This window comes from Condylura cristata, unplaced genomic scaffold (genome assembly GCF_000260355.1).
Source record: "Condylura cristata isolate star-nosed mole 26May11 unplaced genomic scaffold, ConCri1.0 scaffold00003, whole genome shotgun sequence".
In the NCBI taxonomy this organism is placed as follows: Eukaryota; Metazoa; Chordata; class Mammalia; order Eulipotyphla; family Talpidae; genus Condylura; species Condylura cristata.
In genome coordinates, this window is record NW_004567104.1 from 29,294,886 (window position 1) to 29,361,510 (window position 66,625).

Sequence of the window (66,625 nt, forward strand, 5' to 3'; positions counted from 1 at the left end):
TCACCATAATCCCGTGCATTTCCCTCCCCCCCCGTTTTTGATCCCATTCCCCACTCCACCCCCGCAAAATGTCTCTGGTATATGGTTGTTCATTAATTTTGTTATTTTCTCGCCTGGTCCATTATACTCCTACTATGAGTGAAACCATCCGGTACTTTTCTTTCTCTTTCTGGCTTATCTGGGCTTTAGCTTCTTAGTGCTGTGCTTTAACCCGCTGCGCCACCAGAGAGCGCCCAATAGAATTACTTTTAAGAGCAGTTTCGCAAATATACAATGATAGGCATTGCTTATCTTATCGAAATTCTATTTCTTGGTAGCTAAATAGAGATTCACACGTAAGGATGTGTAAGGATGTTTATTTGTAGCACTTTAAAAGAGTGAAAAACTGGAATCAACAAAGGGGAATGGAAAAGTAACTTACAGATTCATACGGTGACATTAAGCAGGGTAAGTGAACTAGCATATCCACTAGTGAGGTGTACCCACATTAATAAATCTCAAAATTATAACAATGAGTAAATGAAGATGCAAGAAATATGTACAAAATATTCCTATTTATCTTAACTGTAAGTAACAAACTATAAAACTTAAACATACAGCTTATGGGTACATATTGGTAAACATAGAAACATGCATGGAAATGATACACTTCTGCTTCAGAAGAATATTTGCCATTATTCAGAGGTTTTCTCTTGCATTTTATATTTATTTTGAATTTTGTAATACTTAAAACCCTCAAACAGATAACTGAATAAATCCAAACTACACATAAATGTAAATTCCAAAACCCAACAAACTATTTCCTGTGCAAACCTTATGGAGAAGAAAATGTCAGGAAGCTCTATAAAGTAGAAATATTACAAATAATACTCTGACCCATTACAGTACAGTTACAAGTTATTAGAAAAGATTAAGGAGCTGTGCTAGTTGGACAGAGATTAGAGACATTGTATCTAAACATAGTGTATGATGCTAGTTGGATCCTGGATGGAGAACTGTTTTTTATTTTGCAGTAGAGATAGCAGATACCTAGATAGCCAGCTGAAATTATACTGTAGTATGTAAGAAATGTTATTCTTCTGGAAATACAAGATAAAGAGGTATGCCTACATTTTATTCTCAAAATGGCAAACATTTTGAGTTATAGTTAAGAAAATGTGATAGAATGTTAATCTTGGAATGTTTAGTTCTTAATTCAAGTCTCTTAATCCATTTTTAGTTGACTTTTTGGTTTCTATCAGTTGGTGGTCTAAATTCATTCTTTTGCCCGTGGGTGTTCGGTTTTCCAACACCATTTGTTGAAGATGCTTTCCTTTTTCCAGTGTATATTCTTGGCTCCTTTGTCATAGATTTAATTGTCCACACAGGCAGGGGTTTTTTTTTGTTTGTTTTTCAGAGCTCTCGATTCTGTGCCCTTGGTCGGTGTGTCAGTGTTTGTTTGATTATAGCTTCGTAGTATAGAATGAAGTCTTCTCAGACTATGATACCACCATTCTCTCTTTTTCCTTGTCAGAATTGCTTTGAGTACCTAGGATCTTTTATGGTCCTACATAGGATATGGGCCATATCCTGTAGTCCCATAGTAATTTCAGTAATGTATGTTCTATTTCTTTGAAAAATGTAATTGAAACTTCGATAGGGATTGCATTGAATCTGTATATAGCTTTGGGTAGGGTGGTCATTTTGACAATGTTAATTCTTCCAGTCCATGAGCAGGTAATCTCTTTATTTCTTTGTGTTTTCTTCTATTTCTTTTAACAATGTCTTACAGTTTGCTTGATGTAGGTCTTTTACCTTGTTTGTTAAGTTTGCTCCTAGGTATTTTAATTCCTTCAGATGTAATTGTAAATGGTATCATTTTCTTAATTTCTTTCTCTTCTAGCTCATTTTTTACATATATAGGAAGGGAAATGGTTTTCATGTATTGATTCTGTAATCTGCCAATTTGCTAATTTATTGTTTTGGTTTGTTGTTTTTTTTTTAAAGATTTATTTATTTGTGCGTACAGAACTGGGGTACAGGCCAGAGGCTCAGGGGCAGCGAGAAGCTTCACTAGAGACAGAGTGGGGAGCAGAACAGGCAGATCGACGAAATACACTGCTGAGGGGAGCAGCGGGCCGCTCAGCAGAGGTCTGCGGCGCCATGTGGTCACCTTGGGGGCAGGCGGGAATCGAACTCATGCGGAAGCGGCTTTAGATTCTCAGTGCTGTGCTTTAACCCGCTGCGCCACCAGGGAGGGCCCTGTTTTGGTTTTTTAGTGTAGTTTTTAGAGTTCTCTCTACATATAATTATCATCTTGTTTGCAAATAACAATAGCTTTACTTCTTTCCCTACTTGGACTCCTTTTATATCCTTCTCTTGCCTAATTGCTCTAGCTAGGACTTCCCGATACTATGTTGAATAGCTGTGGTGAATGTGAACATTTTTTTTATTTTGTATAGATAGATCTTTGAAAGCTTTTGAGAAGCTTTCAGTTTTTCAGCACTGAGAATAATCTTAGCTGTGGGTTTGCCATATATGGCCTTTATTTTGTTGAGGTATGTTCCATGTAGCCCCCTTTTCATAAATGGATGTTGAGTCTTAGCAAATGCTTTCTCAATATCTGTTGATATGGATTTTATCATATCGGTGGTTTTTATCTTTTATTTTATTACTTTTGGATATCCTTGGTATAAATTCCACTAGGTCATGGAAATATAATCCTTTTAATGCATTGTTGAATTCATTTAGCTAAGATTTTGTTGAGGATTTTTACTTCTGTGCTTATTAGGGAAATTGGTATGTAGTTTTCTATTTTTGTGTTGTCCTTACTTGGTTTTGACATCAGAATAATGTTAGCCTCATAAAATGTGTTTGGAAGCATTCCCTCTTTCTCTCAGTTTTTTGTATGAGTTTTAGTGCCTTTGAACGTTTAGTAGAAACCATGTGTGAAACTGTCTGGTCTTTTTTTTTTTTTTTTTTTTGGTAGACTTTTGATTACTGTTTCATTTTCCTTGTTTATAATTGGTCTTTTTAGAATTTTTATTTCTTCCTCATTCAGTTTCATATATTTGTGTATCTATATAAAATTGTCCATCTCTTCCAAGATACTCAACTTAATAACATACAAAAGTTTATGGTAATTTCTTAAAATCTTCTAAATCTCCGACATATCTGTTGTATATTCTCTTGCATTTCTGATCCTATTTTTTTAGGCTTTTTTCCCTTTGTGATCCTAGCTAGAAGTTTGCCTATTTTTTTTTCCAAAGAAACAGCTTTTGATTTCATTAATCTTTTTGACTGTCTTATTTATCTCTGCTCATATTTTTATTATTTCCTTCCTTCTACTGACTTTTAATATGTTTGTCTATTTTCTAGTTCCTTAAAGTGAGAGATAAGATTATCTGTCTTGCTTTTTGATATGGGCCCTGTATTGCTATATACTTTTCCTCATTACTACTTGGATTCTGGAAGGTTGTGTCCTCGTTGTCATTTGTCTGAAGGAATTTTTCATTTGTTCTTTGATTTCTTTGTTAACTCTAGTGATTTAATAGTGTGTTGTTCAGGCTTCACATATCAGAGGTTTATTTTTTGTGTGGTTTATTTCCAGTTTGTTATCTTTATGGACAGAGAAGGTGTTTGGATTTAATTTCAATCCCCATGAATTTGTTGATGCTTAGCTTGTGGCCAAATACATGGTCAGTCCTCAAGAATATACCATGTGTACTTGAGAAGAATGTGTATTCAACTTTTGGGGATGTAGGATATTACAAATGTCTACTAAGCCCACATGGCCTAATTCTTTGATTTAGGCCAATGTTTTCCCCATTATTCATTTTCTGTCTGGTTGATCTATCCATTAGTGAAACTGGGGTGTTGAAGTCCATTGCCACAAATGTGTCTTCCCAATGTATATTTTTCAGGTTTTCTGATAATTGCCTTATATATTTTGGTGTCCTTAATTTGGTGCATATATACTGATGAGTGTTATAGCTTCCTAGCACATTATTCCCTTAATCATTATAAACTGTCCATCCCTGTTTCTTGTTACCATTTTTAGCTGGCAGTCTGTTTTATCAGATACTAAGTATAGCTGTTCCTGCCTTCCTTTGGGCCCCATTCATTTGTAAGATTATGTCCAGCCCTTTTACTTTGAGCCTATGTTTATATTTGGAGTTCAGATGCATTTCCCAGTCATAGCAGAAAATTGTGGGGGTTTTTGTGGGTTTTTTTTTTTTTTTTTAGATTTATTTATTTGTACATACAGAACTGGGGTACAGGCCAGAGGTGCAGGGGCGGTGAAAGGATTCACCAGAGATAGAGTGGGGAGCAGAACAGGCAGATTGATGAAGTACACTGCTGAGGGGAGCAGCGGGCCGCTCAGCAGAGGTCTGTGGCACCATGTGGTCACCTCCTGGGTAGGTGGGGATCAAACTCATGCAGAAGTGACTTTAGCTTCTTAGTGCTGTGCTTTAACCCGCTATACCACCAGGGAGGGCCCAAATTGTATTTTGTTTTTAATCCAACCAGACCCTGTCTCTTAATTGATGAGTGATTATTAATGTATGAAGATCCACTACTATCATTTGTCTTAATCTTGTGGTTCTGTTTCCCCCTTCAATTTTTTGTGAATGTTCTCTTTGATTTAGATATGAGATTGGTTTTGATTTAGACATTTCTTGGAGTGGGTAGGGAGATCTAGTGTTTGCAAACTCCTTTACCTTATGTTTCTCTGAAAAGGCCTATATCTAAGGATAGTCTAGCAAGATAGATTATTATTTGGCTAGCAGTTTTTATCTTTAAATATTTTAACAACATCATTCCATTCTCTCCTTGTCCCTAGTGTTTCCTTAGATATAAGCTTTATTGGGTTTCTTTTATAGGTTATCTGCTTCTTCCCTATAGCCTGCTTCAACAGTCTTTCTTTGCCTTGAATTCTTAGAAGTTTCACTACTACATGTCTTGGTGTAGGTTATCCTGGTGTAGGTCTCATTCTGTTTATGTAATTGCCTTATATATTTTGTTCCTTTGGTTTCCTGTTTGTTCCTTTGGTTTCATGTATGTAATTCCCTCTCCATATTTGGGGAGTTTTCCTCTATTTCTTTAAATATGTTCTTTGTTCCCTTTTCTTTCTCCCCCTTTTAGGATACTCATTATTCTTACATTGCCTTTCCTCATGAAATTTTACAAGTCTCAGAAGTGTTTCTCCCATTTTTCTCCTTTGCATCTCTTCTTCCATCTGATTTATTTGTGCATTATAATCTTCAAGCTCACTGATTCGGTTTTCAATTTAATCTACTTCTGTAACTTTCTCCAGAAATTTTATGTCATTTGTTTATCTTTTTATATTCTGCATCTCCAGTATCTTCTTATTTAGAGTTTTAGTCTTAATCTTTACATTAATTTCATTTTTCAAGATACTTGTTTTCAAATTTTTCTTGCATATCTTTGATCAACTTGTACGTGTTTTTCCATTTCTTTGAATTTCAGTATCATGGTAATTTTAAATTTTCTGTCTAGTAGGAAGAATATCTCTTCCATGCCTTTTTGGTGTGGTTTTGTGGTGATGTCCTCTGTATGGTATAATACTCTTCTGAAGACTGTGTTGCCATGATTATTTTTTCATCCCTCACTATTTACTCCTAAATTTTAAGGGTGCAGGGATTCCCCTCTTCCAGTAGGTGGTGCTGTATGTCAGGGAGAACTAATCTGTAACTGGGGCCTCAGTGAGTGGGAGACAATCCTGGAGGGGCCCATTGCTCATGAGAGTGCTGTGCATGGGGCTCAGTCAGTGCTGCCAGCCCTCTCTGTGCCTCAGGCGCATATCTTTGCAAGATCAGCTCTTAATACAGTCCCAGAGCATTCCAGTGCAGCTTCACTCTGTCTGCTCCATTCCATATCCACCACAACCAGGGAAATATTTGGTAGGTGTTATAGCTTTCTGACTCTTGTTTTTCTTGCCTGATTCATCACAGCACTCTTGCCCATATTTCTCTCCACTAGATCTATTGCAATCAGCTTTGCTGTCTCAGAGAGTATGTATGAACCAGCTTTGCCTCAGGTGCCACCCTTACCCATATATACCCTTTTGATTCCCTCAGCTGGATCTGTGTATCTCTTCTGTTGTATTTGGTCAACATTGGCCCCCTGTGATTGTGTGTACTCTGATCTCCACATTGTGGAGTCCGCTGAATTCAGTTCCTAACTAGACTTCTCAGCTTATTATCCCCAGAGCAAATCAGGGAACTTCTGACATCTTCCCAGCAAGCCCCTTTTTTTCCTGTATGTTTGAAGTCTTTAGACACTATTAAATTTTTCTAATATTTCCAAATTGAAGTCATTCACTAAAGCGGACTCAAACCCTTAGACTACATCATGTATTATGGAGGAGATCTGATTTAAAATCTGATAAGTTCAAAGCACTACCCTATGTTAAGTGTTTGTCAATGTTAAAACCTAAGTAACCCTTGTCAGTGAATTTACATGTTTAGAAACCTATCTTTTAAATCCAGAATTGAGATTCCCAAATGCTATTTATGATAAAGTTTTTGCCAGTCCCCAATAAAATAAAAATAAAATATAGTAATGGGTTTTGTTCATCTAAATTTATTCCACTTTAAAAATTATTCTTGTTGGGCCCTCCCTGATGACACAGCGGGTTAAAACACTGAGAAGCTAAAGCCACTTCACCATGCATTCGATTCCTGCCCCGGAGGTGATCTCCATGGTGCAGCAGACCTTTCCTGACCAGCCCGCTGCTCCCGCTGTTGATCTGCCTGTTCTGCTCCTCACTCTGTCTCTGGTGAAGCCTCTCACTGCCCCTGTACCTCTGGCCTGTACCCCAGCTCTGTATGCATAAATAAAATACTTTTTTTTTTATTATTATTACTGATTACATATTCTTGTATTAAAAGATGGTTACAGTAAGATGGTGGCTTAAGGGGTTTTTTATGCCCTTCTTGAAAAAATAAAAACTAGGAATCCTGGACTGGTTGCTATTTTGAGGGATTACTGGTCTGTGAAAATAAGAAGTAAGGGAAATGTATTTTTTTATAGATATGTGTGTGTGTGTGTGTATATATATATAAAATGTTTGAGAGTGGAAATTAATATTCTTAATCATTATTTTCTTCATTTCCCCTCTGTAATTTGCTGACAAAAATGACTAGTGTGCTTAAAATGAACAGGACCCAAATATGTCATAATCCATACTTTGTATAACTTTAGGGAATGAACCTTTAATATAATTAAAAATACTCAGTTGTCTTGTTTTTCATCTTCCCTGTATTTTAGGGCAAACACTGTATCCTTGATGTGTCTGGAAATGCCATAAAGAGATTACAGATTGCACAACTTTACCCAATCTCCATTTTTATTAAACCCAAAACCATGGAAAATATCATGTAAGTATAGATGCCTTAGGCATATCTGTAAGTACAAGTCAGGTTTTTGTCACTTATTAGATTGAGTAATTAACTTGCCTTCCCTGCATCTCAGTTCCTTTATCTATGAATGAAGATGATGATAATATATTCAGTTTGTAGGGTTACTGTGAAAATTTAATAAATACCATGTGATACTAAGTTTCATCAGTATTTAATATAAGTAAGGTTTAAGGTAACATGTTTTAGAATTTTAAGTTAAAAGTTACAGTAGCTAGTACCTACTAAAATGGAGAGTATAGCTCCAAGTTAATTATTAAGAGACTAAAGTAATGTATAGCTACTTAGCTAAGAGAGAGGGAAGAGTTGAATTTAAATAGAAATTAGAAGATAGAGCAAATAAAAACATAAAATGGATGGGGCAAAAGGACAGAGACAAAAAGAAGACATAAGCACAGATATTTCAGTAATTAAATGCTTGATTTAAGTGGTTCATTTAAAAAAAATTACAAAAATAGGTGAAGGAAAAAAAATAAACTACCATATGTTGCTTTTGAAAAGGAAAAAAAATCTTCCAATTTTTCTTGCTTCTCAACTGGGCCTAAGTACCAAAAGGCAAATTAACAATACATATAGATGTATTTAAGTTTTATGTAACATGAGAATTCTCATAAGGAAATGAAGACACAAAAAAACCGTCACCTGAGCATTTTAGTACTAGGTTTTATGGAGAGTAGATAATATGAGCAAAGCATTTACTGAAGTAGGACAAACTTAGCAAGGCCTATTCACTCAAATGCTTTTCAGTATCCCTCCATCCTTATAGAATAGGATGTTCCTTTCTTCCAGGTATAAGGAAGCCACCTCTCTCACATGTGGCCTTATGACCTACTTCAGAGGAATATTAGAGATTTCTTCCTTGCCTACCTTTTTTCAACTATTTCAATTCCTTCAGCTTAAAATATTTGCTATGTCAAGGTGCTATATTATGGGATAGTGTAAGACCTACCAACTATATGTTGATTTCGTAACACAGGTCTTAAATATTAACCTGTGGAAAAACTGAAAATAAGAGAATAAAAAGCATAAACCCTGCAAACAATCAGAAGTAGCTGGATATATTATTAACAAAGTATACTTTAAGGCAAGAAAATATTACTAATGACAGAAGAATATTTCATAAAAATGAATGGTTCACTCTGTTAGAAAGATATTTATATACATATATAGTACAATCTCAAGCACAAATTGAAAACAACACATTTCCACAATCAGTGGGAGAAATTAACACATTGGTCAGAAACTAAAGAGAAATGAAATTACCAAGTAAATAATATTTGGAAGATTCAGTATCCTTGTTGATTGAAAATATACTATCTAAATATTTTAAAAATATATTGAAAATCAAATATTAGGAAATGTTGAAATTCATATATTATTGAAATTAGACACCAGTCAATTCAATGCAAAGGTAGAATAAAGGTTCAGAAAACCAAAATGCTTTCTTTGAAGATACTGTAAACCATTAATAAGAAATTTTTAAAATAAAGAAGACATAAACAATTTCAAGAATGACAATGAGGATATCACTTAACATTCAGTATACATTCCAAAAGTTTCTAGTAGAAAAATGAAGAAAAGACCAGTTCATTTCACAAAAGAAAATACCAAAATACATATCAGCTGGTGATCAGTTAATCACAAAAATTGATTAAGTTAACACAATACCACCTCCCACACCCCAAAATAGCTAAAAATGAAAAAAGACAGGAAATATCAAACATTAGCAAAGATATAGAAAAGTTGAGACTCATAACACTAACAGCAGTGTATATTAGTAGATCTACATTGGTAAACTATTTACAGTTATCTCTTAAAGCTGAACATACATGTAACTTAGAAGCGAGAAGTCTTACTTCGAAATATGTACTCAATAAAAATATTTACATGTATTTAAAAAGATTGTACAAGATTGCTGACAGGAGTACTATTCAGTGTAGCCAAAAACTTGAAATTATCCAGATGCTCACCAACAGCATCTATAATGGTGAGTGGAATCGCATAAGTAAATTATGGCATATTCACATGTATGACATACTCTATAGTAATGAAAAAGATCAATCTCCAACTTTACACAAAAATAATGGATGAATTTTGTGAACATAATTTGAGTAGAAAGAAATTCAGATTGGAAAATATACATATATACACTCTTATGATTCCATTATACATATGCTATTATTCCAAGTATCATTCTTACAGCAGTCAAATAGAGGTAACGCTTTGATGTAAATTTGTGACTAGAATAAGCACAGATAGTTGTTAGTGTAATGTTCTGTATCTTGTTCTAGGTACCTTAATACAAAGGTATTGGTGCAAATTCATCAAGCTGTGCATTTACAGTATTACTCATGAAAGTTATATTTAAAACAAAAAACTTCAGAAATTATTTCAAAAAGAAATAGCAAAAGGGAAAAATCTATAGACAGTCTAGTCCTGTACCTATTGAAAACTTGACTATATCATTAAAAGCCCCACCACAAACTAGACCAAGAATATTTGATGAATCCTACCAAAAGAAATAACACCATGTGATACAAATTCTTCCACTAATTTATAGTCATTAATTTAATACCAAAACCTGACATTTGTATTAACCCTGAATATGAAGGCACCACAGAAAATGAAAATGACAGGCCACTTCTAACATGAATACAGATGAAAAAAATAAAAAACCCTTAGTAAAAAGCACAAATTTAAGCCAACAATTAAGTTTTAAAATAAAACAGTCAAGTTGGGTATATTCAAAGAATGCAGTGTTAGTTTAACATTTTTAAATGCATCAATGGTGAAGCTAGAGAAAAGATGGAGTAGGTGACACCAGGAATCCATCTTCTCACCAAGACAACTTTCAGGATTTCAGAATCTGTCTGATTTAAATATTTTGGAACCAAAAATCTGTTCTCAACTTGTAACTTTTAAAGGAAAGTTTAATAGTAAATTGTAGTTACATTCAACTCTTAGTGTGATAATAGCAGTTATCAATCACTCATCTTTACCCCCATAGCAGACTACCATGTATACATCCCTTGAGCAATTTGCATAAAACTTACATAAATAGGCAACAAAGACCCTCTTCTCAAATATCAGGGATCTGTGCAGGGTGCTGCTTCAGATTATGGGGATACAGACACGGAAGCAGAGCATACCCCATTGCCATTGTTGTAGTCCCCTCCCCCTCAAGCTGAAGTGTCTTCTGGAGAGTTAAAAGGCTGATGGTAGCTTTTTTTTGGTCTTCCTTTACTTTCTCTTTTTCCCCATATGGGAACCAGACAAAATATTTACATATGAAGAATTTAGAAAGCTGACTATACTATGATAGAGAAAGGTACAGGCTGAGAAGACCTTGAGTCTGTAGCTCAGGTTAATCCCTGACCTGGAGGCATCATAGAACAGTTTTTCAAAAAGGCACAAACTAGAAAATGTTAGAATTTTGTCTCATGTTATCACATGATAAGATTCCAACTGTTGTAACTATCATCAATAAAATCTTAGCAAACAGAATTCAGGAGCTTAGTAACAGAATTCTATACCATGACCAAGTGGGGTCTATTCCAGCCCATGCAAACGTGGGCTGACATTGAAAATCATTAAGCATAATACATTACATCAACAAGATGAAGAGGAAAGACCACATCATCATCTCAGTTGATGCAGAAAAAGTACATGACAATATACACCCTTTATTGAGTAAAAAATTTAAAAAAAAACCAGTAAGGTAGGAATAGAAGGAAATTGCTCATTGTCATACTTGATGATGAAATGAAAGCTTTTTGTCTAAAATTAGAAACAAGTCAAGAATACTTGCTTTCACTACTTCTGTTCAACATAGTACTGGAAAGTCTAACTAGAGGAATTAAGCAGGGAAAAGAAATAAAATGACCCACTTTGAAAAGAAGTAAAGTTGCCTTTTTGTAGATGATGTGATCTTATGTGTAAAAAGCCTAAGGGCGGCCCTCCCTGGTGGTGCAGCGGGTTAAAGCATAGCACTAAGAAGCTTAAGCCACTTCTGCATGAATTCAATGCCCACCTGCCCAGAGGAGATCCACATGGTGCGGCAGACTCTCCTAACCCGCCTGCTGCTCCCCTCAGCAGTGTACTTCATCTTCCTGTTCTGCTCCCCACTCTGTCTCTGGTGAAGCCTCTCACCCTCCACATCTCTGACCTGTACTCCAGTTCTGTATGAATAAATAAATCAATCTTTAAAAAAAAAAAGATTGGGCTCGACATACAAGCTGTTAGAACTAATAAATAAAAGTAGCAGCATACAAAGTCAACACAAGTATATACTTCTGTATACAAGCAATGAAAAATTGAGAGGTAATTACCAAAAATTCCATTTACAGTAGCATCAAAAAACTAAAATAGTTAGGAATAAAAAGGAAGTAAAGGTTTAAACAGTGAAAACTATAGCATATTGCTTAAAGAAAACAAAATGGGAAATATTCCATGTTCATGGAAGTCTCAGTACTATCCAAAGCTATCTACAGATTCAGTGCAATCCCTATCAAATTCTCAATATTACAGAAACAGAAGAATCCATACCAAAATTCATATGGTGGGCCTCCCTGGTGGCACAAGGGGTTAAAGCGCAGCATTATAAAGTTATCCACAACCACTGAGTCATGAGTTTGATCCCAAAAAGGGAGCTAACCCACATGGCACAGCAGACATCTCCTATCTTGCCCATCGCCCACCTCGGCAGTATACTTAGGTCAACCTGCCTGTTCTGCTCCCCACTCCGCCTCTGGTGACTCCTTTCACTACCCACCCACCCCAACATATCTGGCCTATACCCCAGATCTTGCGTGCATAAATAAATATTTTAATAAAATAAAATTCATTTGAAATCTTCAGGGACTTATAAATACCTGAAACAACTTTTAAAAATTGTTTAAAACTAGAGGACCCACACTTCATATCAAAATTTACTACAAAGCTACAGTAATCCAAATGTTGTGGTGTTGGCCTAAAGACAGACATACAGACCAATGGAATAGAAAAGAGAGTCTAAAAACAAATCCTCACATATATAGTCAGTTGTTTTTTTTTTTCTATTCAAGAAACCAAATCATTTATTCTGCCACATTTTCCCCTAACTATATTTGTCTGATTACCTTCTGATGGTAGTGTTCAAGATGTCCATTTGTCTCCTTTATTATCTATAAATTGATTGGTAGATTTGTAAATCATGTTATAAATGTTCAATCTAAGTCAGAACTGTCAAGTTAATTCTATATTTGACTTCTTGAGCCAGTATCAAAATCCTGTGTCATTCCAAGAATAAAGTTACATTTTTAGTGACTAAATCTAGTTTTCAATGACATTCTCACCAGAGTTCAGCTTTTCATGATTTTATGTTTTATGTCTTCTCATTTGTCAGATCAAAAAGTATTCTAATAAGTAATTGTCAATTTATAAATTTGTTTGCATAGAGAAATGAATAAGCGTGTAACAGAAGAACAAGCCAGAAAGACGTTTGAAAGAGCCATGAAACTGGAACAAGAGTTTACAGAACATTTCACAGGTTGGCATCATGTGTGGGAGTGTGCTTTTGATAGAATTGTGCTGTGGAGCCCACTGAACTGACTGTTAAAATGGGTTTTGAACTATGACCACATCCACCAGAAGTAATTATTAATTGTAATATCATTTTCAAAAGTATCCATCTACCTAAATTGATTGGTAGATTTGTAAATCATGTTTTAATATAAATTTTTCATCTACGTTAAAACTGTTAATTCAATTTGGCTGCCTTGAGCCAGTACAAAAGTGTATCAGAATCCTTGTGTCATTCCAAGAATAAAGTTACATTTTTAGTGACTAACTCTAGTTTTTAGTGACATTCTTAAAATTCAGAGTTTCTTATGTTGTTGATTAAAACAACATGTACAGGAATAATTCACACTTGATCAGAGAAAAACAGATTCTAAGGCTTGTTTTTTTCTGTGAAACTGACTTCTCTTAACATTTATAATTGTTTTTCTTGTTTGTTTGCATTGTTCTTTATCCTTATAAATTTTGACCCATTTTAAGAGATTACTTGTCTAAAAAGAGTGGAAGCAGTTCTAAATAATAGTCCCTTGTTCATTTTGTGATGTAAATTATTCTGTGCATACATTTGGAGGGTTTTCTTGTTCATTTGCAATGATCAGCCAGTATTTGGTGTGCACACTGAGCATCACTGAGTACTAACTACTATAATCATGTGCTTCTGTAACCTATTTAAGACTTAAGTCACAAGAATAGGTCTAACAGTTCTTACTACTTTTTACCTATTTTTTTCTTTTTACCTATTTTCTACAAATATTGACATTTTATTACATTGAAAATTTTATCACATAATTGTCAAATTTATATTTCTTTCTGAAATATTTAACAGTAAGTTGTAGGCAAAAACCCTTTAGTCACTAAATATACTAAAACATGTATTTCTCAAGAAATTTTTTAAAAAGACATTTTCTTGGGCCCTCCCTGGTGGCACAACAGGTTAAGACATATCCCTGCAGGCTTGAACACAGCCACTTCAGTGCTAGTTTTCCGCCACCCAGGAGGTGATCCAAATGGCAAGACAGACCTCTCCTGTCCAGCCCGCTGCTCCCCTTTGCAGTGTACTTAGTCATTCTGCCTGTTCTGCTCCCCATTCTGATGCTGGTAAATTTTATCATTACCCCTGCACCTCTGACTTATATAGCCCAGTTCTGTATGCATAAATAAATAAATCTTTTTTTGAAAAAGACATTTTCTTTTATAATTATAGTGCTGTTACCAAAATCATCTAACTACAGGTGTTACTCCTATTTTGTCAGTTGTTACAATAATGTCTTTAAAACAAAAAGGAAAAAAATGCTTTCTCCAGTTTCAAGATCAACTCTAGTATCACATGTTGCATGAAGTTATCATCTCTGAATTCTGCTTTCATCTGGATAGTCTTTTCTCATTATTTTTCATCTGGATAGTCTTTTCTCATTCATGATTTTAACATTTTTATGAGTAAAGTCCAATTATTTTTTGGACTATCTTTCCCTCAATTTGGATTTATCTGCTGTTTTCCTGTGACCAGATATAGGTTATGCATTTTGGGCAGGAATATCAAAGAAATGGTGATGGTGTCTTTCCCCATGCATCATAGAAGGAAGTTTGTGACATTAAATTATACCATTATTGGTGATACAAGTTTTGATCACTTAGTTAAACTGTCTGCACAGTCTTGTGTATCTCTAATTCCCTCCTGAGAAGAATGTTACTTACCAGTCATTTTATTATTGAATGTATAAAGTAAGCAAAGTATACTTCCCAAACTAATTCTTGAATAATTCTTTTCTCCCAAAATAAGACAATGAATGTATGTAGTTGTTGACCCCAACTATTAGCTACTTTCGAATCTGTCCTATGCTGCTGGAGTACACTGGTGAACGAAATATTGTGTCATATGACATATATCTTCAGGGACATTAAAGAATGTCTGTGTTAGCATAAAATAAGAATGCTCACAAAGTTAATACTACTGAATATTATGTTATTTACAACTTTTTGGTTAGTTAGGAATTTTTAGCCATATTGTTTTAAGATCTCCCTATACACATACACCCTCCTAATTAGGCATGAGTAATCTCAGCCTCCAAATAGTTTTATTTGAAATCTCTATTTTATATTTTACAATAGGTTTTGAGAGTAGAAAAATTTACATCTGTGTTTGCTTCTCTAAAATCACTATTTTTTTTCTTTTAGTTTAAAAATTAATGACTTATTTAAGTCATTATATATATATTTCCCCGTTTCCCCAAATATATATATAATGACATATAATATTTATATATAATATTTATATAAATATATATAAATATTATATATAATGATTTATATAATATATATATAAGCATTCTCTGGTTTTATTAAAAAGTTATTCATGTTTAGTAGTATCTGTTGATACTTCAAGGGACTTTTTTGAATTTTTTGTTTTTTTTACCTCACCTCCTTACAGACCACTGAGATTCCTCCAGCTACTTCCAAAGACTTAACTATTAGTAATTGTTACCACTTTTTTATTCAGATATTATTTCATATAGCAAAAAAAAAATACTGCCTAAAATATTTTAATTTTAATAGTTTCTAGCCACTAAAAAGTCAGCTTTTGTATCTCAGTTCACCTATGCTACAGTACCTGACCAATATTAGCATAGTGAAGAAATCTTTAAGTCTGTAATCATGTGTTTCCCTAAAGTACTACCCTTTAAAATTAAAAAGTAACCATGCTAGCTCCTGTGGTACTTCATTCTTTTTGATTTTTGTTTGTTTGTTTTGTATACATATATGAAGATCAGGAAAGTTAAGGAAATGTCTGAATTTATTAAAGAATAAAGCCAAATTATTTTGAGATGATGAAAGAACCAAAAATAAGCAATGTTTCACTAACTCATTTATCTATTATTTATATTAAAATTTGTGTATTATACAAATAGGAAAATTAATGAAATGAGCAGTTTTTACTAAACAAATAATGCAAAAGTAGTGTTTCTCTCAATGAGTGAGCAAGTAAAATTTAGTTTCTTCTATTTTACCAGTAATTGTAATAGTGATAATAAACAATTAATGGAGGTTCTGACATTGTTTCTTATCCTTACAGCTATTGTACAGGGAGATACGCTGGAAGATATTTACAACCAAGTGAAGCAGATCATAGAAGAACAGTCTGGTCCTTACATCTGGGTTCCAGCAAAAGAAAAGTTATGAGGACTAATATTTCTCTGTTTCTCTTTTCCACATCTTTTTTATTTTGACATTTTGCCCTTTTCCTTTCTGGATTCTGTCTTCAACACTCCTTCATGTTGATTGATATCCTTTTCATCATGGTCTGTAGTTTCACTTATTTTTCAATCTAGTGTCTCCTTCAAGTTGTAACATCTATATTATTTTATGTCACTATTGGTTTATGGCCATTTTGCAGAACTGAAGATGGAATGGCCTGACCAGCTATTAAGAATTTGGGGAAACGGGGAAATTGTGGTAAAATTCCTTAATGTTTAAGGGAAAGTAACTTTAAGAGATTTTCAGAAAAGCTTTATATACATTCTTTTCAAATTTCAATATAAATGAAAGAAAAGTGGTTTTAATCAGTGATTTAGTAAATTTGAGCATCATTGCATGCTTAACTTTAATAGCATGGTTTGGCCAATATATTAGCTTTCAAGTCCTTTTCTCAATTGACCTCTGTTATCAAAGCAAATATTTCATATTAGACAAATAAGGAAAATACATGTTTTTTAATTTCAAAATTAATGTCTGGTTTAACTTTCATAATTTCACAAGGGATATTCATTTTTCATATGAACTCTTGAAGTCTTATTGTTTGAAGTTTTTTTTTTCCAGTAAATTTGCTAGAATAATAATGTTTAAATGTTTTTAATCTACGTGTGCAACACTATTTATAGTGTCTTACAAAAATCATTCATACATAGTGATCATCACATCTTCTGAATTGAGGCCGTGTTTAGGTGCTAGGGACACTCACCTTTTATATAAGGTCAAGAAAATGTGATCAACATAAATACAGACACAGCAGACATTACATGGTGATGTAGTAAGCATTAAAGCAATGGAAAAGGAGTCCAATTCATAGTCTAAAATTTTAAATGTATTCTTAGGGGTCAGATTTTAATGAATATTTTACCCACAATAACTGCCTATTTTGTTATAATAAAATATATATAAATATATATAAAACTTTCTTTAACTAAACTCTGTAACTATGGGAATTATTTTCTTTACATAGTTGCACACACACACAAACATATATATATATATATTTAAAATATATTTTTTTCTTTTACCACCTACTCTTAACTTTTTGTTTGGTTTTTAATTTAAATAATAATTGATTAGACTTTATCTTCCTTAATCATGTGAATTGAAAACAGGGGTATGGTGGTTATGGAAAGAAATCTCTAGGAAATTAGATTACAAGTAAAAGTATGGGCATGTTCTCCTCTTTTCTACAAAAGTTTCCAAATGGTTACTAATTTGTTTTTTGTTTTTGTTTTTTTGTTACTATTGTTTCTTGTCAGTGGATTTAGATTTGGTCCTCAGGTTCTCCTCCTTTCATTAATAGGAAACAGACAAAAGTCCCGTGTGTGAGTGTTTTCCTCTCACTGCACCTTTCATCTCTTGTCGCTGCTCTGCACTAGAGTTGCACAGATCTTCATGAAGAGCAATTTTAAGAAATTTTAGTGAAAGGTAGATATGATTTCAGAAATCAATTCTTTGATTTTTTATATCATCGTTTGGCTTCCCATTGCTTTTTTGGAGTTGTTTATTAAATATGTGTTATTGATGACCTCCACGTTACAATTTCTTAAACAAGTACTGGTTTGTAAGAATTATCAATATTATCCATTCCATTTATGAGAAAGAGGAGAACAGCTAATAAACTTTATTGTAAAATCTATGTATCAGATGTGTCTTGAATTCTAAAAGAAAAGTTGGTTTACAAGCTTATGTTTTCTTGCAACAGTTTGGGGTATCACATAATCTATAAGCTGAATTCACAAGCCATTAGACAACCTAATCAAATTTTCTTCAGGTTAACACATTGAAATATATGCAATGATTGTTACACTCAGTATGGTGGGTTATTACTAAACAACGTACTTGAGGAAAATTGTTATAAAATAAACTCAAGAACCCTGGAAATCACCTTAGAAAACCCAACATAAGCTATTTTGAGGTTTTACTGGCCACATCAGATACCATAAGTTTATAAAATAATGCCATTTATGTGTTAAAATAGGTATTACATTACTTTCTAGATGGTTTTGGTAAATGGTTTTCTTATAAGGAAATTTTGGGATAGCTCTTTGATTGTACAAATTAAAAGTACTAGTGTGGTGCAGTGGCCACTTCAGTATATCATTTAACTTTTTTTTTTTAGATTTATTTATTCATACAGAACTGAGATACAGGCCAGAGGTACAGGGGCGGTGAGAAGATTCACCAGAGACAGAGTGGGGAGCAGAACAGGCAGATCGACGAACTACACTGCTGAGGGGAGCAGCGGGCAGGTCAGGAGAGGTCTGCCACGCCATGTGTTCACCTCCGGGGCAGGCGGGGATCGAACTCATGCGGAAGTGGCTCTAGCTTCTCAGTGCTGTGCTTTAACCCGCTGCGCCACCAGGGAGGGCCCACACCATTTAATTTTTTAAAAAGAGTTAGTAGCCCCACTGTATGGCTTACCTCAAACCACTTGCCTAAAATGACATAACCTAGTATGTGACAGTGCTTGCTTGGTATTTGTGTCCAGATCTCTGCCCCCAAGTTCTTTCTAATATACCATGCTGCCTCATTTTTCAGCCTCTACTATGTAAGGCTTATGGCTTCAATTTTGTTGTTAATATCCCTTTACAGATACAGACTTGGAAGAAGTTCCTTACCCAGACTCACACAGCTAATAAGGGCGTACTCAGAACAAGTTATCCTCACCACAGTTGAAATGACTTTTGGGCAACAAGTCAGCCTAGCTCTGTCACAGTGACGTACTAGGAAAGAACCAAGAACCTCTTTAGAACCAAAAATGGTAGTACTCTTTAGGAAAAAGCCCAATAACCAGGGACCAACACTATCTTGAATGTTTTATGAAGTAGTCCTTTTTTTTTTTATTTAAGGTTTATTTATTCATACAGAACAGGTACAGACCCGGGGGGAGGGGGTGTTAGTGAGAGGATTTACCAGAGAGTGTGGAATAGAACAGGCAGATTAACTGAGATACACTGTTGAGTGGAACAGCAGGGAAACAGGAGAGGTCTGCTGTGCCATGTGGGTCAGCTCCCAGGCCAGGAATCGAACTTGTGCTGAAGCGGCTGTTGAGAGCTTCACAGTGTTGCACTTTAACCTATTGCACCACCAGGAAGGGCCCAAAATAATCCTTTTTTTAAAATATCTATATGTTGACAAAAATTAAAATGCTTCAAATGTGACCACATCACCTGCTCAGGGCTCTGCAAAAGCTGATAGAAGCAAGCATGCCACATTCACTCCAGCAGAATGCATACTGCTTTACAGATACTTGCTAAACCACTAGAGTATGTAAGTGTCAGAAATGGCAATTTGGAGGTTTTAATAATGAGGAAATTGTGTCTTTTGCAGTATTAGAGTGAGCAATTGCCTTCCAAAATTCTCACTTTGAACACTCTTTATTTATATGTGAAAATGAAATTGGAGAGATCCCTGTATTTTAAGCAATTAACTCTTGAAGTCAGGGAAAGAGCCAGGATTAGACCTGTTAACTCCAGGCTCCTGGAACAGTGGTTTTTCCACCAAATCAGTTCCTTTTCCTCCCATGCTGTGAGCAGAAGTTAGGGGATTTTTCAGTCACTGGAGGTTTAAATTACTTATTAAAGAAAAATAATTATGCTTTAGAAATTTCATTGATGTATTTGAGTTTGAAAGATATCAGCAAAAAACATAAATACCATTTTTCTGACCTAAGTTTAGATTATTTGGTTTTTCAGTCCAATGTTGAAGATTCCATTTATCCTTCCCCAGAAGTCACGTTGTCCTTGGCTTTGGTAGTAGAGCACTATAATGTGAAGAATGTTAGCTATGGAATCAAAGTTTGGTTTGAATGCCAGCTGTGCCACTTACTGGTTGTGTAGCTAACCTTGGGCAAGTCATGCCATCCTTCTGTTTATTTGTCTGTAAAATTAAGATATTTTAAGATTACAAAGGGAGCTAACACATACTGCCTGCTAAAAATTCCCTTTTTAAATCCGAAGCTTGAAATTTGTTCCAACTCCCCTTTGTATACGATTAACCTGTACCTTATTTTAAATGGGGTTTGAATAACCACTTGCAAGAAAAGGGTCAATAAAGTTGTGTCTAAAACACATCACTGCATCTGATACTTGACTCAGTACTTGTTTTTTCCCTTCTCTCAAGGGTAGATATATTGGTAGCAGAAGACTGAGAAGAATATGGTCCACCATTCTTTATCACCTATGGAAGAATTTTCTTTGACTCAGTTAATTTACTTACATTTCATTCCCTATAATCATTTTCCTTATCTCTTCTGAGGATCACTACTCTGACATATGCTGGGACCTACCCCAGGCCAACCTTAAGCATAGAGCTGAAAACAAAGATTTCATAAGCCATTCATTCTCACATCTCTGCAGTGTTAGACCCACAAGGCCCTAGCAATTCTCAAGAATGTTAAATATTGAGACTCTAGAAACACTGGGGGAAAATTACATCTTCCAGATAAAATGCATTTGCTTTCATTCAATTTGACTAAAAATAGAATAGTCATTGCCTCCCATTACCAACTCTTTCTCTGTTGCACATCAAATATGGCTACCTGAGAGCTAGCAAAACAATTCTAGTCTGCTAAACAGCATTGTGCTCAGAATTAGTGGTATTGTTTGAGATTTTTAGGAACAAGTACCAAATCAGATCAGGGAGTTTCACGCTGAATTTTCTTCTAGTGATTTCTATTACTGAGAGGAGCATTAGGAGACTGGAGAGTGGTAGCATCCTCTTTCACTGTTTGTTTTCAGTACATTTATAAAATATATTAATATAAGCATACATATACCTCCATGAATTTTTACAAGCCAACATCACCATTGTAACAATCAGCATGAAACTGAAAAACATGACCAGCACCCCAAGTGGCCTCCTCAGCTCCCTCCTAGCTTCTAATCCTACCCCAAGGGAAACCATATACTAACTTATTTATGTACAGTAAAATTCACTCTGGTGTATAACTGCATTTTGATACATGCACAGTTATGTAACCACCCCCACAATCTAGAATTCAAAACGCTCCATCCCAAAATTTTCATGCTTACCCTATACAGTCAGTCCCCCTATCACTCCCAACTTCTGACCATCACTGACCTATTCACGCCTACAGTTTTGCCTTTTCCAGACGTAAATAGAATCTACTAGAATTTGGGATGTATTTGTTCACTTAGTAAAATGCATTGAAGAACTATTCATGTTGCCGCATGTATCAGTAGTCTGCTACTTTTCATTGCTGAGCACTATTCCATTTTATGAATGTACTACCATTCATTTATCAGTCACTGTTTGAAGGACAAAATTGTATAGTTCTGCCCATTAAGTTTCTGTGCTGCTTTGCTACTCTCCATCTGGGAGAACCCAGCCTTCCTGGTGTAAGGAGTTAAGTCTCATCACTATCCACAGCCACTGCAGCATGAATTCGAACCCAGCCAGGGAGCTGACCCACACAGCATGCAGCAGACCTCTCCTGTCTCACCCCTGCTCCCCTCAGCGGTGTATTTCAGTAGATCGCCTGTTCCGCTCCTCACTCTGATGAGTGGGGAATCCTCTCGGCCCCTGAACCTGATGAATTCATTCTGATGAATACTCTCACCTCCCTACACCTCTGGCCTACACCCCAGCTCTTGCATGCATAAATAAAAATAAATTTTGAAAAAAGAGAAAATCAAGAAACAGGTTTCTAATGCTGGCAGCCATGCATTAGATCCTACTCCACCTCACCTCCATCTCCACAATGAGCACTCAACAGATTTTTGCAATTGCAAAAGATCCTATGCCCCTAAACTTTAAATGTGAAGTAAGACAGCCAAAGTGCCGGTTTACCAAATATATCTGCCTAAAGAAAGTGACTCTAAGAAGTAATTTTTGAATATTTTTGGAATTTCAAGTTCTCAGGAATAACACTGAGATGATCCTATAGCTGGAGGTGCCAATGATTGATTCTCATTGCTGGCCTCATCAGAGAAATTGTCTTCTCAGAACAGTAATAAGAGAACAGTTTGAGCAACAAACGAAAGTAAGTCATTTGTTAAACTTGAAATTGTCTAATATCCTTACAATTTAGAAAACAGTCCATGGAGGAAAATCTCTAATCTTTCAAGAAAAGCAAAGGAGTGTGCTTTGTTTTGTCTTGTTTTTCATAATTAACTACCAATTCTTTTCCAGTGGTAATCTCAGTGCATCCTAAATATTAATAATGTGTGGTTAACAAAAGTCTTGGGCTGGCCCTTTCCTGATTTATTTAAAGTTGACCTTTTTATATGCAGGTAGCACAATGCCCTGTCTTCTCCATTCTTAATCACAGTGTGACTTTTGTTTCTCCTGTGTTTACCAAAATGTGTTATCCCTTTAAATAGGTGCTAGCCAAAACCTTAGGAATCACTAGTGTTTACCCAGAGAAGGAATAAACTACTCATTGAGCATATATTCATTCCTATTTCTGCTAACCAACAATAATGACCAGCTTCACTGGAACAGCTTTTAACTACAGTTGATTAATTTTTTTAATGATAAAGAAGTCAGTGCACAAAACTGTGAAACAAGATACAGTAAATTTTCTGATGGAAGAAAAGAATGATAAATCTTTCTTTAAGATGTCTAAAATTAGGTTCATTTAGCTCACAGATGGGAGGGCTAAAGAGAAAACAAAGTGTATGGAAGTCCCATATGTTCCACACTATGAATCTCTACAAAAAGGTTTTCTAAATCTTGTAAGAGTCGTTTGATCAAAAATAACTACTTCCCTGCTGGTATCTAAGACTAGAAAAGCTACCACTTGATAAAAGCTGCCTTTCTCTGAAAGTTAAACTAGATTTGAACCAAATCTGACACTCCTCATTTACCCTTACTAGGAAAAAACAATTACTAACCTTTTTACTAGTTTCCTCCCAATGGCCAATAACAGTCATACTTAATAGAATGGTCTCTTGATCTCCCAAGTTTAACCTTAGTATTTCTTGACATGTCTCTTCCCCAAATAGCCAGCTACCAGATATTGTTGAATCTTCCTTTACTGTTGTGTTCTCTTGTTCTCATTTCCACTGACATCACTCTCATCCAGGTCCTTGACTCACCCTCCCCCCACCCCGGCCAGTTATTACAGTGGCCCCTAACTTCCTTGCTGACCCGATGACTTTTAAAATGTAACTTGGATATGCTCTTCCTCAGCCACGTTCATGGATCCTAAATCTAAACTAATTAACTGAACTTCAAGGTATAGTTCCAGGAACGCAGTCTGTGTCTGTCACGCCCTACCTGCCCAGCCCACACACACCCTCTGCAGTGCTGACCTTCTGGCCCTTGGCCATGTGGTCCCTCCTCGCTAACTGCATCCTTCCTAACCCAAATCTCCTCCCCAAAACCCTACCTCCCTTCAAAATCCACCCTAAATTCCTCCTGCAGAACGCCTTCCCAGTTTCACCCCTGAGACTTAAATTTCTGCAGGCTTCTGAGCAGCAGAGCGCCTTCACTGCTTTTAATGGCCCACAGCCTTGGATAAATGTTAACAGCAACTTCAGCAACTTCATTTGCAATTTGATGGCGTTGGGGGAAGAGGGAGGAGGTGAGTAAAAAGGACTGACTACAAAATCTACATCAGCTAGTTTTTTTTTTGGGGGGGGGGGGTGTAATTATAGTCCTTTCCTTTCTGGTTCCCTTCCTGAACATGTGTTGTGCTTTATCCCTGTATCTGCTTTTTCATGAGAAGTCATCTGAACTCCGCATTGGAGTGGGGTATGAATAATTTCTCTGAAAGTCTTAGTAACACAGCCATTAATTCTTGATCTTATTTCTTTTTACCGCCTTTTCTACTGGGTTCAACTCAAATCTTACATTCAGTGAAATGGATGAACATGGACTTATTAATGGCTTCAAAGTTGTATTTCCAGAGTTAATCTTGGAACCTTTTAATCCCCTTTTATGTTTTAAAGATTAGACTGCAAGGAAACTTCTCAGAGGAAAAATAAACATTCAAGGTTTGACAATTAAAAGTGTAAACCACCTCTGGTTTGAGGAGCCTGAAGACTCCTGAAGGCAGGTCTGCCCAGCTGGAGATGCTCCCACCCTCTCCTTCCTATTTTGAGGAAAAAACATTTTCTCTTTTCAAGGCTACTGCCTGTGCTTGCCTTCTAATCATATTCCACATGCCTTTAGCTACCCCCTTTTCCTGTATTTTTTCCTGCTATCCCCGAAGTCCTGCGGCTCTTTTCAGCCCCTTCTCCCTCTGCAGCATGAGGTACCTTAAGGTTAGTTAATACTGCCCTACAAGTTCACAGTTCACGGTTAGGAATTACCCTCCTTGTTCAAAAGGCTCCGTGACGACTACAGAGGAAAAACAACACCAGACCTGCCTCTGCACATAACAAATCATGGAATCCTAGCGAACAGGATGTCCCATAAGGCCAGCTTCCTAGGGAACATAATTTTACAGAGTACTTTACTCACCGTGTCTACCAAGGTGGGAGCACACCTACAAATTGAGGTGTGAGCCAGCACATGGTGAAGGAGCTCAAAACAGGCGTGCAATATCCTTTGGTGTTACATTTCTTACTGCAAATGTTCACCATTCCTAATTTTCTCTGTGTACCCTTTCAAGTATCCCTCTGAATGAAATTTGTTCAGATTTGTTTTTAGTCAGACATTGTATTCCAGAAAAATAGAAAAATAGGAATTACGATTTGTTCAGATGGAAAAAAATACAAATTTTCCTAAGCCTTTGGGTAAAGGAGTTGTTCATCCACAGTACCATTAGCCCCCCACCCCCATCTACCAATCTTGGTTCTCTGACCCTGTCAAAGGCCCCCCCTTCCTTCTGAGTCCCCACGGGTTTTCAGCATGCTCTACCCCATGCATCTGCCACTGTTCCTCAGCTTCCCAACAAGCAAGCTCCATGCCCAGCACCTGGGACCCTTGGAGCACAAGAGCTGTGTGTCTAGCCGAATGGAAAAGAACTCTGCACTATAGGGTTGGGGTCCCAAAGCAGTATTGCTTGGGCCCCAGCATCTTAAGGGTTAGTGAAACCAGTTCTTACTATTTTTGTGCTTTCCTCTAATCTCAATTTGAGTCCAGAATGAGGCTCTTAGAGCTGTTAATTCTCTCTAAGGTGACAGCATTAGCCCTGGCTCATTACTCCCTTACTGCATCCCACCCCTTCCGGTATGCCCAGGTATGGCTGCACCCCAGAAATGGCAAGTTGAGGAAGAGTCTCCCTAATACAGATAATCAAAGCTATGACCTTGTTCAGGTCAGGCAAATGGCCCTGATGTAAAAACCCCTGGAGCCCTGGAAGCAGCAAACTCACTGATGAGTCATCAGGAATGACTCCTGCAAGAAGGAAAGGACCTCACCGTGAAAAAGCTCCCCAAGTTCTCAGCCTGTAGCTGTCTAGCTCCTCACCGGTGCCAACTGAAATTTTGCTAAAGGAACAACTTAGGCCTTTTTTCACTGCCCGTCCTTCCCACCCTGAGTAGGATGCATGCTCCCAGAAAGTGCCTGAGCCTACGGCCACGGCCACAGCACCCTCACCAGGCTGAATTGGCATCTAACCACCGCCAACGGAAGGAGCAGATCTGCAGGCAGTCAGAGAAGGGCTGCCCCTTCCTGAATGAGGGTAATCCTGAGAGACCTGGCATTGCACAAGTATGTTTTGTGACAGACAATAAACTCTTGAGGAGTCTAAAGTCCACAGGGCTTGTTTCTGATCTTCTTGAAAATCTCTACCATTTAATTAAGAAAGCACTCGCTGTTCAAAGGCATCTTTCTGTTCAAAATCAGAAAGGATTAAGGATGCTAAACTCCATCTGATTCTCACTGAGAGTCATCTGAGAGTCATATTCACAGATTGTCTCACTATTATAAGACCAAACAAATCCTTCCACCTCCTCAATGGAAACAGGAACCATCCACAGTATCTGCTCTGGTGGCATAAATGCATCTATGTATTCAAGCAATAAAATCCCCGTTAACTAGTAGGTAGGTAGGCAGGTAGGCAAGTTGGGGGGGTGAGTGGCTGGGTGAGTAGGTAGATAAACAACTTAGTTAATGCACACAAATCCTACTAATACCTTCTATTTGCACCTGGAGTGTGGCAAAATTAACCTTTTTCACCCTCATAAGGAGGAAGAGACGTACTAAGGACAATTCCATTAATTTCATTCTCTTAGGATAGGCCATAGCCCCTCTAACAAGGCCACCTTCAGTCAGTGTGGCATCTCTGTGAGAATATGGAAAGAGATGTCCTCGTCTCCAGATGGATCGTACTGAGAGGAAGAGGAAAGGACATCTTCCACCGTGCATCCCCCCTCAGATTCTCCAGTGTGGTCAGATATTGGAGGGAGAAGAAAACACATCAGCGGCAACATGGCCTACCTTTTACATTTGGGAAACTGAAGCCCAGAGAGGAGAATGAGCTTGCCCAAGGTTACACAATGAGTCAGTGATAACGGACGGCCAGAACTCTGGCCTCCTGAAAGCCAGTCTCTGTAACCGCCATGGATCATCTCAGCGGGTGACAGATGACAGCTTCATGGGGCGAGGGAAGGAGCCAGGAAGCTTGGGAACCTATGTTCTTGACTGGAGCATAGATAGACAGGACCTCATTCCTGTGTACTCCTGTGGGGGTGATGCTAAAAGATGAAGTGAAGATGAATGACTGAGAATAATTTCTGCAGGCCATTCACTAGGTCCCCAACACGTGGAGACAATAGTTCTAGCCTAGCTGGTACAGTGGTCCTCAAACTATACACACCAGAATCAAAAGCCTGAGAACCTGTACTTCTGACAAGTTCCAAAGTGATCCTGTTGCTGCTACACTGGGAACCACACTTTGCAAACCACAGACAACAGACCACCTACTTCCTTCAACTTTCCTCATTTTCCTCCTCCTCTCCTCTCTCTTTCACCCCTTCCTGATCCTCCACCTCCCCCCACTTGATCTTCTTCCCACTCCCAAAGCATGATGAAATGAGCCAGGAACCAGGAACCAGGGCTCTAGAGCCAGCACTGGACTTCCCCTCTGAGCCAAGGAGAGGAAGCCGCCCAGACTGGGCAACGACTCAACACCACTCCCTCCCGGCTGGGACCACATCTACCTAGGTCCATCCTGGGTCCCCAAGTCCTTTGCGCCACTGCCCTGGGAGAGAGCCTTCAAGGCCTTCAAGCTTCCTTCCGGCTCACTCTGGAGTTCCCATCCCTTCCATATCTTTCCCTCTCCAGTCACACATGATACCTGGGGTCTTTCCAAGACCAGTGGAGGGGAGGACGCTCTGTAATGTGGGGTCGACTGTTGAAGGGAGAGTCCTGGGACATCTGCGAGCTGAGGGCATCAGATCCCAGAGAGCAGCTACCTGACTCTCAAGGACAGTTTGGTCCAGAGATTAGAAGCACCCGGGATCCTGGGAGCCCCGCGCAGTTTCAGCTCGCGCCCCCAACCCCCCCACCCCCCGAGCCGACCGAAGATCCAGTAGGGGGCGCCAGAAAGAAGGCCAAAGCCAGTCTGAACTCCCCAGGTGTGCAGTGTGGCCTGGGTGGCTGCCGCTAGGGGTGTGGACACCGCCGCGGCACGCCCCGGCCGCACTTAAGTAGCTGCGGGCGAGCGCGTGGAGGACGGAGCGCGTGGAGGACACCGGCTGCTGCTGACCCACCCGCCCCAGACCTAGACCCGACCCGGCCCTGCTAGCCCGAGACCCGCCATGCGGGCCCCCAGCGTGACTCTGTGGCTCTTCCTGGCGCTGCGCACTGGTGAGGCCCGCCCGCCGCCCGACCGAGGGGAGCAGGAGCCCGGGCTGGGGGTCCCGCAGGGGCGGCCCGGGTGCGGGGAAGTGTGCCCTGCGCCCGCGCCTTCCAGCAGAGAGAGGAGAGGCGCCCCGGCGCGGATGTAGTGGAGGAGTCAGCTCTCCTCGCCGGCTGTGGTGTCCGGAGGGCTTCCCGGAGGAGGCGGCGTCGCGCCCCGCCTTGAGAAAGCGGAGCTTCTCACAGGCCAAGGAGACGCGCAGGCAGAGGCGCGGAGGGGAGAACTTTGGCTTGTGGGGTGGTTCGGGACCGAGAATGCTCTAGAGAGGCGTGGAAACCCAGCAGGGCTTGGGGGCCAGAGCGACTCCACTTGCCCGGCCCGAGCCGTCATGAGAGGACCCCAGGCCCTGGACACTAGGGGCACAGACACCACCCCACCCCACCCCAGACTCTGCACTCGGGGTGGGCTGGGGGGGCGGTGCGGAGGAGGGGTCCACCAGATCTCGGGTCCCGCCCCCCGGTTCCCAGAGGAGTGCGGGCAACATCTCGGGGAGCGGTTCTCAGGGAACTAACTGGAGGTGGCTGAAGGGAAACTAGAAACCGGCAGCCTTGTCCCTTGGGATGGGGATGGGAAGCGATGACGTCCATGGGAGAGTAACCCAACGGGGGCCATGTGTTGGGAGAGGATAACGAGGGGGAACTGGACCCAAAACCACAAGTTACCCCAAAGCACAGGCCTCCCTGGCATCTCTGGCTGGCAGGGTCAGTGGTGGAGGAGCCTAGGCCTTCAGAGGCATCAGCTTAAGGGAATTCTGGCCCTCTATGGGTCCGGCCTCCAGCTTGGGAACCCTTGGGGACTCTGACCTGCTCCCTCAGGAGACCCAAAATGGTCCTCACCAAGAGGGAGCTATGCAGAGGTCCCCTGAGGCCCTGTGTACCCTGACTTCCCACTCAGGTTTAATTACCACACAAAGAAGGCCAAATTCTTCAGTAGAACGCTGAGATTAAGGGTAGGTAGGGGGAGGGGGGTCGCAGAGAGGGGGGAGACTTAGTAGCTTGAAGTCACATGGAAAAAAGTTTATTAAATGCTACAAATGCTTTTCAGAAAAATAATAATTACCATACATAACTGTGTTGACATGTGCTTTCTCAAATGACAAAAAGAGCTCAGAGAGAGCAAATAACTTATCTGAAGTCAACTGGAATAGCAGAGACTGGACCCAACTGGCTACCCATCAGCCTCCCTGAGGCAGGAGCCTGCTCTGTGGTCACTGAGGGTGTGTTTGCCTGGGGCATAATCACAGATGTTCCAAGAACTGCAAAGCTCCCCAGGGGCAGCCCATCTACAACCACTTGCCGGGCTCCTGTCCTGGTTCCTGAGGAAGACCTGGGGGCTTCCTTGAGTGAGAGACCCCACTTGTTGCAGAGGCTGGAAGAAGGGCAGGAACTTGTCAAGTCACAAAGGCAGCCAGGACCCCCAGCTGGTGCTTCTTCTACAACCCAGGCTGTGCTCCAGGCCAGCAAGGAGGGGTGGGGCAGCTGAGCTGCTGCCCTGGTAAAGGTCGCCGGGCACTGGTCTGCCCTGAGCACCTGGAGGGGCATGGCCTTCCTGGCTTTGCCCCCCAAGCCCTCTCCATTCCTAGTCTGTGACACCTCTTTTTGCCTGGTGCCTTCTGATGGAAAGCAAGTCTGGCACAGGACTGGTGGTCGTCTTCCTCTATGCTGGAACTGCTGGACCCTTCCTCTATGGTGGGGGATGGGGGGGACAGGGCAGCTGGCCTCACTGTCCCCTGCCCCCAGTGCTCAGCGGGATGGAGGTGCGGTGGTGTACCACCTCAGATCCAGAGCAGCAGAAATGCAACAACATGAGCAACGCCTTCCAGGAAGCCGGGATCCAGCCCCCCCTCCTCTGCATACAGAGTACCTCAGCTGACCACTGTGTCCAGCTCATCACGGTGAGTCCTCTCCCTTCCGTTCTGCCCTCCTTGGCCACCACCAACCCAGACCAGAGGGTTCTGAGTCAGGAGGGAGCACACAACAGTCTCATTCACTGGGGAGGGCGCCAGTGTCCCCCCTGCCTGAACAGCAATAAGATCTCTTGAGTTTCCCCAGCAACAAGGGTCAGTTTGTTTCCTGCCTGCGCCAGGGCCAGGCACAAGGAGGCCTCAAGAAGGGGCCTGGCTCGGATGGGCGGCAGTGGGAAAGGTGTCTGAGAGGCAGTTTCCTTCCACAAGGAAGAGTAGGGACGCTGCCCCCACCAAGGGAGCCCGGAGAGTGGGCACCCTTCCTGGCCTGTGTGATGACTCACTCTGCCATGGAGTTTTCCAGAAGGGGGTTTGTGTGGTTTGAATGGAAGCAGGAAGAGGAGCCAGAGGTCCTGCGTGGGTGCGTGGAGAGGGGCGTGTCTGCTCACCTGGCACTGGTGATACTCACACAGTGCTTTAATGGCAGTCAAGGTGTGAGGTAAAGCCTCGGGATCAAGCATAGGGAATCTGGATTTCTCTTCCACTGGCGCCAAGACCTAACCCATTCATAGACTCACGTGGGGCCACAGACTCACAGGCTCCACTGTGAAGCAGAAACCAATTCTATAGCCTCAGGTAGCACACAGACACTTATATTTTAAAATTAAAGGGAAAGATTAGTCTGTAGCTTAAAGAGGAAATCCCAGAAACAGGTTATCAGGGGAGGCAGTAGACTGACAAGCAGAAAAGTGAAGGCGACCCCTTTTCACTATATAAACTATCTTTTTAGTAAACTAGGTACATATATTATAAATTCCATAAAAATACTATTTTTAAAAATAACATAGTAAGAAAACCAAAGCAAGGCCTCAGGCTAAGAATGCTGCCGCCTAGGCTCTGGGGGAGGACAGGACAGGGCTCCCCACACGAGGAGAGGACTGGTGTGGGCCAGCGGGGCTTTTCAAGGGGCCTGGGCAGACTGATGGGTGGCCCCAAGTGCTCCCAGATTGGCTCAAGCCAGGCTGGGCTGACCCACATGTTCCCAATAGGCAGGGGAAGCTGATGCCATCACTCTGGACGGAGGAGCCATCTATGAGGCAGGGAAGGAACACGGCCTGAAGCCTGTGGTGGGCGAAGTATATGATCAAGGTATGTGAGTCAGTGGAGGAGAAAGGAAGCCCCTCTGCAGTGTCCTTGCGGTCTCGCCCCACCCTGCAGCCTTGGAGCTGGGCACCAGCCTGGCCCACACAGGTACCCCATACATGAGAAACAGCCGGACCAACTCTCACAGATCCCCATCTGTGAACTCTCTTGAACTCTGCAAGGATAGCAGTGCCAGAAACAGTAGCTTGAGTCTGTTTTTCCTTGTGGAGAACCCAGAAATCCCCCCCAAGTTTACCAAAGGACGGTCCCATGCCTGGTTCTGGGCAAGTTGCTGGGGTGCAGGGAACCTCAGTAAGGACCAGCTCCCCACATACTTTAGCAGCGCTGTCAGAAGCAACATGGAGGGAACCAGGACTCAGCAAGAGGGGGTGACTGGTTGCTGCAGAGCTCAACAACGATCCCAGCTCTGCCCCTTCCTGGGGCCCTCTGTGACCCTGGACAGACTCCATTTTCTTGACCGTAAGTTGTGGTCATGATACCTGCCCAGTCACTCCTGAGAGCCAGTGTGTGTGACCCTGACACAGTTTATGCTGGGCAGGTGAGTTGCTTTGCCCAAGACCCTGCCCTTCCCCAGGCAGACTGCTGGCTCAGGCTGCTCACCTCTACTTGCCCATTGCCCACCCTCCAGCTTGGGGACACAGTCCAGCTTGGGGACACCTCCAAGCCTCTTCTGCCTGGAGAGATCCTGTCTACACCAGAGCACCGGCTCACCCCACCAAGCTCTGATCCTCCTGTTTCCTTTGTCTACTACAGCACAGGGTCTCACTGTTGTCAAATCAATGACTGCCAGATGACACGGGATTCAGTCCCACCTGCAGGCCACCAGCCTTCCTGCTCCATCCAGGCCTGAGCACGGAGCCAAGCCTGCCCATCAAGAGCAGGAGTCAGAGAGCACCACATAAATGCAAAAGTGTAGTTCCCAGTGAAGAAAGTAAAGGCCATGCCGGAGAACTAATGTTTCTGTTGAAAGAGGGTAGACAGGAGGGCCGTTTAGGCTGAGCGCTGACAAGGGTCCCAGGGAAAGAAATTTGGTGTGTTCCAGGAACTGGAAAGAAAGGGCCCTGTGGCTGAGCCTAGGGTGGGACCAGATGAGGATGCCTCGGCGTCCAGGACCAGACCCAGGTGTGCAGAGAATAGCACTGGCTTTGTTTTCTAGGGGTGCAGGGCACCAGCAATGTGTGTGAGTGAAAAGTGAGTGTGTGTGTGTGTGTTTGAGGAGAGAGAAGGGAGGTCTCTGATCCTCCATCCCCATAAGGAGTCATCCTGTCTTGTCTTCATGGCACTGTTGGGGCCACATCTGGCACATGTTGCAAAGCTGCACACCCCACCTTCATGCACCCCGTTCTGGACCTTGAGTGATACAGGAACACACTGTTCTCTCCTCCTCTCTCTCCCCGCTCCTCTGCCCTCAGCAATGGGAAACCACTTTATATAATCTAGGGGAATCCCTTGCCCTGCCTCCCTGTTTCCCCCAACTCCTCTAACCACAATCGCCCCTAACCACAGTCGCCCTTCCTCAAACCCTCTAAGTTCTCTGAAGATCTAGACTTTCAGGGAGCAAGAGACCTATAAGTGACTCCTGCGTTCAGCCACCACAGCCCTCCTGGTGTGCACTGACGTGCTCCTGGCTAAGTGCCCACTGGCTTGGGAAGAAAGGCGGGAAGCTAGCTAGTGAATTCATCTTGCAAGGAGCTACCCAGCACATGAGGCTGGAGGAAGGCGGAGTCCCGCTAGAAGATGTGAAACGAGCCCTCTGGCCATCAGTGGTTGCAATATGGTGCCACACCTGACCCACCTCCGACAGGTCGCAGCCGCTCTCAGGGCCTCTCCCTTGCTGCCCTCCCTGCTCTTTCCCTCCTTCTAGAAGTGGGCACCTCCTACTATGCCGTAGCTGTGGTCAGGAGGAGCTCCAACGTGACCATCCACACCCTGAGGGGCGTGAAGTCCTGCCACACGGGCATCAACAGGACGGTGGGCTGGAACGTGCCCGTGGGCTACCTGGTGGACAGCGGCCGCCTCTCTGTGATGGGCTGCAACGTGCTCCAAGGTGAGGGCTTCTGGCCCACTGGGCCTCCCAGCTCTTCACTGCCCCTCCCCTCCAGGTCTGCCTGCACAGCTACCTCCTGGGGGAGCCGCACAGGCCCACCGTCCTCAGGGCCCTTCCTGGACGCCCGGTGGTGGTTTCGGTGGTGGTTTCACTCCCTCCTGCCGTGCTGGCCAGCCTGGTGTGGCACCGTCTGAATCTGGTGATTGGCCTTTCCAGGGCTCTCACTCCCCCTCACTCATCACAGTGTCCCCAGACACAGCCAAGTGCACGGCCCAATCCACAGTTGGGAGGGGGTAGGTCCCCCAGTGACTCTCGCCCGTGTGGGTCCTATTTCCAGAAAGACGTCCTCGGCTTTCTGGATCAGAAGCTTGGTTTTTTTCGGGACCCAAGCAAATGGCTGACGTGCACCCAAGAAGCTCACAAGTGGCTATCAGAGCCCTGCTGCTTCCCCACAAGTCCAGGCATAGGTCTGCAGGAGGAAGATGCTCCTGGGGAAAGAAGGTGGGAGTGATCCCAAGGGGCTGCTGAGAATAAAACGCACAGGGAAAGTGAGGTGGAGCCTGGGGGTGCCTGGCAGAAGGCCTGCTTCGAATGCCTGGGCTTCTCCTCCGGCTCACCTGCTCTCCACATCAGGCACGGTACCCTGACGAGATGGCCCTGACACACAGCCACATCTCGTGGGGTCCAGCCCTGAGAGGAGTGTGGGGTGTCCCGAGTCCCTTCCCATGAGTGTGTTACCGCCTGTTTGCTCCCTGGACCATCAGCGCTTCTGGGGCTTGAGGCAGCGTGGGGGAGGCTGGAAAGCACAACTTTGCAAGCCCAACTTTACTGTCCAGAACGTGGGCCAACATCTGGGCCTGCCTGCGGCTCATGACCTGCCCTCAGAAATTCCTCTACCGCATCAAACCTCACTTTGCTGCACTGTGACATGGGAACTGTTTCACCTCACTGTGCGGTGCGGACTGAGATAATTCACGCAGGGCATGGACGGGTCTGTTTCCTGCAGGGAACCCATCTCACTGCGGCCCCACCCCACAGCTCAGCACCTCTGGTGCTGGGTGCCCAGACGCACACCTGCTCGCAAACCTGAAAGAGTCAAAATGAGAGGGAGTCGAATGTTCACTGAGACCCAAAAAATTGCACTTCAAGGTGCTTAATTTCAATAGAAACCTAGAACTGGCCCCAAGAGTGAGTAAAATCAGGGGTCTTTGATGGCAGGCCAGACCCTCCACCCACAATGCCTCCTTCTCCCTTGCTTGCGTATTCTAAGAAGTGTGGTCTATCCGTTTAATTATATTCATTAAGTAAGCACTTCTTCCTCTCCCTACTTTCACTGATTATATATAGCTGATTTTGAAATGAAAGCTGCAGTGAGAATAGTGTCCCTTTCACAGTTGTCCTACATGACCATTTGGGGGTGAATGTTCCGTTCCCCTAAGCCCTTTTTAAATAATGCCTATTGCTACCTTTCTGACCCCAGTCTGGGAATCAGATCGAATTCTCTGGTTTCCCTTAGACTAAACCCTGGAGTGTCCAGCACTGGCCCCGGGGGAACCCAGCCCTTTGGTCAGGAGCAGAGGGGCCTCAGGGCCCCCTTGGGGCTTGGGTGGAGACCTGAGGCTGTGCGCTGTGCGGTTGGGCTAACTGACCCACCTCTCCTTCCTTCCTGCAGCTGTCAGCAACTATTTTGGGGGCAGCTGTGTCCCTGGTGCAGGAGAGACCAGTTACTCCGAGTCCCTCTGCCAGCTTTGCAGGGGTAATGGAGCTGGGGAGGGAGTGTGTGACAAGAGCCCCCTGGAGAGATACTACGACTACAGCGGGGCCTTCCGGTGAGAGAGGTGGGGTGGGGCTGAGTGGGGGGGGGGTTTGGCCTTGAGCTGGGGAAAAACACCTTATTGTGGGAGGCCAGGGAGGCCTGAGGGGGGGCAGGCAACACTGGCTGCATCTCATCAAAGCGCCCTTTATATAGTTTGTGTATCTGGTTAGTTTAAAAACATCATACCGGAATAAGCCAGAGTGCGTTTGCTCATAAAGTCAATGTTTGGTGTATTTAGAGGTGAGGACTAAAAGAGAGGGAAATGGAAAACCAGCCTTGGCCACTCCCACCCTGGTGTCTCAGACTAGCAGGGGGGACAGTGGGGGTTTGGTGCAGGGGCCCTGGAATTTGACCCTCAGGGCTGACGTGTCTGTCTGGCTCAAGCTCGCACTTTCCATCACCTCACAAAAGGATCCTAAACGGAGTCCCTAACAGCCTGTGGTGCATGTCTGCCAGCCCACAAATAAGGAACCACGTAGGGAAGGAAGCCCCCTGAGGCCCTCCCATACCTGGGCCTCAGTGTTTCCACCTGGAGGGGACCTGCGGGGGGGCTGGGGTGGGGGGGTGCCTGTGCTGCAGGCTGAGATCCCGGCAAATGCAGTCCTCAGCCCCCGCAAATGCCCCTCCCCCACCCCTCCCTGCTGGTGCCAGCCCCCAGCCCAGCTCCTGTTTATTTCCTGACTTTGGGGACCCAGGCAGCCCCTTCGCCCTGTAGGTGCTGACCTCCCTCCCTCCCTGGGCAGAGACATATAGAGGATACATAAAGCCCTGTCCCCACTCCCTGGGACTCTTGGGGACATAAGGAGATCCAGGCCCAGCCCCTGAGGCAGGGCAGAGTCATCTTCAAAGCACCATGCCTTCAGGCTGCCCCCACTTGAGTGCCAGCTCCTTTCAGGCCCGAGCTAGGCTAAGCAGGATCTACAAGGGATTGCTCCCTATGGGGAGCCATTTTCACATCCCCTGTATACCTCTAGAGGCGAGGAAGGCTGCACAACTTGGCAAAGCCACACAACCCACAAACTAGGGAGCCAGAACTCTGGACTGCGTGACTGCGAGACCCATGCCCAACACAACACCCCGTGCCCAAGCCAGACCCCCAGAGGCGGAAGGTGGACAGAGTCAGGGGGCTGAGGGTGAGGGGCTCTCTGAGCATCCAACTCACTGATGTTTGCTCGCAGGTGCCTGGCAGAAGGGGCCGGGGAAGTGGCCTTTGTGAAGCACAGCACGGTGCTGGAGAACACGGATGGTGAGTGGGGGTCAGGGTGCCCCAGGAGCAGGGCGTGGGCCCCAGAACTGTTCCTTGATGGGGACAGGAGCTGCCTCAGGCAGGACCCTGGATGGGCGGCCTGTAGCAGGAGCTCTGGTAGGAGATGGGCAGTCTCTGGGTGACACACAAACCTCAGAGTGCCCATCTGTGCAAAGGTACCCTTGAGTTCAAGCTGTTCCTCAGGGCCGGGGCGCTCAGAGCAGCCTGGCCCTGCTCTGATTTCTGTTTGGCACTGGGTTCTGTTTCCACTCAAAGATCAGGTTCTGCTTTTGGAAAACAGTTTTCAAATCTCCGCTCTAGCGCTTCTTACCGTTCCTTCCTGGCACTTCTCTGCTGTTGTCTGAAGAAGCCATCTCTTTTCCCTGGCTAAGACTTAACTAAAGAGGGGTTGGTGTTATGTGCCATCCATTATGCCAGAATCACTTAAATTTTTGTTTGGGATAATTGAGTTTTAGAAAAGTTGCAGGAATAACTCAAAGAACCCCCATTGATTCTTTGACCCAGATTCCAACTTTCAGCCCTTGCCAGGTAGGTTTCACATTCTTTCTATACAGGTGTTCTCTTTTAACCCTTTGAGAGTTCATTTTTCTGTATCCTACACTTGTAGTGCTTTAATAGGTATCTCTTAAGAAAGGAGATGCCAACCTAGCCACTTACCACAGTACATTAGCAAATACCAGAAAGGAAACATTGAGACAATATTATTATGTAACCCACAGTCCATAGTCCAGATTCACTAGCTATCCCTCTTCAACCCAGGATATCTAATCTTTGATCTCACATGGGAATTAGTTGTTAGATCTCTTTGGTTTCCTGTAACTGACAGAATCTTCACCACCAAAGTTCCTTCAAATCTTCTGTCCTTTCTCCAACCCCAAACAGCAGCCACCAGTCAAACCTTTATTTATCTTTCTAGTTTCATCTACTTCAGAATGTCTCATACTGTCCTTAAATCATCATCTTTTTTTGTGAAGCTTTGACTTTTGAATCATGTAGTGTAACATTTATGAAGGCAGTAATAAGAACCAGGTTTGAGGAAAAGAAGAAAGTGATCTAAGAGGAGAAAGCATAGAGGCTTGTCTCCCAAGTAGGATGATACTATGAAAATAGGTCCCCTGACAAAAAAAAAAAAAAAAAAAAAATGGTAAGAACAAAAGAGTGGAATTGACATAAATGTCTGATATAATGAAATAATACGACTTTAATTGTCCCTAATCCGTGAAAATAGGAGGGACAGATCGAAATACATAAGTGTTCCATTTCTCTCATGGGAAGACCAAATGATCCCCCAGAGTTCTATACAAAGGTTTTGCAGCAGTTTAAAAATAGAGGAAAGTTGGGGAGTGGGGAGAGAATGACGGTGAGTAATTGTTGAGTGTGCTTAAATTATCATGCAATCATTAAAAATGACCTTTATGGAGTTTTCCAAACTATTACTCTCTTAGTTTTGGTTTTGGTTTTTAAATAGCTTTCGAGTGAACAGAATTTTCATGATCCCACAAATTCTTTTCCCCTCCTCATTCCTAGCAGAGGTTTAACCCCCTCATTTTAAAATTTAAAAGTCATAGAAATGTAGCACCATCTGTGGTTATTTGATTGCACTGTTTAGTGACAATTTTAACAGTCCTCTTAATATTCCTATGGGTAGGGAGAGTCACTCTTTCAAATAAATCTTGCTTTCCTTACAAATGAATTTTATGGCAAGTTTCCAATAATACGGGGAAATACTTTAAATCAGTCCATCAAAAAAAAATTACAATCCAAGATTGCCTTTCAAGGATGTCCTTAACTATATTAAAAATGGTTAGAAATCAGAACGGAAAAAGGGACTTGGAGGAAATAGACCACAGTGTCAACAGTGTGAGTGACCCCCCTGGAGGCCCACCCTTCGCTCTCCAGGCCCCTGTGCTGCTGGAGTCTTCATGGTTCACGTCCACCATGCCTACCCCAGCCACCACTGGCCCTGCCCTCCACTCAGCCAGTGTGATGGGCAGTGACAGCAGTGAACGCATCCTGGACTCCTGGTGCGCTTCTTCCCTCATCCTACACTTCTCTTGTTCGCTTCCTCATTCTCTTTAATGAGCAATTCTGTTTCCATGTTTTCTATTATTTTCAGTCCACTTTATTGTGGTAGGTATCAGGGAGCACAATCCACTGAAAGACCTGATCTAACAGCGTGAAGCCGCCAAGCTCTGCTGAAGCCTGGGTTCTGGGTCGTGGTCCTCACCTCCTGGTGTCGTTCTGGTTCTCCCCTCCTGGTGCTCCTGGTTCTCACCTCCTCACACAGTTCATTTCACTGTGGGACAGTGGCCTAAGGAGCCTCTCCCCAGGCTCCCTCTCCTGGTCCTTCCCAAGGCCTTCTCCCAGCCCTCCCACGACAGGAGTTAGCTCATCTCCAGCTCCCCATCTTCCCAGGGAACACCCTGCCCTCCTGGGACCAGACGCTGCTGTCACGGGACTTCGAGCTGCTGTGCCGGGATGGCAGTCGAGCTGACGTCACCGAGTGGAGGCGATGCCATCTGGCCCGGGTGCCGGCTCATGCAGTGGTGGTCCGGGCTGACACAGATGGGGGGCTCATCTTTCGGCTGCTCAATGAAGGCCAGGTGAGTCGAAGGCACCCACGCACTTCCAGGGTGACACCGGACCGCCTCGTCTTACTCCAGATTGGGAGCTCAGGCTTAGTGCTGGGCTCCTGGTGGGCTCGGAAGGCAGGACTCGGAGACCGTCCTCTGGGACAGACTCCAACTGGGCATCCAGGCCTGTGCAGTCCCCCTCAGGTCAGGTCAGTGTGAAGGAGAGACCAGCTGCACAGTGGTAAGGAAAAGGGCTGGCCCGAGACAGGAAACCAGGGGGCTCAGGGGCCCCTTAGTGTGGCTCCTAAAATCAAAACCAGAACGAACATATGAGCCAGTCAACAAGATGACACAGCCAATAACTGTCAAGGTGCAACTTTAATTAATTTTAATTTGATATGCTTTCTGAAATCCCTGCTGGGCATACCCACTGCGTTTGTTCTTCCCCTCTGTACCACCGCTGCCCAGCCCCACTGCCTGTTCTCAGGACAACCTGGGCCACATATCACAGTTGACAACTGAGTGTGACCAGGCGGGATGCAGGGGAAACACAGGAAGGCTGGTGACGCTCCTCGGAGCGGGCGCCGGACAGGGCACAGGGAGATGGTGGGGCTGACTGAGAGGAAAGATGCGCCCCCTCAGCACCTCACCAGCGACACCCCTCCCCCTTGACACATAGCGTCTGTTCAGCCATGAGGGCAGCAGCTTCCAAATGTTCAGCTCTGAGGCCTATGGCCAGAAGAACCTGCTGTTCAAAGACACCACCTCAGAGCTGGTGCCCATCGCCACGCAGACCTACGAGGCGTGGCTGGGTCGCGAGTACCTGCACGCCATGAAGGGCCTCCTGTGTGACCCCAACCGTGAGTCCGCCTGTCTCCTCCCCCACCACCCCAGCCTGGCAAGCAGGGCTTTCTAGAGAGGTGACTGGGGGGCACTCACCGCGGGAAGTGCACCTCTTGGGCTCCCTGGGAACCTGTTGCTTCCATCTCCCATCTCTGGGGTTCGGGAAGGAAGACTCTTGGGGATCAGATGGCCTGCTGTGACCCTGGAAGCTCTGCCTGCCCCAGAGGGCGGGGTCCAGGCCATTAGGACCTGTCTTTCTGAGGTCTCCTCTCCTCTGTGCCAAAGTCCTCGAGGCCTGTCGCTCTCCTTCCATGGGGCACTCCTCCTTGACACCCCATGACCACGGCCTGGCTCAGGCATTGTCTACAAATGGGCTTCCTGCCAGCAGCCCCCAACCCACATCCCTCCATCTGCCACCAAGAAAACAGGCTGCCAGGCCTGAGTCAGCTACTTGACTCGATCTGCCTCAGACCTCCTGCCTCCCTTTCTGTGTGAGGAAACAGGCTCATATATTAAATATGAGCAGCTAAGGAGGGTGAGGGCCAGAATTTCCCTCGACTCGGACTGAGTTCTTCCTGCTGAGGCACTGGCCCTCCCCCCCATGCTCGGGCCCACCCAGGGCGTGTGACCACATGCTCACACCCACACAGGGCTGCCCCCCTACCTGCGCTGGTGTGTGCTGTCCACTCCTGAGATCCAGAAGTGTGGAGACATGGCTGTGGCCTTTAGCCGGCAGAAGCTCAGGCCGGAGATCCAGTGCGTGTCAGCCAGCTCCCCCCAGCACTGCATGGAACAGATCCAGGTGGGACCATGCCTGGAGGGCGTGGTGGGCGGTGGGGGGGGGGTGCTAACCAGCCCCTGTCCTGGTCCGGAGGGTTCAGGGACAGCCTGTGGAGAGAAGGTCTCCACTGACAACCTCATAGAAAGGGGAGAAGGAAGGACTCCAGGGATCAGTCTCCCGCTTTTTGGAGACAGGGCAGAGGAGGCTGTTTCTCCCAGGGGACCCCAAGGAGGCCTTCTCACTGAGTGGGGAGCAGGAGCATGAACTGGCCCATTTGAGATGTGAGATGCACCATTTGGCTGAAAATAGCAATGCCGTTGCCTGTTACCGACTATCACACCTCCACGCCTCTGAAGCTCCCTGGGGTACAGGTGTCCAGTTTCACCCCCTACTCTTCCATCAGAACTTACGGGATCTAAGGAGCCACCTTACCAGAGGTTTCAGAATGGAAAGCAGGATGGGGCATCGGTAACCCAGAAAATTCCAGGAGGGTCTGAGGGAAGAGTCCCTCAACCTGGAGCCTCCTCACAGAGGCCCAGAGACTGCCTTTTTTTTTTTAAGATTTATTTATTTGTGCATACAGAACTGGGGTACAGGCCAGAGGCTCAGGGGTGGCGAGAGGCTTCACCAGAGACAGAGTGGGGAGCAGAACAGGCAGATCGACGAAGTACACTGGTGAGGGGAGCAGCGGATGGTCAGGAGAGGTCTGCCACGCCATGTGGTCACCTCCGGGGCAGGCGGGAATCGAACTCATGCAGAAGTGGTTTCAGCTTCTTAGTGCAGTGCTTTAACCCGCTGCGCCACCAGGGAGGGCCGAGACTGCCTCTTTTAAGGCATGGCTCACTCATCGGGCTGTGGCCAGGGACTGGGGTGATGGTACAGGCCTCTGACTGGCAGACCCTGACCTGCTCAGAATGAGGCTAATATCAGGAAACCTCAATAATAGCTGAAAGAATGAAATAGTCGCCTGCAAACAGAAATGCTGCTGGCGGTTGGTTTTAGCACCCAGGATTCTAAGCACCCCTCTTGCCCACCCCTCTTCATAAGGGATGGTGCAGGATGGGGTACCCAACACCCGGAGCATCCTGGAACCTCTCCCAGTCTGGCTCCTCTTCCTGTCCTCCTCCAGGCCGGCCAAATCGACGCAGTGACCCTGAGTGGCGAGGACATTTATACCTCCGGGAAAACATACGGCCTGGTTCCAGCGGCCGGGGAGCTCTATGCCCGTGAGTGCAGGCGCAGCCACCTGGCCTCCGCCAGGAGGTGGTTGGTGCTTTCATATCTATGAGCAAGTTCCCGCTCGGCCACTCTCCCTCTGTGCCTCTGGCCCTGGCTGACTGCCATCCGTCTCAGGCAAGCCCCTGGTGCCCCAGGCCCGTGTTGCCACCCAGTCATTGAAAGTCTGGCAGGCACCAGCAAACTTTCTCAAAAGGGTCAGAGAATCGACGCATTACGCTTTGCATTCCACATACACACTCTACTGCAGATTATTCTCTTTTTTTAAGCAAACTCTTAGAATTATAAAGGCTGCCCTTCACTTGCACTCCAGGCCATACACACATCCTGGAGCAGCGTGCCCTGGCCGTCTCCTGAGACTTGTCCAGCCTTCCATGCAGCTCATGGGAGGTCGCTCATGCACACCTTGCCAGTGGCCTTTGCTTAAGTGTCCACTTAGGTGGTGACCAGGACCTTTGGTCCCATTCACTTGCATGTGAAAAATCTCTGGACTCAGGGAAAAGGCTTCTGCAGCCTTAACTGGGCCTCCACCTTCCTCCCAGGAAGTGAGAAAAATACCATGTGGGTGTAAGGGCAGAAAAGAATCCCTTTGGGTAAGAACTACTGGGAAGTGGGAAAGTCAGCAGTCTGAGGAGTGGAGCCAGGCTGCCTGTCGTTAGGGGAGGCGAGCAGGGGTCCGGCTGCCGGGCATGCTCAGCGAATACCCTCCTGGCTCTCAGACCGGGCAGCACTGCGACTCCCCAAGGCCTGAGAGAGCAACGGGAGGAAATGGTTTGAGGGACAGGCCCCTAGGGGGCGTGCCCCTGGCTCTCACCTGACCGGGGCCTGCTGTCCCCCGCCCCCCAGCCGAGGACAGGAGCAACTCGTACTTCGTGGTGGCTGTGGTGAGGCGGAACAGCTCCTACGCCTTCTCCCTGGACGAGCTCCGGGGCAAGCGATCCTGTCACTCGGGCTTCGGCAGCCCTTCGGGCTGGGACATCCCGGTGGGCGCCCTCGTGCACAGAGGCTTCATCCGGCCCAAAGCCTGCGACGTCCTCACAGGTGCCACGCTCCACAGGGGCACAGACACGCAAACTCTTCTTTGGGGGTGTCCGGGCCAGGAGCCAACTCTGAGGCTTGGGTCCCCGCAGAGTGCAGCCCTGGAAAGACGTCCTCTTCCTGCTTGGCATTCCGGGGAGGCTGGGGAATATTCTTGGCCCGAACAAGAAATCAGGGGGTTGGGTACCTGCTTCCCCTACCCCTTCCCCCTCCCAGAGTGAACTGGCTGCAGTGGGCTGGGAGTGGGCGAGTGCAGTGGGCTCTGGGCCTGGCTGTATCACTGTCCAGTCACGTGGCTGCCCCCCCTGCCAGCAGCCCTTGGGCATTTGGGGCCCCGGTTAGAACATGTCAGCTGTCTGCGTAAGTGCTACAGCAGGGCCCTGTGTATTAAATCATGCACAGTCATGGTGAAGGGGTGCAGTAGGAAGCTGGCGAGATCTTTGTGCTGCCTGGGCACACAGAGGGTGCGAGGATTGACTGATCCCCTCTCAGATTCCTGGGCAGTTGCTCTGTCAGGAACCAAATAGTTTGTGAGGTGGTAAGGGGGCACCAGGGCTGGGTGACCTCTCACCTGAGGCTGTGAGGGCCTCCTGCATCAGACCACCTCTGAGTGCTCACAGGAGGAGACGTGCCCCTGCGGACCAGCGGGCAGCGGGGCGTACAGGTGCCCTGGAGCCACAGGGCCAGGCAGGGGCAGGCAGTCCGCGGGGGAGCCACCCACCTCCCCCCGGGTCACCCTTCCTGCCACGGGCCCCTCAACACAGCCCTCCCCTCTGCCCCAGCGGTGAGCGAGTTCTTCAGTGCCAGCTGTGTGCCCGTGAACAACCCCAAGGACTACCCGTCCTCGCTGTGTGAGCTCTGCGTGGGGGACGAGCAGGGCCGCAACAAGTGTGTGGGCAACAGCCAGGAGCGGTACTATGGCGACAGCGGAGCCTTCAGGTACCCCCGCGGGCCTGGGGGTGGGCTGGGGCCAGGCCCAGGCCGGGCGGGACCCTCCTCTGACACCTGCCTTGGCTTCCTGTGTGCGTGGCAGGTGCCTGGTTGAGAATGCGGGGGACGTGGCCTTCGTCAAGCACACCACCGTCTTCGACAACACGGATGGTATGTGGGGGGGACGGAGGGGCTGGGCCAGATTTCAGGCCTGTTCCCCACCCGCAACACGATCCAGGCCCCAGACCAGGGATGATTGAGTCCAGCAGACCCCTGGGTCTCGACACCTGGTATAAACAAACTTCAGACCACACAGCCAGATGCATGGAACACGTGACGGCCTCCCTGGTCTGGAATCTAAATCCCTGCTCCCACGGGGTTGGTAGACACGCCATCAGTTTGGAAAGACCGCCGCTGGGAGGTGCTTCAGTAACAGGTCCAGAGAGAGGGTTGGCCCCTCCGCAGGGCCGTCCGTTCCCATGGGCGCTTGGCCTACAGTCCTGAGCAGCTCAGCCCCGTGCACAGAGAAGACTGCAGCGCCTATGCCATGCAGGGTGCACCCCATTCTCGGCACGTGTGAGGTCACCTTCCTGACACCACTGGGAAAGAGTTCACAGGCGGACACCCAAAGCCCACGCCTGGGCCTTCGCAGGCAGCACCCCCGGCCCCCCGCCTGTTCTCCCTCATTCAGGGAATCCATCCTGCTGAAGACTGGGCCGTTTCCCTCCAGCACCCACTGCCTACACGCCTTGTCGATGCTGCCTGCAAGGGGCTGTAGGCTTTGAAACCCACACACTGGAGTCTCAGTCTTTCCCTCTCTGCCCTAAGTTAGGTCTTCCTAGACCCTCAGCACAGTAAAGCGTAACTATAGCCCAAAGGGGGAGTGGGGGGTGTGTAGGGAAAAAACTCCAGTTAGACTCTCGAAACCCAGATTCCACATCAGCGAGGTCACAGAGGCTGCGGACCCCTTGCTCCGACAGACCTGGGGAGGCCCCAGGCCCCGCGCTCCCTCTGTTCCCACCATTCATCTCTCCCTTGCCGAAGTTACACCAAGAAGACTGGGGGTCACCCCCGGGAGGAGAGAGCCGTGTGCTCCTGCAGGAGACTATGAGCCCTGCCTGTCCCAGCCCTGAGCCTGTGGTCAGGAAGGCCTTGCGGGGCTCACCCGCAGCAAGACACCTGTCTCCCCGGGGGGCTCAGTTTTTCTTTATTTTGAGGTCTGCTCGGGTCCACCAGAGCTTCTTCTGCAAAAGGGTGTGGCCACTCACTGAAGGCAAGAAGACAAAGGAATAATGTGCTTCGGGAGGGTCGTGTTTCTCAGGAAGTGCTTGAACCAACCACCTCTTCTGGTGTAAAATGCAGATTACTTGGCTTCACCCTGAAGCCACTGAATGAGTTTCTTTGCAAGCAGGGTCCCTTGGAACTGCCTCCTAGGGGTCCTCTTGTGATGTCATACCGCCTCCGGTTTGAGAGCTTCAGGCATTACAGAAGGAGGTTGATCCACTCCTCCTGGAACACTTCCCACCCTCAGGCCTGACACCTGTAAAACAGGTGGTGGTCTTAGCCAGAGGCTGTTTCAGAGCCCCAGATTTTTCAAAATGGGGGTGATCACACCTGCCCTGCTTTACTATCACGAGGACAGAGCAGCTACTCCCTACTGACGGTAGCTCCTGCCAGCACTCGAGCCCAGCTGGGTTTCTTGCTCTGGCAATAGAGCTGGGCACTTACAGATGGAGGGCTGGGGAGCTGGCCCACTGCCCTCCGTCAAGGATCAGGGGCCCCTGGAGGACAGTAGCCTCTCTCTACTCTTCTCTCTTCCTTGCTCTGCTCCTCAGGCCACAATTCTGAGCCCTGGGCTGCTAGGCTGAGGTCGGAGGATTACGAGCTGCTGTGTCCCAACGGGGCCCGGGCTGAGGCGTACCAATTTGCAGCCTGCAATCTGGCACAGATGCCGTCCCACGCCGTCATGGTCCGGCCCGACACCAACATCTTCACCGTGTACGGACTGCTGGACAGGGCTCAGGTGAGCCAGAGCTGGGACTACATGTTCACAGGAGTGGAGTGGGAGGGCAACAGAGGGGTGACCTCAGTCCCCGGGATGCCTCGGTCTAACTGGAGCAGACCAAAGGAGAACTGAAGAAGGCTGGGGCGGGGGGACGCCCAGTGATTTTTCACTTAGCCAAGCACATCTCTGCAGCACCTACCCCCTTTGTCTCCCCAAATTCTATATTTTGCCTTCTCAGCTAGGCCATTCTCAGCAATGTACAAACAAGCTGTTATTTCTACCATCTTTAAAAAACAAGCATACCCTCTCATACCATCTCATCACCAGAATCATAGTCCCTTTTACAGCAAAATCCCTTCAGAGGGCTGTGTACTCTGCAGGCATCAGTTACTTTCCTGGTCTCTTTTAAGCTGGAGCCCACTCTAGACAGACCCCCAAAGGGCTCTGAAACCACCCTAGTCAGGGTCCCAGAAAACCACACTGCTAAGCCCAGTGGCTGTTTCCAGTCTGCACGCTGCACCCTTCCTCCTGAAGTTCGACCCCTCCTCCTGGGGGCTCTCTCCTCCTTGGTTCCTGGTCCCCAAATCTGCCTGACTCTCCTCCCACTTATTTTTGGCCACTCCTCCCAATCTCCCTTGCTAGTTCCTCTTCCCTTCCCCAGACTAACTGCTGGAGGCGCCTGGGTTCAATCCTAAATCCTCGTCTGGGTCCACACCCACACCAGTTGGTCTCATCCAGTCCCAGCTCCTTAAGTACCCTCTATGTGCCGACTACTCCTAAGCATACGTCTGCAGACCTGACTTCCACCCCACCACTCAGTCTCAAACCTGATTCTTTAACTAACTGCTTGACATTTCAGCTTTATTTCAAGCAGGCATCTCAAATCCAAAGTCGGATTCCTCTCCTCCCTGGCCTCCCCCGACTTCAGTGAACACCTTCCCATTTCCTCAGGGCTGGTCATGGGCACCCCACTGTCCCCCAGCTTCACATCCAATCCCTCTGCAGTCTTCTGGGCCACATTTTCAAAACACATCTAGAATTTGAACCCGGGCTGTCTGACAGGGAGCCCACCCCGTTCTCCCTACCCACACTGATGTGGGCTTGAACTGCCCTCCTCCACCTGTAAGCCCCGCAGAAGCAGGGCCAGGTGGTTCTGCCCCAGTTCCAGAGCTCTTTCCTCTGGTCCCTGGACTTCCCCAAGGGGTCCCTAAACCCTCTAAAGTGATGTGATGCGGAGAAGGTGAATGGCTTTCAAACAAAACCAGAGTCCAAGAAGGACTGATGCCACTCTGCCCCTTTGGCAGCTGGGTACTTCCCTGCTCCCTGGCGCCTCCTCTGTGGTGGAATATAAGTTCCCACACCCCCTCTGGTCTTTTCAGTGGCTCTTCTGGCGCTACCATCTATTGCTGTAGCCGGAGTGCTCAGCAGAGAAGGGAGAGGCTCCTGCCACGGTCTCTAGGCCCCTGGGAGGGAGGGTTCTACTCTAGGCGCTGATGACAGAACACAAGGCACTCTGTAAAATCATTTGATTTGTGGGAACACCCATGCGAGTGTGAGAAAGTGTTGTACCAAAGGTTGCTCAGCTGAGCTGGCTGAGCAAACACTGGGCAGTCTCGTCCCCACCCCTCTCATGCCTGGGCTCCTTCTTCCTGTGATGGTCAGACTTGGCTCTGTATCCAGGGCCTGGCCGGGAGGGTGTTTCTGAGTGGCCTGCTGACAGTAGCGGCCACTGTCCCATCTTATCTCAAACCCCTCTTGATGACAGAGACTGGGGAGTTGTCAACTTAGGGTTTCAAATCAGTGTCTGGGTATCCCGATAGGCCTTGCTCTTTGGCTCATTGTATGTAAAACAATCAATAAGGAGGACGTGGGTGACCAGGGTGAGTCCAGATGAAACACAGATCTTCTTGTGATGCTCCCAGGACCTGTTTGGCGATGACCACAATAAGAATGGCTTCAAAATGTTCGACTCCTCCAACTATCACGGCCAAGACCTGCTTTTCAAGGATGCCACAATCCGGGCAGTGCCTGTTGGGGAGAAGACCACGTATGGAGACTGGCTGGGCTCCGACTACGTAGTGGCTCTGGAAGGGATACTGTCTCAGCAGCAGTGCTCAGACACAGGTAGGCCCGGCCTGCTGGGTGGGCGATGACCACAGCCCTGGGCAGGCTGGTTCACACATGTCTGGCCCTCCTCCATGGAGGAAGAGGGGTGCCCCGCCACGCTCCCCTGACATCATCTGAGCCTCTCCCCCCAGAACCATTAGTAGACTGAAGGGTGCCGTAGATCTCAGGGATGCAGCACAAAGGCCCCCAATTCACAGAGCATCAAGGGGAAGCATCCAGGAGGATCTAAGCAGGAAGGCTGCAGACAATGATAGAAACACAGGCTGTGTTTTTGGATAATGAATATACATGCTAAAAATAATGTTGTTGGAGAAGATGGAGGCAACTCCATAAATATACATGCAGCATAATTTGGAAAGGAATGAATATGTAAAGAAACCAGGGGGAAGAAGAGCTCTAATTGGGGTAAAAAGAGGCAGCCTGGAGTGAATTTAGGACATGGGCTTGTGTTGCGTCAGGTCCCACACAGGCGGCTCAGGGTGTTCGGAGGACCTAACTGCCTGTGCTTAACCCCTCAGCGGCCACTGCCCCCAGGGTGTCCCTGCTCCTGCTGCTGATGTTGCTCCCGCTGTCCCTCCCGGCCTGCCTCCTCCCAGCCTCCCTCTGAAGCAGCTCCTGGGCGGCCTCATTCTCCCTTGGAATGGAAGCCTGTTTGGAAGTCTGTGTGCGTAAAGCTGTTCTCAGTCAATCCAGTTAACACTACCCAGAGCGAAATGTGTGATGGGAGAGAGTGCGAAACCGTAAGCTCCTCAGAGCCGTGATTCCGATACCAAAGAGAAGTTTCTGTGCTTGCTTCCAACTGGAAGAAAGATGAATGTTAAAGAAAAGTCCCCCAACCTCAAGTTGGACTCTCCACCTCACGTCAAGGTCTCTCCTGCTGGAACTCAGCCTCTGCCTCCCAGGCACCACCTGTCCCTCTGCTACCTGAGGTGGTGAGCTGGCGGCCTCCCAGTCACGCCCCACCCACAGGCTGGCACAGCCGCTTCCCTGAAAATCTGCAGGCTCCCACCACATGGAACCTCACCAGGCTTGGGTTTGGAAAAGGCCAGTTACCAAGGAAACAGGCTGCGCCCAGGCTTCCCACACGGCCCTCTCTGCTGGAATTTGCCCTGCTGAGCCACCCAGGGAGCCTGGCTCTCCAATGCCAGTCCCACCACCCTCTGGAGAGTAGACCGCCCCCCGCCTCGCATCAGCTCACCCTCCCTGCTCTGTCTGTCCTCTGGCCTTCCAGTCTCTCTCCCGAGGGCCCTGTCTGTCCACCCAAGCATCCAGCAGATGAGGCTCCATCCAGGCCCTCCAATGAGGCAAAGCTTCTAGGCAAGGGCAACCTCTTGTTTTCTGGGCTGGGGAGAGGAGGGATGCAAGGGATGGCGCATAGGAATGAAACCCCCTCGGGGTCGGCAGGTAAAGCAAGTGCTCCTCAGTCAGAATTTCTGCTAGGTATAGAGGCTAGATGCAAGGCTGTGGGTCCAAAGCCCTACCTAAACACCTGTCTGCTGTAAGGAGGGCAGCCCCACAACTGAGCATGCTCTGCTCTGTGCTGGGGTTACGCCCCGTCAGCAGGAACCCCCACCCTGAGGTTCCTCCTTCTGGCGTCCACCTCAGATAAATTCTACCCTGCTCTGAGGCCCTCCACTCCTCAGCTACACTGTGTATCTAACAGCCCCTGTTGCCTCTGGAAAGGGTGCAGCTCTGGGGACTGTCCAGGGAGCTGCAGGCCTGGAGCAGGGGTGGCCAGGGTCCAAAAGCCCGTGTGAAGCCCTCTAAGCTGCCAGGAATAGAGCAGCCACAGGTCCTGAGGGACTCTGTCTGCGGCGTGAGCGGGCATCTCCACGCCAGCCCTGCCAACTGGGCCCTGAGGACCACTCACTCCAGAGAAGGCCCCTCTTTTCCCACCCCTGTGAAAATCAGCAGAGTGCCTGGAGAAGGTCTTTTCTCTTCTCCATTACTGCCACGGTTGTCTGAGAAGCGAGAAAAAGTTTCCAGAACTGCCAGCTCTTACTCTGAATTTGCTCCCTGGAAAAGTGAAAAAGAGAAGAAACAGGAGCAAGCCACCCTCGTCAGCAGACTGGGAGCTGCGTGGGCCTGGAGCTATTTGTGTCCCAGTCTGCGGGGGCCTTAGGGACGCTGATGACAGGCCGGGCTTCCAGTGTTTCGCCCCCACCGGTGGGCGTTGGGACTGATCCCTTCCATCTCTGAGCAATGAAGGAGGCCGCTGGCAGCGTTCTGGCCGCAGTCACACCGTCCGCAGGAGTCCTGGCCACCACGCCAGGGGACCCCTCACCCCACCTCCAGGGGCCAGAAGAGCTGGCCTCTGCTACCAAGCTTCGTCCCTCCACGCTGGGGGGAGTCAGTGATTCGTCTCTTCTCAGACCTGATGATTGCTTGATTTATTTTTTTAAGGGAGATTTGTGCAATGAGAAGTATATTTCTGTGTGGCTGCCATGGGCCAGGGTGTAACTCAGGAAGCGACACCTGTACTACAGGCCACCGGGCATGACCTACCTGCGTGAGTGCTGTGTGATGTTTGATTGTCAGGAGACAGCAGGGGGCCACTGCTGTATTCGTGCTAAAAAAGAGGATGGTTTGTTTTTTTAAAATAAAGCCAAACAATGCTATATGCTAAGTCTTACATTCTGATAGAAACTTCCTGCTCCTGATTCTTTTGTCTTCTCAGGAGACCTGCTGCCCCCCAGCTCGCTCCTCCTCTCACCCACAAGGGCAGACTTCACCCATGGCCTGTTCTCTCAGAGCCAGAGTCAGAGACCAGTCTGGGCCTTCAACCCGTGAGGCCCCCAACTCCCTTCTCTTATCTGGACCTTGGTCCATCCCAGCTGTCTCCACCCCTCAGCCTCTGGGGGCCACCCCCTGGCCCACAAAGTAGATGCAACCTGTCTACTCCCCCTCCTCTCTGTCTCAGAAAACCAGCTGCCAGTACCTTCTCCTTGGCAAACTGGCTGCTAACTCACTGGAAGGAAGAAAGAAAGAGGGGTTGGAGGTGGGGGTGTAGGGGTAGTAGACAGGGCTCTGGCCTGCCTCAGAGTGACACCCGTGCTGGTCTGGGCTGGAGTGATAGGCCAGACTGGTCTAGATTATTGCTTTGCTCTCACTCTGGAGAGGAGGTTCTCTGTGCGCCTTTCCCCCACAGCTCGCCCCTCTCTCTGCCCAGGCCGTCTTCTGACCATCACAGTGGGCCATCTTGCAGAGCCAGGTCTTGCTGCCAAGGCACACAGGCATGTCCCAGGCAGATAGGCATCCTGAGCCTGGCAGCACAGGCTGATGCCCTGGTCTCTACATCTTAAGGCTCAGTTTCAGTTCTCCTGGTGCGTCCGCTGTCCCCACTGATCTTGGGAGAGTGGCTTAACATCGGAGCCTCATCTCATCTGAAAAATAAGCAGGGTAATTACATCCACCTGGCGAGGCTGTTGTGACAATGGGATTCACTATGGGTGTAACTCCAGCTGGGCACCTCTCAGGTGCAGGGAAGAGGTTCACTGTGACCATTGCCATCACCAGGCTGGTTTGGGCTTAAGTTTCAAATTCCTCGAAGAGAGTAGGCATGAGCCCCTGGGGTGTAGGCGTCTCCTGCTGGGCCAATTGGCTCAGCCCAGCAACCAGCACAGAGCTGGACCTTGGTGGTTGAGGACCCAGAGAAAGCAGACGTGAAAGCCCGGTGAGCCAGCCTGTCACCCAGCCTGGGGACGTCTGGCATCCATGGAGCACATGTTGTTAGAACCCCAAGACCGGCCCTCCCTGGTGGCGCAGCGGGCTAAAGACAGCACTGAGAAGCTAAAGCCACTTCCGCATGAGTTCGATTCCCACCTGCCCCCACAGGAAGAGCCACAGGGACTGAGCGTGCCCTGGACCCCAGGCCTTAGCTTTGCAGCCATGCTTCTGCAGTTGTATCCTAAACAGTCTGGGCCAACTCTAAAGTTGCAAAGGCCTCTTCTGTGGGTCCTGCCTCCCAAGCCTGGACTTAGCTGGCTCCTTGCAAGAGGTGTAGATGGAGTTTGAAGAACAGGCTGCAGTGGCCATAAGCCTGTTCTCAAGGTCCTCACAGTATAGTCTTGGGCCTGAATCGGAAAAGAAGGACGTCACAGGGTTGGTCTTATGCTTGAGCCACCTGTATCCCAGTTGCTAAGTCCTTGTAAGGGTTTGTCAAAACAGAAGACAGTTTTTTAGTTTGATCTGAAACTTTCAAACTTGTAACCACTTTGTGGGTCTGCGAGGGTCCTCTTGTCCAGGGCCGCACAAATGGTTGGTTTGGGCTGGCCTGCTGTCCAGCTCTGACTTTCCTGCCCTCGTGGCTCTGGAGGAGACACAGAAGGAAGTTAAGGCACATGGGCCTCGTGCTTGGAGAGGCCACTGGGCGCTGTGGTGGAAGAAGGGACAGTGAGAAGTTTGCAGCCCCCAGCAAAGACAGGCTGGTCCTCCTGGCCCACACAGCACATCACCATCACCCCACCTTCAGACTCCTCGCCAGAGTCGCTTAACGGGTTTACTATGAGGGTGGGTTCCTTAGGGTCCTGCTCTTGTAAAAAGATTCATGTAACAGATGTAAGTGCTATAATTTTTTCAAAGTATTATTTTTTATATATATACACATATTTTTTTAAAGATTTATTTATTTATACATTCAGAACTGGGGTACAGACCAGACATTCAGGGGTGGCGAGAGGCTTCACCAGAGACAGAGTGGGGAGCAGAACAGGCGGATCGAGGAAGTACACTGTTGAGGGGAGCAGTGGGCGGGTCAGGAGAGGTCTGCCGCGCCATGTGGTCACCTCCAGGGCGGGCGGGGATCGAACTCATGCGGAAGCGGCTTTAGCTTCTCAGTGCTGGGCTTTAACCTGCTGCGCCACCAGGGAGGGCCTATATACACATATTTTAATTTTATATTCTTTCAGAAATATTTTAATTGGCGGGGGGAGGAATATATCACCCACCTAGGGCTCAGGAACCTTGAACTCTAGTTCCACTTCTGCTGTTCACCTTGGCCAAACACTGTCTCCTGTTTCAACTCAGTTCCCAAGTCCATGAAATAGGAAGTGTGGTTTGTCCCTGCTGTGCCAGCTGGCGCAGGGCAGGTGCACTCTGGATCTGGGCAGATGGGTAAAGAGAGGTCTGGAGCCCTCAATGGCTTTTTCAGGCTTTGGATGACCTTTCTACACCATTTATAGGGAGACAACCAGGTGCGGGGCAGGGAGGGGGACCAGGGAGCCAGGAGGCTGCAGCCCCCCCTCTCCGATAAAGCTGTATGGTTTCTCTTCGGTCTGGCTCTGGCAGGCTCTCGTGGTCTCTTCCTCTCGTAGCTGTTCTCTGCCATGTTCACATCCTCAGCCTCCAGGCCCAGGTGTTCCCACCTACTCATGCCCACGCTGTGCTCCAGGTGTCTCCCTTCAGGCACGTGTGCACACAGGTGCTGGTCTTGATGCTAATGGCGGGAGGGCAGAAAAAAGCCTGATAACTTCCAATACCCTACAGTCCCTCCGTGATTTCTAGCTCTGACAGTTATTCTTAGACTCAAAAATCTCAGTCTCACAGACTTACTGACTTCTTGTCTGTGCTGAAGCACTGAGGGACCAGGTGGGTTCCTTTCTGATTTCTGCCGTTACCAGCTGCCTCTCAGTTGGCATAAACAGCCCAGAAACTGTTTCACAGCCTGCAAGTCATTATGCTTCTGAAGTCCCCAAACTTCAGAGTCACCTGGAGGGCTTCTTAAAACACAGAACCCCACCCCTGAGTCTCTAGTTCCAAGAGTCTTGGGTAGGGCCCAAGAATTTGCACGTCCAGCAGATTCTTAGGTGATGGTGCTGCTGCCTATCAGGCCGCCTCACTTTGAAGGCCACTGTCAAGGGCAGTGTGAGCACGGAGCCCACGAGGGCAAGACAGGTGCTTGCCCCAGGGGTCATGGAGGAAACCAGGCCCTGCCTGGAAGAAGAGGGCTCTGTGGTGTCCACCAGGAGAGGTGGGCTGTGCAGGCTGATATCTGAGCACCCAGGCCAGTGTTCCACAAGGGGTCTGGGGCAGCATTTGTGCCCAGCACGTGGCTCACTCTCCACACTAGTCCCCTGGGCCCCTGGGCTCCCCCCACCACCCCCACCACCACCCCAAACTTCTGAGTGAGACTTGAGAGAGAGAAGACTTAAAGATTTGCAGGAGGAGAATTTGTGGCCAGAATGCCCCTTTTCTTCCCCCAACTTCTGATCTCCCCACAATCCTCCAACTTAACAGAAAAGCCACTTTCAACTTCTACTGTGGCCAGCCTTGGGACATTGAGGGGATGAAGAAAAGGGCTTTGTTCCCTGCTGGGCAGGGCATTCTTAGGCAAAATCCCAAACCAAGCAACTACAGGGTGGATGCTAAAGTCAGTGGCCACCAGTACCAACCTCACGTTCTTCTTTTCTAGCAGACTCCAGTTGGGTTCAGGAAAAAAAATATTCCTGTCCAACAAAAAAAAAAAATACTCATTGTGGGTGACCAGGCAGCCTAGTTCTGACTGACAAAACACAAAATGCATACATTTTTCAAGAAGTAGGCTGGGCTCGCACCTCCTCTCCTGCCCAGGAAGCAGGCACAGGGCTGTAACGTGGAGCGGCCCTTTCACTACACACAGCAGCTGGAAGGACACAGTGGAAAGGACACAGTGAGCGGGGAGGGCCAGCAGGGAGGGCTCGTGCACAGATCTAATAGGATTCCCTGACACTAACCAGGGTGTTCCCAACTGGTGCAAGTGAGAACAGCACAAGAGCAGGAGAGGGACCCCCGGGACCTGTCCCAGCTATCGCAGGCTGTGTGACTCAGCGTCCTGTCTGGGCCTCTGCTTCTCTGTCTATGGAGATGAACCAGCGGGTGTCCTTCTGTGGCTCAACACCAAGGGCCAGGCTGGAGGATTTCAGTGATGGCGCGGGAAGTAATCTTGGGAAGCCCAGGGTCAGTGTCTTATTAGGGTTCGGCTGAAGGAGGACCGGAAGTATGGGAATAGAGGTTTCAGCAATGATTCTGTCCAGTTTTCATGAGTCTCCCAAAGGGGAATCATTTCTAAGTATCTCTTTGACCTCCGCCTTGAGGTTCACTTTTGCTCCTGGAGGCACTGCAGGCAGCCCTGAGCCCGGCCTCACACCCCCATTGCCAGGACCAGAAGGAGATCTTGCTGCTCCAGGATGGACACTGCCTGGTGCCGCTGTGGAGAGATGTCTGAGAGCCGAGAATTGGCCTCAGCAGGTCACACATGCACCTCTGGGATGTGTGGATCGGCTTAGCTTGGGTCACATGTTAGCATCCTGGTTCTGGGGGAGCAGAACCACTCCCTCCCCAGAAACATAAGCCTATGGTTGGGGAAGATGGGGAGATCAGGGTAGTAGGACTAAAGATGGAGAATCGGACACAGGCTGCCCGAAACCACACCGTCCTCCACCCTGACACAGTCATGACCGCACCCTGGGTGGATTCTCTGCAGAGGTGGGGAGGAAGAAGCACTGGCTGGTGACCCACAGCCATGGCCTTGATTAGGTGAGTGGGAGCCAGCTCAGGAGATGACTGGAGCCTCAGTAACTAGGGTGGCTGGTTAGATCCTACCACTAAGACTGGGCTCTTCTGTGCTCTCCTCCCTCCCCCCATCCCATCCCTCTTGGAAGGCCTCCTTGGGACCCTGAACCCAGTCCTTGATGAAGTCACTACATCCCAGTCAACCAACCTGTGACTACAGGAAGCACCTCAGGGAAAAAGGAAACCTCACCTTTGAAAATAGTAAAATAATCGGGTTCACTGTGTCTCTCCCCTTGGCAGAAAGCCTCTGTGTGTGTGTGTGTGTGTGTGTGTGTGTGTGTGTGTAGGGGAAGAAGGGAGAGTTGTAATCAGAATGATAAAAGTCACCCTCACTTTGTTGCCTTCAAAATAGGCCTTCCCTGACTAGGGTATAAACTACACGTAGTGCAGTGACTACCCTCAGCTCCCCTCGTCCTCTGCCTTCCTTTCTGAGTGCATGAGAAGTGTTTCCAATGACCTCTCCAAGCCCTCTCCGCAACCATGAGGCCTGTCTTCTTCATGACCCAGTGGAGCCCCATGGCCAAGCTTCCACCCTCACAGGATTCCTCCTAGTTCACCAGCAGCGTTTGGCCTGTTTATTTCAGTTCCCTTGGCCCCGTGACAACTTAGCAGGTGAAGCCAAGTGGCCACAAGTTGCAGGCCGCCAGCAAACCCCACCAGGTATCAACAGGACTGGCCGTATTTTTGGACTTGAACTGGGGAATTTCACAGCCAGGTGTCAAAGGCCCATCCCTGCCCCTTACCCAGAACTGCTCGAGGGAAACGCTGTCTCCCTGAGTGTGAGCCTGTGCTGAACTGCTGGGCTCCTGGCCCTGCAAGGAGCAGTCCTGGAAAGCAGGAACCTGTGCCTGGAATGAGGCAACAGAGTAGCCTCATGGTGGGAAACTTTCTTTGTCAGCCTGCTAAGATGCACCCTAAGACAGTAGGCGGGCCAAGGGCAAAAACAGAAGGATAGCATTGTTCACCTTGGAGCTTTTGTGATAGCAAAATACTGGACACAGTCTAACGGTGGTGGTGGGCTGGAGAAGCGAAACATGGTGGTGCTCTCATTTGCAATGGAAAGGGTAGTCTGGAGCCATTACACGAAGGCTGGAGCTATATTTACTGTAGTGGAACGGCTTCCATGACATATTGTTGAGTAAAAAGAGCAGGTTATGAAACAGTATATAATCCCATTTTCATAAAATCACACACACATAGAACTGTCTGGAAATCTGTTCACCAACTGTTAACAGTAACTATCTCCAGTTGGTGGAATTTAAGGATAATTTTTACTTTGTTCTTTAAACTCTATTTTGAATTTGAAAGCATTCTAAATGATTAATCACTTTCATCTTGGAGTGAGTAAACAAACAAGCAAACAAAAAAGCTCTCACTGTCCTGATCACAGGCTCACGTCTTACTCTCTTGTCTCTTTTCAAGCAGTTAAGTCGGCTCAGGGAGCAGAGAGGGGACGGAAGAAGCCAATCATGGACATTGTGGACGAGCTGGGGGCCTGCAAGAAGTCACTTGTCTCTTCAGAGCCTCAGTTTCTTCCCTGAATGTCTTCCTCTTGGGCTGCTTGCGAGGAAATAATAGGAGGTGGTCTTTGGAGCAGATGGAGTGAGGCTCCTGCCTTCCCACACTAATCCAGAGCTCAAAAGCAAGGCCCCACAGGCCAGAAACCTGCACCTATGGTTCCATCCTCTCCAACGGCAGCATCTGCTGTGATTCTGAGCCCACGGTGTCCAGTCAGGCAGACATGGAAGGAAGAAAGGGAAGTCCGTGAGCCAGGGTCATTCTGAGAGAAGTGGACAAAATCCAAGGTCAGTGGGGTCAGCTACAGGCACCCTAACATCAGAACCCACCAGGCTGGTGAAGAACTGCAGGAGGGAGAGAAGGGCCTGACCCAAGGGCCTGACTCAGGTTGCTTCATTCAACTGGGGAAGCAGGACATCCCCAGGCCTCTCCGCCACCACACTCTTGGCTCCTAGGTATTCCCATGCCACCCAAGCCCTGCACTAGTTCAAGGTTCCCATAGGTGCTAGAAGTGGAAGGGAGCTCAGTGAATCTTTCATCCTGATGAGTCCTGCCAACTCACCTTCCAGGAAACCAAGACCTACAGGGGACAGGAATTTTCTGATGGGGACTTTGGGCCAGGTTCAAGCTCAGAGTCTGCCCTGATGTTGGGGGAGCAGGACCCAGTGTACAACACCCAGCAGCAGTGCGTTCTCTTCCACGGTACCCCTCCCTGCTTAATAAATGTGCCACACACGAGCCCTCCTTACAGCTGGCCCCAGAAATCGAGCGCACAATTTCCACTTGGAGTCTATTCCAAGGACCTCTCCTGGCCCCACTGTCAGAGGTTGGATGCCTCCAGAAAATGCTCAGGCCGAGATCTATGTGCAGTTACTGGGCTCTGCGCTTTGGAACATCTCCAAGGGGAGCAGAAGCCACGGGATGGGCAGAGGGCGCAGCTGGAGTGCAATGGGGCAGAAAGGGGGGTCCCAGTTGATGCCACAAGAAACTCTGGCATCCCTTCAGGGTTACCTCACCTTGAGGCAGGAAAGCCTGGCCCTTATGCTCCCACCTCTAGCCTCCTGTAGGTGCAAGTTGAGAGAGTCGGCCACACATGACCTAAAGCGAGGTGGTTCTTCAGGTGAGGACAAGTCCCAGAGAGAAACCTAGCTGGGACCCATCTGGTCAAGCCCTCATGAGGGAGCTGACTACCAGCAATCCAAGCTCAGGGGGGTGTTGGGCAGGGGAATGAGAGAGCCCCTTGGTCCTGCAGGAGCTCGGGCACTGGACCACAGTGTCCAAGACAGAGAGGAGAAGCAGCTCGTGCAAGGTCACACCCCAGTAAATGATGGGGCTGAAGTCAAGTCCAGAAGACCAAAGCCCACATTTTTTTATCTGACTGATAAATACGTCTTTTTTTTTTTACATTTTTAATTTTATCTATATATCTATTTACATTATTGTTCATTTTAAAACAATGTTTACTTTCCCCCTCTCCCACTCATCCCCAATCATCACCATAGTACCCCAATTTCTTCCCTCTGTCTGATCCCTCTCTGTTCCCCTCCCCTGTAGTTTATAATTGTTTATAAACTCTGGTTTATAATTGTCTGTTTGTTTGTGTTGTGGTTTGTATTGTAATAACAATACACTTTTCCCCCATGTCTTATTTGGATCTCTGAAATTCCTCCTGTAAGTGAAACCATTTGGTATTTTTCTTCTTCCTTCTGACTTGTTTCACTGAGCATAATTCCTTCCAGCTCCATCCATGTTGCTGCAAATGGCATGCGTTTGTCCTTTTTGATTGCTGAGTAATATTCCATTGTTTTCATAGACCACATCTTCTCGACTAGTCGTCTAGTTTTGGGCATTTGCGTTGTTTCCAGGACTTGCCTATTGTAAGTAGTGCAAAGCTCACATCCTAACCCCAACAGTCACATCAATGTCTGATGCTTGCGGAGTGTGCTCACTGCAGGGTATGCAAGTGCTAGATCCTGTGAACATGTGCTTTGCCTCTCAAGACCATCTTCAGAAGGAAGTGTCAGTATTACAGCCACCTCTCACCGATGAAGAGCCCAAGGCTGGGCAATAACTAACTTGCTCAAGGTCACTTAGCTAATAAACCAGGATTGAAGCCAGGCAGTTTGCCTCCACAGCCACTTCACTAAAAAGCCATACCGACAAATGGAACTTTGCCCAGTCACTCGCAGATAATCTGCATTTTTGTAAATTATTTTTGCAGTAAGAGGTGACTAGGGTGCACCTGGATCTCCACCAATTCCTGGCGGTCTGAGTGGGCCTGCGTGGGTCAGCTCCGTCCTGCAGGTTCCCTGCCCTAAACCTGCTGAACTGTGGGGCGCAGGAGCCGGCCTGGGTGGGAGAACAGGACTTCTCACTCCGCTCAGAGCCGGAGTCTGCACAGAGCAGAAGGCCTCAGCAGCTCGCCCCCTAGGGTTAGGCCCCTGGGTCTCCAAGTCCCTAGCCCTGAGACTCTTGGAGCTGAGGTCTCCAGAGCGGTTGACAGTGGGTCATCCGTACTATCTTCATTGCATTGCTCCGCCAGGTGCCGGGGAGGCTGCTGGTAAAGCTGGTTATAGTATATATTGCAAAACACCAGGCCATGCTCTGCAGTGTCACCAGCCCCAACAGAACTTGACCTTTGGCAGTCAGCACTCCACATTCCACAATCTGCTTCCCCCCACGGGAGAGAGTGGAGCCCTTCCCACCAGCCTGGTTCATCCCGGGAACCCGGATTCTCATGCCCCAGATCCCTGAGGCTGCATGGAGAAAGCTGACACTGAGGAAGAACCCAGGTGTCCCCCCATGATGCTGTACCCGGGTTCTTTGTGTCCCATCTGATTAAGGGTCTCTTTTTGGGAAGGGTCTGTCACCCTCGCCAGCTGAAGAGCAGAGACTGAGTCTGCTCCCTGTCCAGCACATTTTCAAGGCCAAGTTTCTTGCAGCACACAGCTGGGACCCAATAAGGCGTTTGATGAGTAAGGACTGCTCCAGCTGTCCTAGGCTACCAGCTGCTCATTCCTCAAACCCAGTTTTGTCCGCTGTGGACTGCAAAGGTAGTGCTTTACCAAAGGTGACCATGTGCAACGACCAATAGTCATTGCTATCTCACCCCTCCCTCCTAGCAGCCCCACAGGGAAGACATTAGTATGAGCCCGATTCTGCACGCTCGGGCACAGCCAGCTCCAGAGCAGCTTGCGGGCGTGTGCTCCAGGTCTTGCTGGGGAGCAAGTGGCCCTGCTGCCTCCAGGGCACCCCAACCAAAGTCCAGGTGCAATCGCCCTTATCTCCTGCGCTCCAGATCTCCGCTGTCAGCTCAGGGCCCTGGTCAAGGGGCCCTCGAGCCAGAACAGGGGGCTTAGGATGGAGCGGGGCTGTCACTGATAACAGAAGTGCTGGCCCCGCTTGTTGGACACCTGTGGGGGCTGAGCTTATCTTTGAGAATGAAATTCCACAGGGAAGCTCTGTAGCCTACTGGCTGCTTGGCTGAGCTGTGGTCGGATATGAAGTCCTCCCTGGCAGGGGTTATAAGAACTGAGAGCAGCTTCTGCTCCGCCATCAGTCCTGCTGGCTGAGAGGTCCCTGGCCCCACTCTGGGAGCCCAGTGGCCCAAAGGAGGGACAGCAACGACCAGGGCCACTGTCCTAGCAGCGAAGCCTAGACCAGCAGAAAGGACCAGGAATGGCCTCACCCACAGGTGGCTTAGGAAGGCAAACTTTTGAAGCCTTGGTCTCTTTTTCCCCTTTTCCATATAGACTAAAGACATCTTAAAAGCCAGACTTCTTCCCTTCCCACCCTAAGCTTGAACTTCTTCTGAAACCGAGGAGGAGCCCCCCCCCACCCCAAGGAGGGGAGATGAAGACTGCATTGGTGGAAATTCATCTGCCAGCCATATAGCTTTTTCACGTGGTTAGGTATAGGAAACATTAAAACGCATGACCATCCAACTTTTTCGTCCTCCCCAGCTGAACCCCTGTAGCCATGAAACATACCTAGGAAAAGGCCCTCTACTTTGTGACTGAATTTGACTGCTCTACATTCCTCACTTAAGTGCAGCTCCAATGTATTTGTCCTTTTGTGACTGACACTACACTTGTCTTCAAGGTGCGTCCGTGTTTTGGTGCGAGTCTGATTCCTGCCCCCCCTCAAGCTGATGACTAACTGTCACCGTCCTGTGCACCACGCCTTGCTTGTCCACCACCTGCCAACGTCCACTTGGGTTGCTCCCACCTTTCCATGCTGCTGCGGACGTGAGTGCACAAGTAACTGTCCACGTGCCTACCTACAACTTTTATGTATACACGTGGAAATGGCATTTCTGGATCATATGGCATGTCTAGGTTTAATTATTTTAGTAACTGCATTACTCGTTTCATGATAACAGGGCAGGGAAGTGCAAAAAGAAGCCTCACAAACCACCCCTCGCCCCTCACCCTGCTTGTGAGCTGGCCTGGGGAACTTCTGCTTGAGAAATGCAGAAGCTCAAGTTTAGCTGGAGCCAGTATCTAGATGGGGATTGTATCTGGATGGGGATTTGTCACATTTTCTCCACCTCCTCCCAACACTCATTCTTTGCTTCTTCTTTTTTGTAATAGCCAGCTAACAGGTTTGAGCTGGCATCTCATGGATTTACATTTCCCTCATGATTACCGATGTTGACCATCTTTTATATGCCTACTGGCCATTTGTCTATCTTCTTTGGAGAAATGTCCATTCAGGCACATACGCAACTTTACATTTTAAAAACTTTCCTCTTCCTAACAGTGGGGGGAGGGAAATGCACTGGACTATGGTGATGGCACATGGGTGATTTGGTGATGGGAAGTCCAAGGGGATTACAACTGAGATGGAAAAATGCACAAATTATGTAAAAATAAACTATTATATTATTCACTTAAAAAAAATCCTCTTCCTGATGCACTGAAGATGGTCATTTGGAGCCATTTCTCTCTGAGATTTCTTGCACCTAGCAGGAGCAGAGCTTCTCCCACGCCAGACATTTTAGGAGGTAACAGGGCAGGGGAGTGCAAAAAGAAACCTCACAAACCACCCCTCCCTGCCCCTCAAGCCTGTTTGTGAGCTGACCTGGAGAACTGCTTGATAAATCTAGAAGCTCAAGCTTAGCTGGAGCCAATTTCTGAATAGTTCCAATTCAGTCTTTTGCCTCCCCAAGACAGAAAGGCGATAGTTTTGAGGGGGCTTGGCTTGAAGGAGGAGGAAAGCAGCTGACAGCACCTCGTGTCAGGAATGGGTGGTGTCTTCCTGGAGAACTGCCTTGGAGCTCCCAGTGGTTTTTGATTTTCCAGGGAAGATTTGCTATCTGTGTGCCACATGATAGCCAAGGTCATGTAGCCAACACACAAACCTCTCTGCTGATAGGGTAGATTGCAATCAGATTCATACTTGGCAAATGGCGTTTTGCAGCTAAGTTTATCATCAGAGTTTATCAGTGTTTACATCATCTTACCCATTAAGACCGTTCCTTTTTATGCATTTATTGTTTCCCTTTATTCCTGGGCCCAATGTCTGTCCCCCACCCCCACTACACACAGACATATGATGTGTGGATGTATCCTGCATCTTTGTAAAGTAGCCATGTTTTCATGTGTTTGTGTTTTTAACTAATTTACAATGTCCTGTGCTAGTAAATCTCATTCTCCTCATGCTATATTTCACTTAGTTCTGTGTTCTAAAAGCCAACCTATATTCTATAGTGTGTTTCTAATTCATAGAGGATTCTACCCTGGCCTCACCTCAGATCATTAACTGAGTCAATGAAATTATCCATGTGTCCTTCCTGGTGGCATGATGAGTTAAAGCGCAGCACTGTGAAGCTATCAGTAACCACTGCAGCACGAGTTCAATCCCCAGCAAGGGAGCTGGCCCACGTGGCATGGCAGATCTCTCCTGACCTCTGCTCCTCCCTGCAGTGTATTTCAGTAGATCAGCCACTCTGTGCCTGGTAAATCATCTCACCCCCACACCTCTAGACTGTACTCTAGTTCTTATATGCATAAATAAAACAAAAATTTGTTAAATCCTTTCTCAATGAAATTATCCATGTCTCTGCTTGCTTGCTTTCTTCTTCTCTCTCGTTTTTTTTTTTTTGAGTTATCGCTTCCTGAGGTAGCTTCATTAAACTCTCTAATTGCAATTACTGAGCTGTTTCTTCCTGAAATTCTGTCAGTTGCTGCTTTATATATTTTAAGAATATTGTTAAATGCATATATTTGTGTCCATTTTCCCAAATGTTATATCCTTCTTTGACAATATGATGATGGTTTTGACCTTGAATTATATTTTGGTAGCTATTAATATTGCTATTCTGATTTGTTTATTTCACTTCTCTTAATTTATCTTGATATTATGAAGTCAAAGACTTAGCAATTAAGATATTCAACTCACAATCCTGTTTAAAATATTGTGATGTGGGCCCTCCCTGGTGGTGCAGCGGGTTAAAGCACAGCACTAAGAAACTTAAGCCACTTCCGCATGAATTCGATCCCCACCTGCCCTGGAGATCTACATGGCCTGGCAGACCTCTCCTGACCTGCCCGCTGCTCCCCTCAGCAGTGTACTTTGTCCATCTGCCTATTTTGCTCCCCGCTCTGTCTCTGGTGAATCCTCTCACCCTCCACATCTCTGGCCTGTACCCCAGTTCTATATGAATAAATAAATAAATCTTTAAAAAAATATATTGTGATGTGTTTATCATTGATAATAGCATAAAAGACCAGTAACAGAGGAATACTTTAAAAAGTGACACATTCATATGGTATATTATTATGAAACCACTGAAGATTGTATTTTCAAATAATATTTAGTTACATGACAATACTCATGTAATATTAATCTTTAAATATTTATAAAATTGTGACCTCCTATGATACAAGGGGTTGAAGCACAGCACTATGGAGCTATCTGCTGCCATTGCAGCAGAAATTCAATTTCTGACCAGGGAGCTGACCCACATGGAACAGCAGACCTCTCCTGACCCACACACTGCTCCCCTCAGGAGTGTGTTTCAGTGGATCTGCCAGTTCTACCCCCTACTCTTGTCTCTGGTGAATCCCTTCTCCCCCATGCCTCTGGCCTGTACCCCAGCTCTTATATGCATAAATAAATAAAATACTTTTTAATATAAAATTACATTGTCTCTACTTTTCAACCCTATTTACAAGGACTTCTATTTGTTCTGTTTTTATAACCTAAATATATGATCACACCTAATGCAATTAACAATAATTCTGAAGTATCAGCTAATACCAGTAAAATGCTCAAATTCCCCCTTCTGAATCAAAATTGATTACTAAAATGACATTTCAAACAAGTTCTGGACAGTCATTTTGCTCAAAATCCTAACTACAACTAATGTATTTCTTTTAAAATACCCATTATTCTCTGTTGACAATTCTTTCTTGTTTAGTTGCTTATTTTTTCAACATTCCTGTAGAAAGGCCAAAGCCATGTTTAGTCTACAGGCTACCAGCTGCATCTGCCCCGCAGGTCACCACTGGCTGACTACTGAGATGGAGAAATAAAATTTTTATGTGTGGCTAACCCCTGCTGTTCAATCATATTTTATTTATGTCATAATAGAGTGGATTTCTGGAGACCAGATTCCATGACTCCTTTTTGAACTCTTGACAGGCATTTTAGATCATGATCTCTACAGTATTCTGTTAAAATGGCATCCATATTTTGTAAATAGGACTCATAACGTGAACACCCTACCTGTGCACCTATCTTCCAAATTGAGGGTAGTAAAAATTGAGTTTCCCATCAAGAACCCTGCACTATGAGATGGGGGGTTGGGAGGATGGAAGAGTGGGGTGAGGATGGGGATGGAAGAATGGGGTTGGCGGGCTGATATCAAAAGAGCAGTCTACAAGATCCAGGAGAGAGAATGAAGGGTGAATACAAAGAAAGACTGTATGTGAACCAAGCAGTCTTTAAAAATCAATAGGCAGAAGTCCTACCGCACAGTTTCAATTTCTATTTTCCTGAATATGATTCTTAAGAATATTTTGAAACAATTCTCTGCATTCTTGGCTTTCCCTTTGATTCTGGTCTTTCGCCACAGTGATTCTGCAGGTAGTACATTTTCCTTCTTGTCTTTTATGGCTTCTGGGAGTTGTGCCATACTGAGACGTGGGTGACATCTCCAGATTTATTATTTTTTTAAGTTCTTCCATTGCTTCTGCAGTACTTTATGGCCTCACTTTTTAAAACATTTATGTATTTAGTCCATTTCAAAGTGATTTTGCTGTGAAATATGAGGTGCTGATAGAATGTTTGCTGTTTGTTTGTTTTTACAAGACTACCCTGGCAGTTTTACATTGAATCATTCAGCTTTCTGCTCCTGATTTGGAATTTTAACTTTATCATAGCCTAAGTTCCCTTGTATTGGAATCTATTCCTGTACTTTGAATTCTGTTCCGCTGATCTGTCTCTTCCTGTGCCAGTACTAATTAAAGCTCTATAAGATAAGACACTCTAATCTCTGATAAGTCTGGTCCCTCTCATTTGTACTGGATATTTTTACTTTGAAAAAACGTTATTGGTACTTTTATTAGACTCTTGTTAAAATTTCACAACTGAGTGAATGGATTTTCTTTTTTTTTTTTTTTTTAGATTTATTTATTTATTCGTACAGAACTGGGGTACAGGCCAGAGATGCGGAGGTGAGAGGATTCACCAGGAACAGAGTGGGGAGCAGAACAGGCAGATCAACGAAGCACACTGCTGAGAGGAGCAGCGGGCGGGTCAGGAGAGGTCTGCCACGTCATGTGGATCTCCTCGGGGGCAGGCAGGGATCGAACACATGCATAAGTGGCTTAAGCTTCTTTGTGCTGTGCTTTAACCCACTGCGCCACCAGGGAGGGCCGTGAGTGGGTTTTCTAACAAATGCTTTCCATTCGTTCAGATCATCTTTTGTATTCCTTAGTAGAATTTAAAAGGTTTACTCATAAATACATTACACAAATCTCATTAAGTTTATTCCTAGTTGTTTCATTTTATGGTTGCTGTTGTCTCTGCTGTTGTTTTTGTGATTGTAAATAGATTATTTTTTCCATTAGTTTTGCTAACTGATGTTTGTAAATGTAAAACCTGCAGTTTCTGAGTATTAATTTTAAACCAGACATCTTACTGAATTATTTTGCTATTTGTAATGCCTTTTATTTTTTTTTAAAGCTGTATTTGTGCATACAGAACTGGGGTACAGGCCAGAGGTGCAGGGGTGGCGAGAGGATTCACCAGTGACAGAGTGGGGAGCAGAACAGGCTGACTGAAGAAGTACACTGCTGAGGGGAGCAGCAGGCGGGCCAGGAGAGGTCTGCCACGTCACAGCAAAAACTGAATGGAAAGTGTGCAGTCCCTACATAGCCCATTCACTTCCCTACCCCAACATGCACAGAGCCTTCTCAGCACCTATGCTCTATCAAAGGATGCATTTCTTACAGCCTATGAACCAACATTGATATTATTGACATAGGTCCATAGTTTACATTAGGAATCCCTCATGTTGTAACTATGAGCTTTTTTGACATGTATGCTGGCATGTGTTTTCCATTATGATATCATCTAGTGTAGTTTCCCTGCTCTGCTCTTCACCCCTGCCTCCCTACAAGCCCTGGTTACCACTGATCTTTTTTAATGCTTTATAATTATAATCACATATATATAACCTTTTCAGACTGACTTCTTTCACTTAGCATTTAAGCTTCCTCCATGTCTTCTCATGGCTTGAAGCTCATTTCTTCTTATTACTCAATAATCTCCATGGTCTGGATGGACACTTTATCTATTCATCTACTGAAGGGCGT

The 66,625-nt window shown here is 46.4% G+C and overlaps 2 protein-coding genes across 18 annotated transcripts in view; both read left to right on the top strand.

The window, feature by feature from the left end:
• The window catches only part of DLG1 (discs, large homolog 1 (Drosophila)), a 206,024-nt gene extending 187,682 nt beyond the window's left edge, over positions 1–18,342 (top strand). For 10 of the 16 annotated variants that reach the window (XM_012733432.1, XM_012733433.1, XM_012733462.1 and 7 more), the window contains 3 exons: positions 7,273–7,382; positions 12,857–12,948; positions 16,048–17,184. In XM_012733432.1, the coding sequence (XP_012588886.1) occupies positions 7,273–7,382; positions 12,857–12,948; positions 16,048–16,154 (309 nt within the window). In that variant the 3' untranslated portion in view covers positions 16,155–17,184. Of the gene's footprint in view, positions 1–7,272; positions 7,383–12,856; positions 12,949–16,047 lie in introns of all 16 variants that reach the window. The other 6 variants (XM_012733445.1, XM_004675118.2, XM_004675119.1 and 3 more) reach the window with 4 other exon arrangements.
• A 9,495-nt stretch (positions 18,343–27,837) lies between these two features.
• On the top strand, positions 27,838–50,340 carry MFI2 (antigen p97 (melanoma associated) identified by monoclonal antibodies 133.2 and 96.5). 2 transcript variants are annotated; one of them, XM_004675420.2, is made up of 16 exons: positions 27,838–27,953; positions 29,745–29,899; positions 30,958–31,057; positions 32,937–33,119; positions 34,792–34,948; positions 36,114–36,181; positions 38,618–38,805; positions 39,455–39,635; positions 40,269–40,420; positions 41,529–41,625; positions 42,482–42,676; positions 43,456–43,612; positions 43,707–43,774; positions 45,439–45,626; positions 47,531–47,732; positions 48,254–50,340. In XM_004675420.2, exons 1-16 carry the CDS (start codon positions 27,905–27,907, stop codon positions 48,340–48,342), a joined length of 2,229 nt encoding a protein of 742 aa, XP_004675477.2. In that variant the 5' UTR covers positions 27,838–27,904; the 3' UTR covers positions 48,343–50,340. The 2 variants fall into 2 exon arrangements, with proteins under 2 accessions (XP_004675477.2, XP_012589919.1); XM_012734465.1 differs by having other exon boundaries at positions 27,844–27,953; positions 32,940–33,119.
• Positions 50,341–66,625: the final 16,285 nt, after the last annotated feature.

Bases quoted from the DNA above. Each gene is read 5' to 3' on its own strand.
- MFI2 (XM_004675420.2), top strand. From the start codon at position 27,905: ATGCGGGCCCCCAGCGTGACTCTGTGGCTCTTCCTGGCGCTGCGCACT. The intron at 41,626-42,481 runs GTGAGTGCAGGC...CCCGCCCCCCAG, and splicing joins GGCCGGGGAGCTCTATGCCC to CCGAGGACAGGAGCAACTCG. The intron at 45,627-47,530 runs GTGAGCCAGAGC...TGATGCTCCCAG, and splicing joins GACTGCTGGACAGGGCTCAG to GACCTGTTTGGCGATGACCA.